Below are 72,089 nucleotides of genomic sequence, written 5' to 3' on the forward strand. Positions count from 1 at the left end.
CCCGAATCCATGACCCTAAACCCTGACCCTAACCCTAAACATAACCCTAACCATAACCCATAACACTAAACCATAACCCTAATGCTAACACTAACACCCAATGTTAAACCTAACCACTGACCCTAACCCTAACCCAAACCCTAAACCCTAACCCTCACCCTAACCCTACCCCTAACCCTAACCTTAAATCTATATCTAATTCTCACGCTTCTTCCATTCACGGAGTTAGACAAGCCTGCAATCCAGCCATTCCATGCATGAGATGAGGATCTGCCTGAGGACTACATGACAGTCAGGGCCTTAGGCCCAGTGTACAATGGCGTGGTGTCGCAGTGACCCTGCCCGCCCCCCTCTCACCATAGATAGACAGGTCCTGTCCCCTTAAACTAACCGCTAAATCTAAGCCCTAACATTAACTGTAACACCTAACCCTTAAACTAACCCTGACCTTAGCCCCCAACAGTAACTCTAAACCTTAACCTTAACACTAACCCTTAACCCTAACTCTAACCCCTAAACCTACTCCTAATCCCTAACCCTAACCATATTCTTAATTCCATACCCTTATCCTAAATGTAATTCTCACACTTCTTCCATTAGCAGAGATAAGCAAACCTATAACCAACCCAACCCATGCGTGAGATGAGCTCCAACACCAGTATCCCAAGTTAGTCAGGGTGCCATGCCCTGGGTAAAATGGAGTGGGGTCCCAGTGATGCTCCCTGTTCCTGACCCAGCATAGAGCAGATAGGGCACATGTGTAAACCCTAATCCCTAAGCCTAACCGCTACCCCTAGCCCTAACCATAACACCTAAGCCTAACCCTATTGCTAACACTAACCCTAACCTAACACTAAACCAAACCTCTAACCTCTAACTCTAACCCTAACCCATAACCATAACTGTAATACCTAACTGTAAAACACTTACCCTAACACTAACCCTAATGACAACCCTAAGCCTAACCCTACCACTTAGAACATCTCTAGCCTTAACCCTAACCAAACAACCACCCTAACCCTAACACTAACCCCTAACACTAAGCCCTCACCCTAACACTAATGTTAATCCCTAACCCTAACCATAATCCTAACCCTAAATGTAATTCTCAGACTTCTTCCATTCTCAGAGTTAGGCAAGCCTACAATCCTCCCATGTCATGCGTGAACGGACGCTCTGCCACTATGTCTTGCATGAAACCCACAGTCCTGCACCCATCATACAATAAAGGCAGTTCTTAGCGACAATCCCAGCCCCCCAACTCACCACCGTAGTGCAGCCAGGGCCCATTTTCTAACCATAAACACTATCCGTAACCCATAACCCTACCCCTAAATATACCACCTAACCCTAAAGCTATTGCTCACCGTAACACATAACTGTAACCCTAACCCTAACATTAATCCCATAAACTAAACTTAATGCATAAAACTTACCTTGAAATCAACCCCAATCCCATAATTCTAAGCATAACTCCTACCCATAAACATAACAGCTAAACCCTAAACCTTACCCTAAAGACTAGACCTAAACTTAAACCTAACCCTAACCCCTAACCCTAAACCTAACCTCTTACACTAACCCTGAACCCTGATCCTAACCCTAACCGCTAAGCCTAACCATAACACTTAACTCTAACACTAACCCTAACCTGAACCCTTAAACCTAACCCTAAAACAAAACCACAAATCCTAACCCTAACCCTTAACCCTAAACCTAACCCTAAGCATTAACCCTAAACATAACCCTTAAATCTAACCCTAACACAAACACTTAACACTAATACTAACCCTTAAACCTAACCCTAACCTTAAAACTTAATCCTAATCCTAACCCTTAACCTTAACTCTTAACCCTGATGCTTACCCCAGCCCTAACCATTAACACTGACCCTAACCGTCAACCCTAACCCTAACCCTAAACCTTAATCCTAACCCTAACACTTAACCGTGACCCAAACACTAACTCTTAACCCTAATCCTAACCCTGACACCTAACGGTATTGCTAAACCCTAGTCCTAACCCTAACACTAACCACTAACCCTAAACCTAACCCAAACCCTAACACCGAACCCCTAACCCGCACACTAACCTTAACTCCTAACTCCTAACCCCGAACCCTAACCCCAACCTAGTTTCTCACACTTCTTCCATTCTCAGAGTTAAGCAAGCCTACAATCCAGCCATGTCATGTGTGAGCTGAGGCTCTGCCTGAGTGATGCATGACAGTCAGGGCCATAGGCCCAGGGAATGATGGAGTGGTGCTGCAGCGACCGTGCCCCCCCAATAGATAGACAGGTCTTGTGCCCTTAAACTAACCGCTAAATCTATGCCCTAACACTAACCCTAACACCTAACCCAAGACCCTAAACACCAACCCTAATCCTAAACCCTAACCTTAACCCTAACCCCTAACCCTAACCTTAACCCCTAAACCTACTCCTAATCCCTAACCCTAACCATAATTCTAACCACTTATCATTATCCTAAATGTAATTCTCACACTTCTTCCATTTGCAGAGATAAGGAAGCCTACAACCAACCCACCCATGTGTGAGATGAGGCTCCATCCCAGTATCCCAGGTGAGAGGCAGGGTCCCATGCCCTGGGTACAGTGGAGTGGGGTCCCGGTGATGGTCCTTGTTCCTGACCAGGCATAGAGCAGATAGGGCCTATGCATTAACCCTAATCCCTAATCTTAACCACTACCCCTAACCCTAACCATAAAATCTAACCCTAACCATAACATCTAACCCTAACCCTATTGCTAACCCTAACCCTAACGCTAAACACAACCTCTAACCCCCTAAATCTAACCCTAACCCATAACGATAACAGTAGTACCTAAACCATATCACTAACTGTAAAACACTAACCCTAATCCTAACCCTAATGACAGCCCTAAGCCTAACACTACCACTTACAATATCTCTAGCCCCAACCCTAACCAAACAACCACCCTAAACCTCACTGTAACCACTAACCCTAAGCCCTGACCCTAACACTAACCTTAATCCCTAACCCTAACCATAATCCTAACCCTAAATCTAATTCTCAGACTTCTTGCTTTCTCAGAGTTAAGAAAGCCTACAATCCTCCCATGCCATGAGTGAAAGGAAGCTCTGCCACTGTGTCCTGCATGAAACCCAGGGACTCATACCCAGAATATGATAGAGTGGGTTCCCGGTGACAATCTCAGCACCCTAACCACCCCCAGTGCAGACAGAGCCCATGCCCTAAGCATAATCACTACCCCTAACCCACAAACCTAACCCTAAATATAACACCTAATCTAACCCTATTGCTCACCTTAACACATAAACCTAACAGCAAACCTAACTTTAACCCCTTAACCTGAACGGAATGCATAACACTTACACTGACAACAACCCCTATCCCATAATTCTAACCCTAACTCCTAATTATAACCATAACAACTAAACCCTAAACCTTACCCTAAAACCTAGACCTAACCCTAACTCTAACCCTAAACCCTAACCCTAACCCTAACCTCTTACCCTAACACTAACCCTGTACCCTGATCCTAACCCTAACAGCTAAGCCTAACCATAACAATTAAGTCTAACACTAAGCCTAACCTGAAACCTTAAAGCTAATCCTAAAATGTAACCATAAACCCTAACCCTTAACCGTAAAGCTAACCATAGCCCTTAACTCTAACCCTAATCCTTAACCTTAACCTTAACACAAACCCTTAACTCTAATACTAAACCTTAACCCTAAAACTAACCTTAACCCTTAACCCTAATCCTAACCCTTAACCCTAACCATTAATCCTAAAACTAACACTTACCCCTAAACCTAACCATTAACACTCACCCTAAACCTTAACCCTGACCCTAACCCTAAATCTTAATTCTAACCCTAACACTTAACCATAACCCTAACACTAACTCTTAACCCTAATCCTAACTCTAACACCTAAAACTAACATTATCCCCTAGTCCTAACCCTAACACTAACCGCGAATCCTAAATCTAACCCTAAGCCATAATCGTAACCCAAATCCTAACCTCTAACCCTCAGACTAACCCTAACTGCTAACAACAAACCCCTAAACCTAACCCTAACACTTAACCCTAAGGCTAACCATTAAACCTCACACTAACCCTTAAGGCTAACCCTAACCCAAAGCATTATACCTAACCTTGACCCTTAACCCTAACCCTAACCCTAAGCCCTAACTCTAACCGTTACCCCTAACCCTAACCCTAATACCTAACCCTAATACCATGAACCCTAAACCTAACCCTAATATCTAACCCTAAAAATAACCTTTAACACCAAACCTAATGCTAGACCAAAACCTTAACTCTAACCCTAAACCTAACCCTTAACCCTAACTCTAACCATTAACCCTCACCCTAAGCCTTAAGCCTAACCTTAATCCTAACAATTAACACTAAACCTAACCCTAACCTCTAACCTTAACCCTAAAACTCACCGTTAACCCTAAACCTAACCGTAAACTTTAACCCTAACAATAAACTTTAAACCTAACCCCAACCCTAACCCTTAAGCATAATATTAACCCTTAACCCTAACCTTAATACCTAACCCTATCCCTAACCCCTAAACCTAAACCTAACCCCAACCCTAACTCGTAAACCTAACACATAACCCCTAAACCTAACACAAACCACAAAGCCTAACCTCAAACTCCTAACCCTAACAATAACCCTAACCCTTAACCCCAAATCCCTACACCTAAAATTAAACCCTAACACTAACTGTTAATCCCTACCCTAACCCTAACACTTGACCCTAAACTTTACCCTAACCATTAACCCTAACCCTAACCCTAACCCAAAACCTTAACCCTAAACCTAACCCAAACATTTAACCCTAACCCTTAACCCTAACCCTAACCCTAAGCCTTAACCCTAATACTAACCTTTAACCCTAACACTACCCCTAACCCTAATTCTAACACTTAACCCTAAAAACTAACCCTAACCCTAACACTTAACCTGAACTCTAACTGTTAACACGCACCCTAATTCTTAACCCTAACCTTATCCATGACACTTAACCCTAAAACTAACCGTATCCATTAACCCTAACCCTAACCTTTAAACCTAACCTTAAACCTAACCATCACCCCTAAACCTAACCCTTAACCCTAACCCCAGCCCTAACTCTAACACTAACCCCCTGACCCTAAACCTAATGCTAGCGCTATCCCCTAAACCTAACATCTAACCCCTAACCCTAACACTAACTTCAACCCCAAGCCCCTATTACCTAACCCTAACACTAACCCTAAACCCTAACTCCAAGCCCTAACCATAACCCTAACTCTAATTTTCACACTCCTTCCATTCTCAGAGTTAAGCAAGCCTACGACCCAGCCATGCCATGCATGAGATTAGATTCTGCCTGAGTCATGCATGAGGGTCAGGGTCAAAGGCTGAGTGTACGATAATGTAATGTTGCAGTGATCCTGTCCGCATCACTGTCAACATAGATATGACAGGTCCTCTGCCCTTAAACTAACCACTATAGCTAAGCCCTAACACTTACCCTAAACCCTAATCTTAAACTTAACCCCTGACCCTAACCCCAATACTAACTCTAAACCCTAACCTTAACCGTAACCACAGAACCTATCCCTAACCATAATTTTAACCCATTACCCTAACCCTAAATGTAATTCTCACACTTCTTCCATTCACAGAAATAAGCAAGCCTACAACCAACACATGCCATGCGTGCGATGACGCTCCACTCCTGTGTCCCACATGAGAGCCAGGGTCCCATGACCTGGGTACAATGGAGTGGGTTACCAGCCATGCTCTCAGTCCCGACCCTGCATAGAGCACATAGGACCCATGCCTTAACCACAATCCCTAACTCCAACCCCGAACTCTAACCCTAAGGCTAAACCTAACCCCTAAACCTAACGTAAGCTTAACCCTAACCTCTCAAACTAACCCTCATCCCTAATCCTAGCCCTAATCCCAACCCCGAAGCCCCAACTCTAAAACGAACCCATAACCAAAAGCGTAATACCTAACCACTAACACTAACCCTAAAACGCTAACCCTCACCCTAACCCTAACTACAACCCTAACCCTAACTCTACCTCTTACAATGAACCTAGCCCTAACCCTAACCAAACAACGACCCTAAACCTAACCCCTAACCTTAAACCCTAGCCCTAACACTAACGTTAGCCCGAAACTCTAACCATGTTCCTAACCCTAACCCTTTACCCTCAAACTAAACCTAATCCTAAACCCTAACCCTAAAACTAATGCTCACACTTCTTCCATTCTAGAAGTTAAGCAAACCTACAATCTAGCCATGACATGCATGAGATGAGGCTCTGCCTGAGTCCTGCATGACAGTCAGAGCCTAAAGCCCAGGGTACAATGGAGTGGGAATGCAGCCATGCTCCACAACACCAGTGCCCCATAGATTAGACAGGGCCCTTGTCCTAACACTAATCAGTAAACCTAAGCCCTAACCCTAACACTAACCCAAATCCCTAGCCCTAACCGTAACCCATGAGTCTAACTGCTAACATTAACCCTAATCCCTAACCCTAACCATAACCCCTCACCTTAAACCTAAACCTAACCACGAAACATAGTCCTAATCCCGAACTGTAGCAGTAACCCTAACAGTAATTCCCACCACTAACTGTAAGCCCTCAACCTAATCCTAGTTCCTAACACCTAACCCTAACCTTAATCGTAACCCCTTACCCCAACCCCAAATCTAATTCGCAGACTTCTTCAATTTGAAAAGTTAAAGAAGCTTACAATCCACCCATGCCATGCATGAGATGAGGCTATGCCCCTGTGTCCTACACGAAAGGCTGGGGCCCATGCCCAGGTGATCTTCCCAGTTCCCCACCCCTGATAGATCATACACGGCCCATGTCTTAACCTGAATCTGAAACCCTAATCCCTCACTCTAATCCTAAAATTAACACCTAACAATAACCCTAATGCTAACCATAAAACCTAATGCTAACCCTAACACCTTATCCTAACCCTAACCCAAATCCTAAACCCTAACTCTAACCCTCCCCCTAAACCTAACCCTAACCCTAAACGCTAACCCTAATGCTAAATGTAGACCCTAACCCCTAACCCTAAAACTAACCCTACCCTGTAACCCCTAAACCTATTTCTTACACTTATTCCATTCTTAGAGTTAAGCATGCCTACAATCCAGCCATGCCATGTGTGAGATGAGACTCCGTTTGAGTGCTGTATGACAGTCAGGCCCCAAGGCCCAGTGTATGATGGTGTGGTGTCATGGCTACCCAGTCTGGACCGCTCTCATCATATATTTTACAGGTCCTGTGCCCTTAAACTAACTGCTGAAACTAAGCCCTAACAATTACCCTAACCCCGAACCCTAAGCCTAACCCCTGACACTAATCCCCAAAACTAACTCTAAACACTAAACTTAACCATAAAAGCTAATGCTAACCATAACACCTAAACCTAACCTTAACTCTTAACCCTTAACCCTAACACTGAAACTTAACCCTAACGAAAACACTTAACACTAATCCTAACCTGAACAATTAAACCTAACCCTAACACTTAACACTAACCCTGACCCTTACCTAATGCCTACTCCTAAATCTAACCCTAAACATAACCCCTAACACTAACACTAAGTCCTAACCATAACGCTAACACTTAACCGAAACCCTAACTTTAACCGCTAACCCTAACACTACCCTGAACCCTAAACCTAACCGTAACCCCCTAACCAGAACCATAACACTTAACTCTAAACCTAACCCTAACCACCAAACTTAACCGTAAACATAATCCCTATCCCTAATACTTAACTCTAAAAACTGATAAACCTCACCATAACCATTCATTCTAATCCCAATCCTAACCTTTAATCCTAACCCAAACAACTAACCCTAAACTTAACACTAACCACAAACACTAACGCTAACACTAGCCTCTAAATCTAACCCTAATCCTAAACCCTAACCCTAATCCTATCCCTAACCATAACTGCAACTAGAATTCCTAACCCATAACCCTAACCCTAACCCTAACACTTAATCCTAACTCTAACTACAAAACCTAACCCTAACTCTAAACCGAAACCCTAACCTTAACCCTAACCCTAAGCCCTAAAACTAACCCTAAGCCTAACACTCAAGCCTAAACCTAACACTAACCCTAACTCGTAACGCCAAACCCTAACCCCTAACACCAAACACTAACCCTAACACTCAACCTAACCCTAATTCTAAACCGTAACCCTAAGTTGTAACCCTAACTCCTAACACTAACCCTAAACATACCCTAAATATAACCCTAACCCTAACCCCAAACCCTAACCCCAACACTAATCCTAACATTTAACCCTAACCCTAACACCTAACACTAACCCTAAATCTAAACTCAAACACTAACCCTAACCCTAACACCTAAACCTAACCCTAATCCTAACCCATATCCCTAAACCTAACCCTAACATTACACATAACGCTAACCCTAACCAGAACCTCTAACCCCAAAACCTACTCCTTAAACCTAACTCTAACCCTAACCCTTAACACTAACCCCAATCCCCAACCCTAACCTCTAACCCTAACCCTAACCCTAACCCCTAACCCTAATCTTAGCCCCTAAACCTAACCCTAACCTAACCGTAACACCTAACCCTAATCCTAATGATAACCCGAACCCCTAACTACTAACCCTAACCCTAATCCTAACCCAAACACCTAACACTAACCCTAACCCTAACTCTAAACCCTAACCCTAAGTTCTAACCCTAATGCCTAACCCTAACCCTAACCATACCCTAAAACTAACCCTAACCATAACCCCAAACCCTAATCCCAACCCTAATCCTAACCCCTAACCCTAACCTTAAAGCCAACCCTAACCCCAACACCATCCCTAACCCTGAACCTTAACCGTAATCCTAACCATAACCTCAACCAGAACCCCAAACCCAAACCCAACCAAAACATCAAAACCAACACCAAACCCTAACCCTAATCCTTAACCTGACACCTAGACCTAAACGTAACCCTAACCCAAATCCCTAACCCTAATGGTAACCATGAACCCTAACATAACCCTAACACCTAACCCTAAAAATAACCCTTAACTGTAAACCTAACACTAACATGAAACCTTAACCCTAACCCTAAACCCTAAACCTAACCCTTAACCCTAACCGAACTGATAACGCTAACCCTAAAACTTAACCCTAACTCTAATCCTGACCCTAACAATTAATCCTAACCCTAACCCGTAACCTTAACCCTAAACCTCAACTTTAACTCTAAACCTAACACTGAAAGTTAACCCTAGCACTAACATTGAAATCTAATGCTAACACTAAGCCTTAACTCTAATCATAACACTTAACCCTAACCTTCACCCGTAACGCTAACGCTAACCCCTAACTTTAAACCTAATCCTAAACCTAACCCATAAACCTAACAATTAACATCTAACCCTAACACAAACCCCAAACCTTAAACCATAACACCTAACCCTTACAATAATCCTAACCCCTAACAACAAACCTTTCACCCTAACACTAAAAATTAACCCCAAGACTAATTCTTAAATCTCACCCTAATCCTAACCCTAACTCTAACACTAACCCTAACACAAAACTCTAACCCTAAAACTAACCCAAAACCCTACTCCTAACCCTAACCCTAACCCTTACCCTAACCGATAAACCTAAGCCTATCCCTAACCATAACCTTAAACCTAAACCTAGCGCTAGACCTAGACCTAGCCCTAGCCCTAACCCTATCCCTAACACTAATCCTAAAATTATCCCTAACGCTAATCCTAACACTATCCCTAACCATAACCATAACGCTAACCATCCTAAACCCTAACACTGCTAACTTTAACCCTAACCATAACACTAACCCTAACCCTAATCGTACCATAACCCTAACAGCCCTAACATTAACCCTAACACTAACGCTAATGCCTAACCCTAACCCTAGCCCAAGCCCTATTCCTAACCCTAGCTCTAAACATAGCCATACCCTAGCCCTAGCCCAAGACCTAACCCTAGTCTTAGGCCTAGCCCTAGCCCTAACCATAGCCATATGCCTAGCCTTAACCCTACCCCTACATCTAACCCTAACACTAGACCTACACCTAGCCCTAGCCCTAGCCCTAACCCTCACCTAACCCTAATCCTAATACTATCCCTAACCATAACCATAACCCTAACAACCCTGACCACTAACACTAAACCTAATGCTAAGCCTAACAATAACCCTAACCCTGACAGCACTAACCACTAACCCTAACCCTAACCGTAATGCTAACCCTTTCCTCTATCCCTAACACCTAACCCTCATTCTAACCACAAACCCTAAATGTTACCCTACCACTAACACCTAAACCTAAATCTAACCATAGCCCCTAATCTTAACCAAACCATAGCCCTAACTGTAACCCTAGCTCTTACCCTAGCCCTAGACCTAGACCTAACAATAGCCCTAGACCTAGCCCTAGACCTAACCATAGCCCTTGCCCTGGATCTAGCCCTAGCCCTAACCCTAGCCCTAGCCCTAACACTAACATTAATAAACCTAACCCCAACCCTAACAACTCTAATCCCTAATAGTAACCCTAACATTAACCCTAACCATTACCCTAACCCTAAAAGCCGTAACACCTAACCATAACCCTAATGCTAACACTAACCCTAACCCTAATCCCTAACCCCAACCCTAACCTAACACCTAACCTTAATCCTAATAATAACCCTAACCCTATACATAAAACTAGCCCTAACCCATAACCATAACCCTAATCCCTAATTCTAACCTTAACAGTAACCCTAGCCCTTACCCAAACCATAAAACTAACACTAACCAATAGCCCTAACCCAAAACCCTAACATTAACACTAACCCTAATCATAACCACTAACCCTAACCATTACCCTAACCCTAACCCCTAAACCTAACCCTAACCCTAACCTCTATCCCTAACCCTAACACTAATGCCTAACCCTAAACCTAACCGTAGCCCTAACACTAACCCTAGCTTGAACCCTAATGTCTAACCCTAAACCAAACCGTAAACATAGCCTAATGCTAACCCAAAACCCTACCCATAACCCTAAGCAAAACCCTAACAACTCTAACCACTAAACCTTATCCCTAACCCTAACACTATCCCCTCACCCTAACCCTAAGCCTAACAACTATCCCTATCCCTATTTCTAATCTTAACCCTAAACTTAAACCTAACCCTTACCCTTAACGTTAAGCCTAACCCATAAATCTAATCCTAACCCTAACACTAACCCCTAACCCTTAAACTAACCCTATCCCTTACCCCTAAACCTAAAACTAAACCCCTAACCCGAATACTAATCCCAAAGCCTAACCCGTAACCTTAACACTATCCCTAACCCTAAATCCCAAACTGCTAATCCTAACCCTAACAGTTAACCCTAAGACTAATCATTAAACCTTACCCTAAACCTTAACCCTAAATGCTACCCTAATCATTAACCCTAAACCTAACACTTGACACTAACACTAACCCTATCGATAACCGTAAACTTAACAGTAACACCTAACCCTAACCCTAAACCTAACCCTATCCCTAACCATAAACCTTGCCAGAACATTAACACAAACCTAACTCCTAACCCTAACACTAACCTTAACCCCCTAACACTAACTCTAACCCTAATTCCTAACACTAAACTTAGCCTTAAAACTAACACAACCCTAACATTAATCATAACGCTAACCTTAAACTAACCCTATCATAACTCTAAACCCTAACCCTAACTCTAACCATAACCCTAAGCCTAAGCCTAAACAAACCCTAACACTAACCGTAACCGTAACCCTAAACCTAAACCCTAACACTAACCCTAACCCTTACATTAAACCCTAACCCTTAACTGTAACCTTAACCCTAAAAGTAACCCTTAACTCTTAACCTAACCATCTTACACTAACCCTAACTCTAACCCCTAATCATAAACCTAACACTAACCCTAACCCTAACCTTAACCCTAACCCTAACACTAGGGTCTAACACTAACCGGAACCCTAAACCGAACCCTTAAACATAATCTTAACCATAAACCTAGCCCTAACCCCTAACCATAACAATAAACCCTAAGCCTAAACGTTACACTAAACCTAACCCTAAAACCTAACCGTACCCTAACCCTAAAAGTAACCCTTAACTCTTAACCTAACCATCTTACACTAACCTTAACTCTAACCCCTAAACATAAACCTAACACTAACCTTAACCCTAACCTTAACCCTAACCACTAGTGTCTAACACTAACCAGAACCCGAAACCTAACCCCTAAACATCTTAACCATAAACCTAACCCTAACCCCTAACCCTAACACTAACCCCTAACCCGAAACCTAACCCTAACCCTTACCCCTAAACCTAACACTAACCGCTAACCCTAACCCTAAACCTAACACCCATCCCTAACTCTACTTCTAGCCCTAACCATAAACCTAAACCTAACCCTTACTCTTAAATTTAACCCTAACCCATAACCCTAACCCTAACACTAACCCCTAACCCTAAACCTAATCCAATCCCTTACCACTAAACCTAAAACTAAACCCCTAACCTTAACAGTAACCCCAAACCGTAACCCCTCACCTCTAACCTTAAGACTATCCCTAACCCAGACCCCAAACAGCTAACCCTAACTATAACAGTTACCCTAAGACTAACCATTAAACATTACCCTAATGCTAAACCCTAAATGCTACCATGAACATTACACCTAAACCTAGCACTTAACACTAACCCTAACCCTAACACTAAACAGAACCATAACACCTAACACTAACCCTAAACCTAACCATAACCCTAACAGGAACACTAATCCTAACCCTAACCCCAAACCTAACCTTAAGCTTAACCCACTAACACTAACCCTAACCATAATCCCTACCCCTAATCCTAAACCTAACACAACACTAACACTAACCCAGACCCTAATATCATAACCCTATCATAGCTCTAAACACTAACCCTAACAATAACCGTAACCCTAAACACTAACACCAACCATAATCCTAACCCTAAACCTAAGCGTCAGCCTAAGCCTAAACCTAACACTAACCCTAACTGTAACACTAATCCTAAGCCCTAACACTAACCCTAACCATAATGCTAACTCTAACACTAAACCCTAAACATAAACCTATTCTAACTCTAACCCGAAACACTAACCGTAAGCCTAACTTTAAAAGTAACCCTTAACTCGAAACCTAGCCCCTAACGCTAACCCTAACCCACACCCCTAACCCTAACCGTAACACAACCCTAACTCTAACCATAAACTGAACCCTAACCACTAACGCTAACCCTAATCCTAAATCCTAACCCTAACCCTAAACCCTAACCATAACCCTAATCCATAACCCTAACCCTAAACCTAAACCCTAACCCTCACCCTAACCATAACACTAAACCCAAACCCTAACCCTAAACCTAACCATAACACTAACCGTAAACCCTAAGCCTAACACTAACCTTAACCCTAACCCTTACCCTAATGCCTAACGGCTAACCCTAACACTAGCCCTAACACTAACCCCTAAACCCTAACCCTAAATCTAACACTAACCCCAGCACTACCACTACCACTAACTCCTAACCTTAACCCTAACGCTAACCCTAACCCCTAACACTAACCCTAACCCTAACACCTATCCCTAATCATTACTGTAACCCTAACCAATAACCCTAACTTTAATGCCTAACTCTAACCCTAGCCCTAACCCCTAACCCTAACTCTAACCCTAGACCTAAACCTAGCCCTAGCCCTAACTCTGACATTATCCCTAAACCTAACCCTAACCCTAACAACCCTAACCCCTAAAACTAACAATGACACTAACCCTAAACATTACCCTAACCCTAAAAGCCCTAACCGCTAAACATAACTGTAACCCTAACCCTAACGTTAACCCTAACCCTAACCCCTAACCCTAATCTTAATTCTAACCTTAATCCTAAACATAAACCTAGCCTTAACCCCTAACCATAACATTATCCCTAACTCTAACCATAACCCCTAACCCTAACCCTTACCCTAACCCTTACCCCTAACCCTAACACTACCTCTAACACTAACTCTAAACCTAACCCTAACCATAACACTAAACCTAACCTCAAACACTAGCGCTAACCCTAACCCAAACCCTAACAACCATAACCCCTAACCCATACCCCTAAACCTAACTCTTACATTAACGACTCAGCCTAACCCTCACCCTAGCCCCTAACACTAACCCTAACCCCAAACCCTAACTCTAATCCTAACTGTAAGCCTAAACCTAACCCCAAACACTAACGCTAACACTACCATAACCTCAAACCCTTACTGGAAGCCTAAACTTAACCCTTAACCCTAATCTTAACCATAACGCTAAAACTAACCCATTACGCTAACACTACCCCTAACCCTAAAACTAACCCTATCCCTTACCCATAAACATAACACTAAACCCTTAACCCGGACACTAACCCAAACACTAAACCCAAATCCTTAACCTTAACACAAATCCTATCCACTAACCCAAAAGCTATAACCCTATCCATAACAGTTAACCCTAAGACTAAACGTTAAACCTTACCCTAACCCTAACTCTAAACCTAACCACTAACCCTAACCCTAATTCTAACTCTCACCTTAAACCTAAAACTAACCCTAATCCGTAACCCTACCTCTAAACCCTAATCCTAACCCTAACCCTAATGATAACCCTAACAATAAACCCTAACCCTAACCCTGTTAACCCTAACCAAAACCTTAACCCCTAACACTAACCCTCACCCTAACCCCAAAACCTAACTCTTACGCTAACCGTGTCCCCTAACGCTAACCCTACCACTATCCCCTAACTGTAATCCTAACCCTAACCTGTAACCTTAAACTTAAACCAAGTCCTAACTCTAACACTATTTCTAACCCAGGCCCTAGCCCTAGCCTTAGCCCAAGATGTCACCCTAGCCCTAGCCCTAGCCCTAGCCTTAACACTAACCCTAAACCTAAACCTAACCCTAGCCCTAGCTCTAGCCCTAAACCTAGCCCTAGCCCAAACCCTAGCACTATACATAACCCTAAACCTAACCCTAACAACCCAAACTCTTCAGCTAACTCTAACCACAACCCTAACCAAAACCCTAACCCTAACAGCCCTATCCACTAACTCTAACGCTAAACCCTAATCCTCAACATAACCCTAACCACAAACCTTAAAACTAACCCTAAACCTAACCGCTAACACTAACCCGAAAACTTACACCAACGGTAACCCTAATCCTAAGCCCTAACACTCACCCTAATTCTAACCCTAAAACTAAACCTTAACCTAATTCTAATCCCTAAGCCTAATCGTAATTCCTAATCCTAACCCTAAACCTAACGCTAACCCTAATTGTAACGCTAACTCAAACCCTAACCCAAATCCCTAACCCTAACCCTAAACCAAAGCCTAAACCACAGCCCTAAACCTAACCCTAACTCTAACCCCTAACCCTAACACTAAACCTAAACGTAACGCTAACCCTAACCCCTAAGCCTAACCCTAACCCTAACCTAACTCTAAGCCCTAACCGCTAACCGTTAACCCTAACCCTAACTCTAACTCCTAACGTAACCCTAACTCTAAGCCTAACCCCTAACCCTAACCCTAACCGCTAACTTTAACCCTAACACTAACACCTATTCCTAACACTTAACGTAACCCTAACCACTGACTATAACCCTAAGCCCTAACCCAAACCCTAGCCCTAACTCCTAACCGTAACCCTAGATCTACCCTAACCCTCACACTAACTCTAACCCTAGCCCAAACCCTAACCCTAACCCTAGCCCTAACACTAGCCCTAGCCCTAAACCTAACCCTAGCCCTTGCCTTAGCCATAGACCTAGGCTAAACCCTAGCCCTAGCCCTAACCCTAAAATTATGCCTAAACCTAACCTTAACCCTAACAACCTTAACCACGAATACTAACCCTAACACTAACCTTAACCATTACCCTAACCATAAATGCCCTAACCCGTAACTCTAACCCTGACTCTACCATAATCATAACCCCCAACCCTAAACATAAACCTAACCGATAACCCTAATCCTAATTCCTACCCTAACCCTAAACATAATCCTAGCCCTAATCCCTAACCCAAAACCTAACCCTAACATTAACCCTAGCCCTAACGCTAATCCTAACACTAACCTCTAACCCTAACCCTAACCCCCAACACTAACCCTAACCCTAACCATAACCCCTAACCCTAACGCTTACCCTAAACCTAACCCCTAATCATAACCCCAACACTAACCCCTAACCCTTACGTGAACCCTAACCGGCACCCTTAACCCTAATCTTAACAATAATCCTAACCCTAACCCCTAACCCTAAACATAACCCTATCCTTGACCCCTAAACCGAACACTAAACCCCTAACACTAACACTAACCGCAAACCCTTAACATTAACAAGAACCCTATTGCCTAACCCCGAACCTCTAACCCTAACAAAACAGTTAATCCTAAGACTAACGGCTAAACCTTACCCTAACCCTAACTCTAAACCTAACCACTAATCCTAACCCTAACCCTAACCCTAACACCTAACCCTAACCCTAATCTTTACCCTAACCCTAACCTTAACCCTTACCCCAAAACCTAACCCAGACCCTAACCGTGTCACCTAACACTAACCTTAACCCTACCCTCTAAACCTAACCCTAATGCTAACCCCTAATCTTAACCCTAACCCAAGTCCTAACTCAAAATCTAGCTCTAACGCTAGCCATAGCCCTAGACCAAGTCCTTGCCCTAGACCTCACCCTAGGCCTAGACCTAGCCCTATCCCTAACCATAGCCCTAGCCCTAGCCCTGACACTAACCCTAACCCTAAACTTAACCCTAGCCCTAGCCCTAACCCAAAACCTAACATTATCCCTAACCTTAACCCTAATCCGAAAATCCCTAACCTCTTATACTAACCCTAGCCCTAACCATAACCATAACGATAACGTTAACAGCCCTAACCACTAACCCTAACGCTAACCCCTAACCTTAACCTTAACCCTAACCCCAAACCCTAAAACTAACTCTAACCTTAACCGCTAACACTAACTCTAGCGCTAACACTAAACCTTACACCTAACCCTAACCCTAACCTTAACCCCTAACCCTAAGCCTAATTCTAAAACTAAACCTAAACTTAAACCTAACGCTAACCCCTAACCCCAAACTTCACCCCTAATCCTATCCCTAACCCTAACATTAACCCAAATGGTAACCCTAACCCTAAACCCTAACACTAAACCTAACCTTAACCCTAACCCTAACACTAAACCCTGAACCTGACCCTAACACTAATTCCAACACTAGCCCCTAACCCTAACCTGAACCCTAAACCTAACCCTTCACCATAATCTTAATCATAAACCTAACTCTAACCACTAACACTAACACTAACACCTAACCCTAAACCTAACATTATCCCTTACCCCTAAACCTAACCCTAAACCCCTAACCCTAACACTAACCCCAAAAACTAACCCCTAACCCATAACCTTAACAGTGACACTAACCCCTAACCCCAAACATCAAATCCTCACCCTAACAGTTAACCCTAAGTCTAACCGATAAACCTTACACTAACCCTAACCATAGGCCTAAACCCTAACCCTAACTTTAACTCTAAACCTAACCCAAAATCTAAACCTAACCCTATCCCCTAACCCTAAACCTAACCGCTATTCCTAACCCTATCCCTAATGCTCACCATACCCATAAACCCTAACCCTAACCCTAATCCTTAACCCTAACCCTAACCCTAAGCCCAAACCCTAACCCTAACCCTAACTTACCCTAATCCATACCCTTGCCCTAACTCTATCCTTAGCACTAAACTACACCTAGCCCTAACCCTAGCCCTAGACTTCACCCGAGCCCTAGCCCTAGGCCTAGCCCTAACCACAGTCCTAGCCCTAGCCCTGGCACTACCCCTAACCCTAGCCCTAGCCCTTGCCCTATCACTAACCCTAGCCCTACCTTACTGCTAACACTATCCCTAACCCTGACCCTAACACTAACAACACTAAGCCCTTACACTAACCCTAACACTACCCATAAATATAACCCTAACCCTAACAGCCCTAACCCCTAACCCTAACCAAAAACCTTAACACTAATGCTAAACCTATCCCTTACCGATAATCCTAACCCTAACGCTAACACAAAACCTAAACCTAATTCTTAACTCTAATCATAACCCTAACCCTAACCCCTATCCCTAACCATAATTCTAACACTAACCCAAAAGTTAAACCTTACCCTAAACCCAAACCCTAAACATAACCTCTAATCCTAACCCTAAACCTAACGCTAAGCCTAAACCTAAATCCTAACTGTATCGCTACCCTGAACCCTAACGTGTAACCCTAACCCTAACCCTAACTCTAACCCCTAACCCTAACCCTAACCCCCTAACCGTAACCCAAACGCCTAACCCTAACACTAACACTAATGCTAACACCTAACCCTAACCCTAACCGGAACCTCTAACCCTAAACCTAACACTAACTGTGACCCCAAACCTATTCCAAAACCCTACCCTATCCCTAACCCGAAACCTAACAAACCTAACCCCTAACCCTAACCCGAACCCGAACACTAACCCCTAACCCTAAACCTAAACCTAAACCTAACCCTTACCCTTAACCTTAATCCTAACCCATAGCCCTAACCATAACCCTAACCCTAACACCTAACCCTAAACCTAACCCTATCCCTTACCCCTAAACCTAAAAATAAATCCCTAACACTAATCCCAAACTCTAACACCTAACCCCTAACCTTAACACTATCCCTAACCCCGAACCCCAAACCGCTAACCCTAACCTTAACAGTAAACCCTAAGGCTAACCATTAAACATTACCGTAGCCCTAAACACTAAACGCTACCCTAACCATTAACCCTAAACCTAACACTTAACACCATCCTTAACCCTAACACTAAACCAAACCCTAACACCTAACACTAACCCTAAACCTAACCCTATCCCTAACCATAACCCTAACAAGAACACTAACGTTAACCATAACACTAACCCTAACCCTAACCCTAAGCTTAACCGACTAACACTAACCCTAACCATAATCCCTAACCCTAATCCCTAACCCTAAACCTAATACAATACTAACACAATCCCTAACCCTAACCCTAAATTCACCCTATCATAACCCTAAACCCTAACCCAACCCGAATCCAGACACTAACCCCAAACACTAACCCCAAGTCCCTAACCTTAACACAAACCCTATCACCTAACTCCAAACCTCTAACCCTAAACCTAACTATAACTGTAACCCTAGCCCTAATCCCTAACCCTATCCCTAACCCTAAGTGTAAACCCTAGCCCTAAACCTAATGCTAACTCTAAAACCTAACCCTAACACTAAACCTAATCGTAATGCTAAAACTAACTCTTAAGCCTAAATCTAACCCTAACCCTAACCCTAACCCGTTACCCTCTAACCATAACCCTAACCCTAACACCTAACCCTAAACCTAACCCTATCCCTTACCCCTAAACCTAAAAATAAATCCCTAACACTAATCCCAAACTCTAACACCTAACCCCTAACCTTAACACTATCCCTAACCCCGAACCCCAAACCGCTAACCCTAACCTTAACAGTAAACCCTAAGGCTAACCATTAAACATTACCGTAGCCCTAAACACTAAACGCTACCCTAACCATTAACCCTAAACCTAACACTTAACACCATCCTTAACCCTAACACTAAACCAAACCCTAACACCTAACACTAACCCTAAACCTAACCCTATCCCTAACCATAACCCTAACAAGAACACTAACGTTAACCATAACACTAACCCTAACCCTAACCCTAAGCTTAACCGACTAACACTAACCCTAACCATAATCCCTAACCCTAATCCCTAACCCTAAACCTAATACAATACTAACACAATCCCTAACCCTAACCCTAAATTCACCCTATCATAACCCTAAACCCTAACCCAACCCGAATCCAGACACTAACCCCAAACACTAACCCCAAGTCCCTAACCTTAACACAAACCCTATCACCTAACTCCAAACCTCTAACCCTAAACCTAACTATAACTGTAACCCTAGCCCTAATCCCTAACCCTATCCCTAACCCTAAGTGTAAACCCTAGCCCTAAACCTAATGCTAACTCTAAAACCTAACCCTAACACTAAACCTAATCGTAATGCTAAAACTAACTCTTAAGCCTAAATCTAACCCTAACCCTAACCCTAACCCGTTACCCTCTAACCATAACCCTAACACTAACCCCTAACCCTAACCCTAACTCTAATGCTAACCCCTAGCCCAAACCCTAACCACCGACCCTAATCCCAACACCTAGCCCTAACACTAGCCCTAAACCCTAACCCTAACCCTAGACCTAACTCTAACCCTCACACTAACTCTAGCCCTAGCCCAAACCCTAAACATAACCCTAGCCCTAACCCGAACACCAGCCCTAACACTAATGCTAGCCCTTGACCTATCAATAGCCTTAGACCTAACCCTAGCCCTAGCCCTAACCCTAACATTATCCCTAAATCTAACCTTAACCCTAACAACCCTAACCCCTAATACTAAACCTAACACTAACCGTAACCATTACGCTAACCATAAAAGCCCTCACCCGTAACCCTAACCCTAATCATAACCCCTAACACTGAATCTAAACCTAACTGCTAACCCTAATCCTAATTCTAACCCTAACCTAAATGTACACCTAGCCCTTACCCCTAACCCTAAACCTAACCCTAACACTAACCCTAGCCCTAACCCTAAGCCTAACCCTAACCTCTAACCCTAAACCTTACCCCCAACACTAACCCTAACCCTAACCATCACCCCTAACTCTATCCCTTATTCTAACCCCCACCCCTAACCATAACCGTAACACCAGCCCCTAACCCTTATGCCAACCCTAACCCTAACCCTTAACCCTAATCTTAACCATAACACTAACCCTAACCTCTAACCTTAACAGTAACCCCTAAACGTAAAACTAACCCTATGCCTTACCTCTAAACCTAACACTAAACCCCTAATTGTTACACTAACCCCTAACCATTACACTAACCCCAAACACGAACCCCAAACCCTTAACCTTAACACAAACACTATGCCCTAGCCCGAAAGCTCTAACCCTAACACAACAGTGAACCCTAAGACTAACCATTAAACCTTACCCTAACCCTAACTCAAAACCTAACCGCTAAACATTAACCCTAATTCTAACCCTAACCCTAAATCTAAACCTAACCCTAAACCCTACCCTTAACACTAACCCCTAATCCTAACCCTAACCCTAATGCTAACCCTAACCATAAACCGTAACCCTAACTGTAACTGTTAACCCTAACTCTATCACCTAACCCTAACCCTAATCCTAACAGCTAACCCTAACCCTAACCCTTACCCCATAAACTAAATCTTACCCTAATCTTGTGCCCTAACACTAACATGAACACTATCCCCTAACCCTAACTGTAATGCACACCCCTAGTCCTAACCCTAAGCCAAGCCCTAACTCTAACTCTAGCTCTAAGCCTAGCCCTAGCCCTAGCCCTAGACTCAGACCTCACTCTAGGCCTGAACTTAGCCCTAGCCTTAATCATAGCCCTAGCCCTAGCGCTGACACTAACCATAAGCCTAAACGTAACCCTACTTCTAGCCCTTATCCTAGTCCTAACCCAAACCCTAACACTATCCCAAACCCTAACCCTAACCCTAAAAACCCTAACCTCTTACACTAACACTAACCCTAACCATAACCATAGCCCTAACCTTAACAGACCTAACCGCTAACCCTAACGCTAACCCTTAACCCTAACCCACACCCTAATCTTAAACCCTAAAACTAATGCTAACCTTAACCGCTAAACCTAACCCTAACGCTAACCCTAAACCTTACTTCTAACCCTAACCGTAACCAAAACCCTAACCCCTAACCTAACCCTAATTTTTACACTAACGTTAAACCTAAACCTAATGCTAACCCCTAACCATAACACTAACCCCTAATCCTAACCATAACCCTAACGTTAAATCTACCCATAACCCTAATCCTAAACCCTTACACTAACCCCAACCTTAAACCTAACCCTAACACTAAACCATAAACCTAAGCCTAATCCTAACCCTAATCCTAACACTAGTCTCTAACCCTAACCCGACACTAAACCTAATGCTTAACCATAATCTTAACCATAAACCTAACTGGAAACCCTAACCCTAACACTAATACCTAACCCTAATCATAACACTATCCCTTACCCCTAAACCTAACACTAAACGCCTAACCCTAACACTGACCCCAAATTCGAACCCCTAACCCCTAACCTTAACACTAACATTAACACCTAACCTCAAACTTCAAATCATAACCCTAACAGTTAACGCTAAGATGCACCAATAAACCTTGCCTTAACTCTAACACTAGGCCTAACCCCTAACCCTAACCTTAATTCTAACGCTAACCCAAAACCTAAACGTAACACTATTCCCTAACCCAAACCCTAACCCTAACCTCTAAACGTAACTATAAACCTAATCCGGGCCCTTGCCCTACACTTAACAATAATCCTAGCCCTAACCTTCACCCTAAACCTAGCCTTAGCTGTAGCCCTAGCCCGACCCCTAACCTGAAACTTAAACCTAAACCTAGCCCTAACCCTAACCCTAGACCTGGCCCTAGCAATAATCCTAGCCCTTGCGCTAGCCTTAAACCTAAACCCAACCCAAACACTAACCCTAGCCCTAACCCTAGCCCTAGCCCTAGCCCTAACCCTACCCTAGCTATAACCCTAACACTATCCATAACCCTAACCCTAACCCTAACCCTAACTCTAATGACCCTAACCACTAACATTAAACCTAACCCTAATCCTAACCATAACCCTAACACTAACAGCCATAACCCCTAACCCTAACCTTAACCCCTAACCCTAACCCTAACCCTAACCTCAAACCCTAACACTAATGCTAACCCTAACCCTAACACTGACCCTAACCCTAACACTAACCCTTAGCCTTAACACTAATCCTAAACCTAACCACCAAATCAAGCTCTAATTCTAACCCTAACCTTAAACCTAACCCTAACCCTATCCTCTAACCATAACCCTAACCCCTAATCCTAACCTTAACCATAATGCTAACCTTAACCCTAAAACTTAACCCTAAACGTAAACCTAACCTCTAACCTTACCTAACCCTAACCTGTAAACCCTAACCCTAACCCTAACCCTTACCCCGTAACACTAACCATAACCCTAATGATAACCCTAACCCCTAACCCTAACCCTAACACTATCCTTTACCCCTAATCCGTAACCCTAAACCTAAACCTAACCCAGATCTAAACCTAACTCGAACCCGAAAAATAACGCCAACACCTGACCCTAGCCCTAATCCTAACCCTTACCCTAGCTCTAACCCTCACCCCAACCTTAGCCATGGCCCTAGCACTAGTTCTAGTCCTAACGTTAACCCTAAACCTAACCCTAGCTCTAACCCTAACCCTAACCCTAGACCTAGCCCTAGTCCCAACCCAAACCCTAGCCCTAGCTCGAGCCCTAGACCTAACCCTAACTCTAATTCTAGCCATAGCCCTAGACCTAACCATAACCCTAGCCCTAACACTAGCCCTAGCCCTAGCCCTAACCCTAACTCTAGCCCTACCTCTAACCCTAACCCTAACATTTAAACATAACCCTAACCCTAACCATTAACCTTAACCTTAACCCTTTACCCTAACCCTAACTTCTAACCCTAACACTAACCTCTAACCATAAACCTAACACTAACTCTAACCCTAACTGCTAAATCTAACACTTAACCCCTAACCCTAAAAATATCCCGAAACTCTAACCTCTAACCCCTACCCTTAACACTAACACTGTCCCCTATCACCAAACCCCTAAACCTAACCCTAACAATTAACCCTAAACCTAACCGTTGAAGCTCACCTTAACCCTTAAACTTAACACTTAACCCTAAACTTAACCCTAACCTTTAACCCTAAAAGTAACCTTAACCCTAATCCTTAACGTTATACCATACCCTAACCGTTAAACCTAACCCTAACCTTTAACCCTAACCCTAACTCTAAACCTTAACCTTAATAACAATCCTTTACCCTAACCCTAAATCTAACCTTTAATCCTAACCCTAACCCTTAACCCTAATCCTCACCCTTAACCCTAACCACAAACCTTAACCCTAACACTTAACCATAAACCTATCCTTAACCATTAAGCCTAACCCTAACAAAAATACTTAAACGTAATACTAACCCTCAACCCTAACCCTAACCTTACTGTTAACCCTAATCCTAAACCTTAACTTAACACCTAACCCTAACCATAAATCTTACCCCTACTCTAACCATCAACACTCACCCTAACCCTAACACATAAACCTAACCTTAACACTTAAGCGTAACCGTAACTCTAACCCTTAACCCTAATCCTAACCCTTACACCTAACCCTAACCTAACCCCTAGCCCTAAACATAACCACAAACCCCTAACTCTAACCCGAACACTTAACCCTGACTAACCGTTAAACCTCATCCTAACACTTAACCCTAATCCTAACCCTAACCCTAACCATTAAAGCTAACCTTGCCCCTTAACCATAACCCTAACCGAAACTCGTAACCCTAACCTTAACCCCTAACCCTAATCAGAACCATGAAACCTAAACCTACCACTAACACCTAACCCTACAAATAGCCCTTAACCGTAACACTAAGACTAACCCGAAAAATTATCCCTTACCCTAAACACTAACCCTAACCCTTAACAATAACCCTAACCCTTAACCCTAACCCTAGTCCTAACGCTAACACTTTACCCTACTCCTAAACCAAACTCCTAACCTTAACCATAAACTTCACCCTTAACCCTAAACTTAACTGTAAACTTTAACCCTAACATTAACCTTTAAACCTAACGTTAACCCTAACCCTTAAACCTAATCTTAACCCTTAACCCTAATCCTAAACCCTAGCACTAACACTAAACCTAATCCTAACCCTAACCGTATGCCCTAAACTTAACACTTAAACCCTGACCCTGAAACTAACCCCAAACCTTAACCACTAACACCTAACCCTAACAATAACCCTAACCCTTAATCCCAAACCCTTAACACTAATCCTAGATGTTAACACTCACCCTTACCCTTAATGCTAACTCTAACCCTAACACTTAAACCTAAGACTAACCGTTAACCCTAACCCTAACCCTTATCCCTAACCCTAGCCTATCCCTTAATGCTAAACTTTAACCCTAACCCTAACCCTTAACCCTAACCCTAACCGTTAACCCTCACCCTAACACTTAACCTTGACCCTAACCCTAATACTTACCCCTAATCCTAACCCTTACCCCTAACCCAAACCCTAACTTTTAACCCTAATCCTAACACTTAACCCTAACCCTAACACTAGGCCCTAGTCCTAACCCTAACACTACCACTAACGCTAAACCCAACCCTAACACTAACCCCTAACCCTCACACTAACCCCATGCCCATGGTAAGATGGAGTGGAGTTTGTAGGCTTGCTAAACACCAGTTTGGAAGAATTGCGATAGTCATATATAGGGTTGCTTACATTTACTTATACAAGGCAACTATTGGGGTGTGCTTTGTAGGCTTGCCTTACTCTAGTTTGGGTGAAGCATGTAAGTCCTATACATAGGAACGTTAGCATTGAGTTAGAGGGAGCATCTATGGGCTGGTGCTTTTTAGGCTTCCTAAACTCTAGTTTGGAAGAAGTTCAAGAGTCATATATAGGAACGATTTCATTAATTCTGAGAAAGCAATTATAAGGAGTTTATTTGTAGGCTTGCTAAGCTCTACTTTGGAGGAAGTCGAGAGTCATATATAGGAATGCTTACATTCACAGAAAGCATCTATGGGGGGTGGTTTCTAGGTTTCCTAAACTCTAGTTTGGAAAAAGGGGAAAGTCATGTATAGGAACGCTTACATTCTCTTAGAGGAAGGAATTATCTGCGGGGATTTGCAGTATTGCTAAAATCTTAGATTGGAAAAATCGCGGGAGTCATATATAGGAATGTTTACATTCACTTAATGAAAGCAACTGTCAGGGGGTGGTTTCCAGGTTTACTATACTCTAGTTTGGAAGAAGTGCGACAGTCATATATAGGAAGGCATACATTCACTCAGAGAAAGCAGTTATGGGTGGGTACATTGTAGGCATGCGAAACGCTAGTTTGGAAAAATTTCGAGAGACATGTATAGGAAAGCTTACAGTCACGTAGAGAAAGGAACTACCGGGGGTGTGTGTAGGTTTGATAAACTCTAGTTTGGAAGAAGGGCCGTAGTCATATATAGAAACGCTTAAATTCATTCAGAGAAAGCAGTTGTCAGGGACTGGATTGTAGGCTTACTCAACTCTAGTGTGGAAGAAGTGCGAGAGTCATACATAGGAAGGTTTACATTCACTCAGAGAAAGCAAATATGGTGGTGTTTGGAAGCATGCGAAACTCTAGGTGGTAATGCATGCGTCAGTCATACAGAGGAATGATTAAATTCACTCAGAAAAAGCAACTGTGAAAGGGATGTTTGTAGGCATGCTAATGTCTACTTTGGAAGAAATTCGAGTCACATATAGGAAGGCTTATATTCATACAGAGAAAGTAACTATGGGGGGTGTAATTTTGCCATACTAAAGTCTAGTTTGGAAGGAGTAGGAGAGTCATATAAAGGAACGCTTACATTCACGCAGAGAAGGCAACTGTGGGCGGTGTTTTCTAGATATTCTAAACTCTGGTTTGAATGAAGGGTGAGAGTCATATATAGGAAAGCTTACAGTCATTTAGACAAAGCAAGTCTTGGGGGTTGATTTGTAGGCCTGCTAAACTCTACTTTGGAGGAAGTGCGACAGTCATAAATGGAACGCTTATATTCTCTCAGAGAAACAAACGTTGGGGTGGTGGTTTGAAGGCATACTGAACTGTTTGGAAGTACGAGAGTCATATATAGGAATCCTTACATTCACTCAGAGAAAGCAATTATGTGGTGGTGTATTGTAGGCATGCTAATCCCTGGTTTGGAAGAATTTCAAGAGTAATATCAGGAAAGATTACAGTCACTTAGAGAAAGCAACTCCCGGGCAGTGGTTTGTAGGCCCGCTAAACTCTATATTCAATGAAGTGTCGGAGTCATATATGACAGCGCTTATACTCACTCACAGAAAGTTGCTTTTTCTGCATGAATGTAAGTGTTCCTTTATACGCCTCGTACGTCTTCCAAACTACAGTTTAGGATGCCTACAAACCACCACCCCATCGTTGCTTTTTCTGAGTGAATGTAAGCGTTTCCATATATGACTCTCACACTTCTTTCAAGGTAGAGTTTAACAGGCCTGAAAACCACTCCCGAAAAGTTGCTTTCTCTAAGTGACTGTAAGCTTTCCTATATATGACTCTTGAACTTCTTCCAAACTAGAGATTAGAACGCTTACAAAACACCACCGCATAGTTGCTTTCTCTGCATGAATGTAAGAGTTCCCATATAACACTCTCACACTTCTTCCAAAATAGAATTGAGAAGACCTGCCAAGCACCCCCTGTGAGTTCCTTAATCTAAGTGACTGAAGCTTTCCTATAGCGATTTGCCTGCCTACCGAACACCACCCAATAGTTGCTTTTTCAGAGTGAATGTAAATGTTCCCACGTATGACTCTCACACTTCATCCAAACTAGATTTTAGTATGGCCACAATTCACCACCACGACCTTCCTTTCTCTGAGTGAATATAAGCGTTCCCATGTATGACACTCACACTTCATCCAAATTAGAGTTTGGCAGGCCTAAAAACCACCTCCAGAGAGTTGCTTTTTCTAGGTGACTGTCATTTTTCCTATATAAGACTCTCGAACTTATTGCAAACTACACTTTAGCATGCCTACAAAATACCACCCCATAGATGAATTCTCTGCATGAATGTAAGCGTTCCTGCATATGATTCTCCTACATTTTCCAAACTACAGTTCATTATGCCTAAAAACCACCACACCAACGTTGCTTTATCTGAGTGAATGTAAGCGTTCCCATATATGACTCTTACATTTCATTGACAATAGAGTCTAGCAGGCCTAGAAACCACTCCCGAGAGTTTCTTTCTCTAAGTCACTGTAAGCATCCCTCGATATGACTGTCTAAATTTCTCCAAACTATAGTTTAGCATGCGTACATATACTACCACATAGTTGCTTTCTCTGCATGAATGTAAACATTCCTACATAGGACTGTCGTTCTTCTTCCAAACTACAGTTAAGTATGCCTACAAACCACCACCACAACATTGCTTTCTCTAAGTGAATGTAAGCGTTCCCATATATGACTCCCACTTCAACCAAAATAGGGTTTGCAGGCATACGAACCATCGGTGGACACTTCCTTTTTCAAAGTGGCTATCTTTCCTAAATATCACCAAGCCATCATTGCTTTCTCTGAGTGAATTTAAGCGTTCCCATATATGAGTCTCACACTTAAACGAAAACAGAGATTAGCAGGCCTGGTTTCCACACCCCGAGATTTGGTTTCTCCACTTAACTCTATGCTTTCTTATATATGACTCTCACATTTCAAACTGGAGTTTAGAATGCCTAGAAAACACCACCCCACAGTTGCTTTCTCTGCGTGAATGTAAGCCTTCTCATGTATGATTCTCGCACATTTGGCAAAGTAGAGTTTAGCAGGCTTACACACAACAGCCCGAGAGTTGCTTTCCCTGAGTGTAATCATTCCTATATAAGACTCTCGAACTTCTTCCACCCTACACTTTAGCATACCTAGAAAACACCACCCCATAGTTGAATTATCTGCCTGAATGCGTGTTGCTATTTATGACTCGGACGTCATCCAAACTACAGTTGGAATATCGAGAGTAATATACACGAAGGCTTATGTGCACTGAGAGACTGTAACTATGGATGGGGGTTTTATCTTGTCAGGCTAAAGTCTAGTTTGGAAGGAAAATGAGAGTCATGTATAGGAAGGCTTACATTTTCACAGAGAAAGCTACTACAGGGTGGTGTTAGGTAGGCATGCTAAACTGTAGTTTAGGAGAGGTTCCAGAGTCCTATGTAGGAAAGGTAACAGCCACTTAGAAAAAGCAAGTGTTGCCCGGTGGTTTGTAGGCCTGCTAAACTCTATTTTCAATGAAGTGTATGTGTCACATATGGGAACGCTGACATTCAGTCAGAGAAAGCAACGTTGGGGTCGTGGTTTGTAGGCATACTAAATTGTAGTTGTTAAGAAGTAGGAGAGTGAAACATAGAAACGCTTACATTCACGCAGATAAAGCATCTATGGGGTGGTTTTTTTCTTTTGTAAGAATGCTTATCCCTAGTTTGGAAGAATTCAAGAGTATTATATAAGAAAGCTTACTGTCTCTTAGAGAAAGCAACTCTCTTGGGGTGGTGTGTAGGCCTGCTAAACTCTACTTTGGAAGAAGTACCAGAGTCATGTATGGGAGCGCTAACATATACTCAGAGAAAGCAACGATAGGGTGGTTGTTTGTAGACATACTAAACACTAGTTTGGAAGACGTACGTGTTATATATATAGGAACGCTTACATTCACGCAGAGAAAGCAACTGTGGGGGAGTGTTTTCTAGGCATTCTAAACTGTAGTTTTGATGAAGTGTGAGAGTTAGAGAAAGCAACTCTCGGTGTGTGGAATGCAAGCATGCTATTTTGGTTTAAGTGCGAGAATCCTATATGGGAACGCTTACATTCACTTTGAGAAAGCTATGATGGGGTGGCGGTATTTAGGAAACGTAACAGCCACTTAAAGAAAAAAAGTGTCGGCGGGTGGTTTGTAGGCCTGTAAAACTCTATTTCGGTTGAAGTGGGAGACAAATATGGGAAAGCTTACATTCACTCAGAGAAAGGAACAATGGGGTGTTGGTATATAGGCATATTAAATTCTAGTTTGGAACACGTACGAGTCATATATAGGAACATTTACATTCACGCAGAGAAAGCAACTGTAGGGTGCTGTTTTCTAAGCATGCTAATCTCTAGTTTGGAAGACGTTCAAGAGTAATATATAGGAAACCTTACTGTCACTTAGAGAAAGCAATCTCGGGGTGGTGGTGTGTATGCCAGCTAAACTCTACTATGGAAGAAGTGCAAGAGTCATATATGGGAACACCTTGATTCACTCAGAGAAAGCAACGACGGGGTGGTGGTTTTTAGACATACTAAAATCTCTTTTCGAGGACATATAAATCATATATAGGAACTCATACATTCACGCAGAGAAAGCAAGTATGGGGTGGTGTCCTGTAAGCATGTTATTCTCTAGTTTGGAAGAAGTTCAAGAGTAATATATAGGAAAGCTTACAATCACTTAGAGAATGCAACTCTCGGCGGGTGGTTTGTAGTCCTACTACAGTCTGCTTTGGAAGAAGTGCGAGAGTCATATGTGGGAACGTTTATATTCACTCAGAGAAAGCATTAGGGGGTGGTGGTTTGTATCCACACTAAACTGTAGTTCAGAAGCAGTAGGAGAGTTATATATAAGAACGTTTACTTTCACGCAGAGATAGCAACTTTGGGGTGGTGTTTTCTAACATTCTGAGCTCTAGTTTGGATGAAGTGTGAGAATCATATATCAGAAAGTTTAGAGGTACTTAGAGAAAACAACTCTCGGGGTGTGGAATGCAGACCTGCTAAACTCTACTTTGGTTTAAGTGTGAGAATATATAAGTATGGGAAGCCTTACATTCACTTAGAGAAAGCAATGATGGGGTGGTGGTATGTAGGAAAGGTAACAGCGACTTAGAGATACGTGTCGGCGGGTGGTTTGTAGGCCTGCAAAACTCTATTTTTTTGAAGTGGGGGTCATATATGGGAACGCTTAAATTCACTCAGAGGAAGAAACGTTGGACTGGTAGTGTTTAAGTCTACTAAACTCTTTTGGAAGACGTACGAGTCATATATAGTAACGCTTACATTCACGCAGAGAATTCAAATATGGGATGATGTTTTCTAGGCATGTTAAACTGTAGTTTGGTTTAAGTTAGAGGGTTTCATATAGGAAAGATTAGAGTAACTTAGGGTAAGCAGCCCTCGGGTGTGGTTTCTAGGCCTGCTAAACTCTACTTTGCAAGAAGTGCGAGCCTCTTCGAGGGAACGCTTACATTCACTCAGAGAAAGCAACGACAGTCTGGCGTTTTATAGGCATATTAACCTTTCATTCACGCAGAGAAAGCAACTGTCGGGGAGTGTTTTCTAGGCATTCTAAACTCTAGTTTGGATGAAGTGTGAGAGTCATATATAAGAAATCTTAGAGTTACTTAGAGAAAGCAACCCCTGGGGTGTGGAATGCAGGCCAGCTAAGCTCTATTTTGGTTTAAGTGTGAGACTCATATATGGGAACGCTTACATTCACTTAGAGAAAGCAATGATAGGGTGGTGGTGTGTACGGCATACTCAACTATGGTTTGGAAGAAGTTCGAGAGTCAGATATAGGAACGCTTACATTCACTCAGAGAAAGGAACTATGTGGTAGTGTTTGTACGCATGCTAAACTATTCCTTTGAGAAATTTAGGAAGTCATATCTAGGGAGGCTTACAGTGACTCAGAGAAAGAAACTCTCGTAGAGAGTTCTTTAGGCCTGCTAAACTCTATTTTCAATTAAATATGAGTCATATATGGGAATGCTTACATTCACTGAGATAAAGCAATGTTGGAGTGGTAGTCTTTAGGCACACTGACCTGTAGTTTGGAAAAAGTAGGAGAATCATACATAGGAAGGCTTACATTCACCCAGAGAATTCAAATATGGGGTGGTGTTTTGCAAGCATTCTAATGTCTAGTTGGATTAAGTTCAAGAGTAATACATAGGAAAGCTTACAGTCACTTAGAGAAAGCAACTCTCGGGGGGTGGATTGTAGGCCCGCTAAACTCTACTTTGCAGGAATTGCGAGAGTCCTATATGGGAACGCTTATATTCAGTCAGAGAAAGCAATGATGGGGTGGTGGTTTTTCGTCACACTAAACTGTAATTTAGAAGAACTAGTAGTCATATATAGGAACTCTTACATTCACACAAAGGAACTATGGGGTAAAGTTCATACGCATGCTAAACTACAGTTTGGAGAATTTTGAGATTCATATATAGGGAAGCCTAGAGTGACAGAGAAAGCAAACCTCTGGGGTTGGTTTGTATGCCCACGACACTCTTATTTTCAATGAAGTCTAAGAGTCATATATAAGAACGTTTATATTCACTCAGAGAAAGCAACCTCAGAGTGGTGGTTTGTAGGCATAACGAACTGTAGTTTGGAAGTACGAGAGTCCTATATAGGAACGCTTACATTCCCAGAGAGAAAGAACCTGCGGGGTGATGTTAGGTAGGCGTGCTAAACTCTAGTTTTGGAGAAGTTCCAGAGTCCTATGTAGGAAACGTAACAGAAAAACCAAGTGTTGGCGGGTGTTTTGTAGGCCTGCTAAACTCTATTTTCAATGAAGTGTATGTGTCATATTAAGGGAACGCTTATATTCACTCAGAGAAAGCAATGTTGGGGTCGTGGTTTGTAAGCATAGTAAATTTTAGTTGGGAAGAAGTATGAGAGTGATACATAGAAACGCTTACATTCACACAGAGAAAGCATCTATAGGGTGTTTTTATTTAAGAATGATAATCTCTAGTTTGGAAGAAGTTCAAGAATAATATATAGGAAAGCTTACAGTCACTTAGAGAAAGCAACTCTGGGTGTGGTTTCTAGGCCTACCAAACTCTACTTTGGAAGAAGTGCGAGAGTCATATATGGGAACAGTCATATATAGTTCGGAAACAGTACGAGAGTCATATAGGATACTTACATTCACGCAGAGAAAGCAACTGTGTGTTGGTGTTTCCTAGGTATTCTAAACTCTAGTTTTGATGAAGTGTGGGAGTCCTTTATAGGAAAGCTTAGAGTTACTTAGAGAAAGCAACTTTCGGGGTGTGGAATTTAGGCCTGCTAAACTCTCTTTTGGTTTAAGTGTGAGACTCATATATGGGAACGTTTACATTCACTTAGAGAAAGCAATGATGGGGTGGTGGTATTTAGGAAAGGTAACAGCCACTTAGAAAGAAGAAGTGTCGACGGGTGGTTTGTAGGCCTGCAAAATTCTATTTTGGTTGAAGTGGGAGTCATATATGGGAAGGTTTACATTTACTCAAATAAAGCAAGAATAGAGCGGTGGTGTGTAAGCATACTAAACTGTAGTTTGGAAAACGTATGAGTCATATATAGGAACGCCTCCATTCACGCAGAGAATTCAACTATGGGGTGCTCCTTTTAGTCATTCTAAAGTGTAGTTTGGAAGAAGTTCGAGAGTCTTATATAGGAAAGGTTACACTCTCTTAGAGAAAGCAACTCTCGCTGTGTGCTTTGCAGGCTTGCTAAACTATACTTTGCAAGAAGAGCGAGAGTCATATATGGGAACGTTAACATTCACTCAGAACAAGCAATGATGGGGTGGTGGTTTGTAGGCACACTAAACTATAGTTCAAAAGAAGTACGAGAGTCATATAGAGGAACGCTTACATTCATGCAGAGAAAGCAAATGCAGGATGGTGTTTACTAGACATTCTAAACTGCAGTTTGGATGAAGTGTGAGAGTCATATCAAAGAAAGCTTGAAGTTACTTAGAGAAAGCAACTCTAGGGGTGTGGACTGCAGGCCTGTTAAACTATTTGGTTTAAGTGTGAGACTCACATATGGGAAAGCTTACATTCACTTAGAGAAAGCAATGATGGGGTGGTGGTATGTAGGACAGTAACAGCCTCTTAGAAAAAGAAGTGTCGGCGGGTGGTTTATAGGCCAGCTAAACTCTTTTGGTTCTAGTGGGAGTCATATATGGGAACGCTTACATTCACTCAGAGAAAGGTACGATGGAGTGGGGTTCCGTAGGCATGCTAAAGTGTAGTTTAGAAGAGGTTCAAGATGAAAGATTAGAGTAACTCAGAGAAAGGAACCCTTGGGATGTGGTTTGTAGGCCTGCTAAACTCTACTTTGAAAGAAGTGCGAGAGTCATATACGGGAACGCTTACATTCACTCAGAGAAAGCAATGATGTGGTGGTTTTTGTAGGCACACTAAACTGTAGTTCGGAAGAAGTGCAAGAGTCATACATAAGAACGGTTACATTCACGCAGAGAAAGCAATTGTGGGACGGTGTTTTCTATGCATTCTAAACTAGTTTGGATGAAGTGTGAGTCATATATAACAAAGCTTAGAGTTAAATAGAGAATGCAACTCTCGGCGTGTGGAACGCAGGCCTGCTAAACTCCAATTTGGTTTAAGTGTGAGACTCATATATGGGAATGCTAACATTCACTTAGAGAATGCAATGAGGGGTGGTGGTTTGTAGGCATACTGAACTGTAATTTCAAAGAAGTACAACAGTCATATGTAGGAACGCGTTCATTCACGCAGAGAAAGCAACTATGTGGTAGTGTTTGTACGCATGCTAAACTATAATTTGGAGAAATTCCGAGGGTCATATCTAGGGAAACTTACAGTAACTTAGAGGAAGGAACTCTCGGAGAGAGGTTTCTAGGCCTGCCGAACCCTATTCTCCATGAAATGTAACAGTCATATACGGGAACACTTACATATACCCAGATAATACAAAGTTGCAGTGCCATTTTTTAGGCGTACTGAACTGTAGTTTGGAAAAAGTAGGAGATCATATGTAGGAACGCTTACCTTCACTCAGAGAATTCAACTAAGGGGCGGTGTTTTGTAGGCATGCTAAAGTGTAGTTTGGAAGAAGTTCGAGAGTCTTATATGGGAAAGATGACTGTCACCTAAAGAAAGCAACTCTCTGGAGGTGGTTTGTAGGCCTGGTAACCTCTAATTTGGATGAAGTGTGAGAGTCATACAAGGGAATGCTTATAGTCACTCAGAGAAAGGAACGTTGGGGTCGTGGTTTGTGGCCATACTAAAGTCTAGTTTGGATGAAGTGTGAGAGTCATGCATGGGAACGCTTCCATTCACTCTGAGTAAGCAACTATGGGGTGGTGTTCTGTAGGCAGGCAAATCGCTAGTTTGGAAGAAGTTCAAAAGTAACATATGGGAAAGCTTGAGTCACTTAGATGAAGGAACTCAGGGGGTGCTTTGTAGGTCTTCTGAATTCTATTTTGGAAGAAGTGTGGGACACTTATATGGGAAAATCTTAAAGGAACTATGCGGAGGTGTTTTTTAAGCGTGATAATCTCTAGTTTGGAAGAAGTTCAAGAGTAATATATAGGAAAATCTTACAGTCACTTAGAGAAAGCAACTCTCGGGTGGTGGTTTGTAGGCCTGCTAACTGTACTTTGGAAGAAGTGCGAGAGTCATATATGGAAACACATTTACTCAGAAAAAACTATGGGGAGGTGGTTTGTAGGCATCCTAAACTATAGTTTGGAAGAAGTACGAGTCGTATATAGGAACGCTTACATTCCTGCAGTAAAAGCAACTTTCTCGAGTGACTATAAACGTTGTCATATATGACTCCTACACTTCATTGAATATAGAGTTTAGCGGTCCTACAAACCACCGCCCGAGGGTTGCTTTCTCCAAGTGACTGTAATCTTTCCTATATATTACTCTTGAAATTCTTCCAAACTAGAGATTAGCATGCCTGCATTATACCACCCCATAATTGCTTTCTCTGCGTCAATGCAAGGGTTCCTCTATATGACTCTCGTACTTCTTCCAAACAACAGTTCAGTATGTCTTCAAACCACTACCCCAACGTTGCTTTCTCTGAGTGAATGTAAGCATTCCCATATATGACACTAGCACTTCCTCCAAAGTAGAGATTAGCAGGCCTACCAACCACCCCCCAAGAGTTGCTTTTTCTAAGTGACTGTAAGCTTTCCTATATATGACTCTCAGACTTCATCCAAACTAGACTTTAGAATACCTAGAAAACAATACTCCACAGTGGCTTTCTCTGCGTGAATGACTCTCACACTTCTTCCAAAGATAGAATTGAGAAGACCTACAAAGCACCCCCTGAGACTTGCTTTCTCTAAGTGACTCAAGCTTTCCTATATATTACTCTTGAATTTCTTCCAAACTAGAGATTAGCATGCTTACAAACACCATCCCATAGTTGTTTCTCTGCGTGAATCTCAGCGTTTCTATGTATAACTCTCGTACTTCTTCCCAACTACAATTTAGTGTGCCTACAAACCGCCACCCCAAAGTTGCTTTCTCTGAGTGAATATACAATCCCGTATATGACACTTACACTTCATTGAAAATAGACTTTCGCAGGCCTACAAACCACCCGCTGACAGTTGCTTTTTCTAAGTGGCTGTTACCTTTCCCAAATAGGATTCAAACTCTTCCCAAAGTAGAGTTTAGCATGCCTATCTAACAGCACCCCGTATTTTTTGTTTCTCAGCGTGAATGTTAGCGTTCCTATATATGACTCTCCTACTTCTTCCAAACTAGCATGCCAAAAATAGCACTTAGTTACTTTCTCTGAGTGAATATAAGCCTTCCTATCTGTGACTCGATTTTCTTCCAAAGTAGAGATTAGCATGCCTACAAACATCCCTCCCAAAGTTGCTTTTTCTGAGTGAATTTAAGCATTCCTATGTATGACTGACACACGTATTAGAAGCTAGAGTTTTGCATGCTTACAAAGCACGCCCATAGTTGTTTTCTCTGAGTGAATGTAAACCTTCCTATGTGTGACTCTCGCACTGCTTCCAAACTAGAGTTGAGTAAGCCTACAAACGAATCCCCGACAGCTGCTTTCTCTGAATGAATTTAAGCGTTTCTACATATGACTATGGCCCTTCTTCCAGACTTTAGTTTAGCAAGCCTACACACCACCCCCGGTAGTTGCTTTCTCTACGTGACTGTAACCTTTCCTATACATGACTCTCAAAATTTTTCCAAACTAAAGTTTCGCCTGCCTACAATTGCTTTCTCTGAGTGAATGTAAGCCTTCTTATAGAGGTCTGTAGCAATTCTTCCAACCTAGGGTACATCAAACCTGGAAACCACCCCATGATAGTTGCTTTCGTTAAGTGAATATTTACTTTCCTATATATGACTCCCGCGATTTTTCCAATCTAAGATTTTAACAATACTGCAAATCCCCGCAGATAGTTCCTTCCTCTAAGTGAATGTAAGCGTTCCTGTTTCCCTTTTCCCTTTTCCAAACTAGAGTTTAGGAAGCCTAGAAACCACTCCCCCATAGATGCTTTCTGTGAATGTAAGCATTCCTGTATATGACTCTCGACTTCCTCCAAAGTAGAGCTTAGCAAGCCTACAAATAAACTCCCTATAACTGCTTTCTCTGAATGAATGATATCGTTCCTATATATGACTCTCGAACTTCTTCCAAACTAGAGTTTAGCAAGCCTAAAAAGCGCCCCCATAGATGCTCCCTCTAACTCAATGCTAACATTCCTATATAGGACTCACCCACTTCATCCAAACTAGAGTAAAGCAAGCCTACAAAGCACACCCCAATAGTTGCTTCCTATAAGTAAATGTAAGCAACCCTATATATGACTATGGCAATTCTGCAAAACTGGAGTTTAGCAAGCCTACAAACGCACGGACCCCACTCCATCGTACCATGGGCATGGGCCCCTGCCTGTCACACAGGACTCAGGCGGACCCTCATCTCACAAATGGCATGGCTGCAGTATAGGCTTGCTTAACTCTGAGAATGGAAGAAGAGCGAGAATTAGGGTTAGGGTTAGGGGTCGGGGTTTTGTGTTAGGGGTTAGGTTTAGTGTGAGGGTTAAGGGGTTAGGTGTTAGGGTTGGGTTAGTGTTAGGGGTTAGAGTTAGGGTTAGGGTTAAGGGTTAGGATTAGGGTTAAAAGTTAGGGTTAGGGTTACGGGTAAGGGTTAGGTTTACGGTTAGGGTCAGGGTTAAGGGTTAAGGTGAGAGTTAACGGTTACGGTTAGGATTAGGTTTAAGGGTTAGGTTTAGGTTTAAGGGATACGGTTAGGGTTTGTGGTTTAATTTTAGGGTTAGAGCTGAGTTCAGGTTAGGGTTAGTGTTAGAGCTAAGGGTTATGGTTAGGGTGAGGGGTTAGGGTTAGGATGAGGGTTCCAGGTTAGTGTTAGGGTAAGGGGTTAGGGTTAGGCTTATGGGTTAGGTTTAGGGTTAGGGTTAGGTCTAGGCTTTCGGGTAAGGATTAGGGTTTAGTTGTTATGTTTATGGGTAAGAATTAGGGTTACAATTATGGGATAGGTGCTGTTGTCAGGGGAAGACATGCATTATGATAAGTTTACGGGATTAATGTTAGGGGTAAGTTCATGTGTACCGGTGAGCAATAGATTTAGGGTTAGTTGTTATGTTTCTGGGTAGGGTTATGGGTTATGCTTAGGACACGGATACTGCCTGCACTAGGGTGATGGGTTACGTGGCTAGGATTGTCTCTGGAAAACCCCTCTATTGTACACTGGGTATGGTCCCGTGGGTTTCATGCAAGAACAGTGGTAGAGCCTCCCTTCACGCATGGCATAGGATGATTGCAGGTTTGCTTAACTCTGAGAATGGAAGAAGTGTGATAATTATGGTTAGGGTTAGGAGTTTGCGGTTAGGGGTTAGTGTCAGTGTTAGGGTTAGGGGTAAGAGGTTAAGGGTTAAGGGTTAGTGTTAGGTTTAGGTGGTAGGTGTTAGGGTTAGGGTTAAGGATTAGGGTTAAGTGATAGGTTTAGTACTAGGGTTAAGGTTTAGGGTGAGTGTTAACGTTTAGGGTTAAGGGTTGGGATTAGAGTTAGTTGTTAGTGTTAAGGGTTATGATTAGGGTGAAAGAGTAGGCTTAGAGTTAAGGGATATTATTAGGGTTAAGTGTTAGGGTTAGTGTTAGGGTTAAGGTTTAGGGTTAGGGTTAATGGTTAGGGTTAGGTTTAGTGTTAAGTGTTAGGGTTAGGCTTACGGTTAAAGGATAGACTTAGGCTTAATTGTTAGGGTTAGGGTTAGGCTTAAGTGTAAGGGTGAGTGTTAACAGTTAGGGTTAGCATTAGGGGTTGGGGAAGAGGGTTTTGGTTATTGTTCGGGTTAGGGGTTAGGGGTTAAGGGTTAGTGTTTGGGGTTAGTGTGAGGGTTAGGGGTTTAAGTGTTAGGTTTAGGACATAGGGTTAGGGTTATGATAAGGTTTAGGGTTTAGTGTTAGTGTTAGTGGTTAGGGTTAGGGTTAAGGGTTAAGATTAGATTTAAGGGTTAGAGTTAACGCTAGGTTTAATGGTTAGTGTTAGGGTTACCATTTACAGTTAGGTTTCGGATTAAGGGTGATGTTTACGATTAATGTTAGGGGTTTGGTTTAGGGGTAGGGTAAAGTGTTAGGGTTAGGACTAGGTTTAGGGTTAAGGGTTAGTGTGAAGGTTAATGGTTAATCTTAGTGTTAAGTGTTAGGTTTAGGCTTAGGGGTTTGCGGTTAGAGGTTAAAGTTAGTGTGAGGGTTAGGGGTTAGGTGTTAGGGTTAGCATTTAGGGTTAGGTTTAGGGCTAGGGGTTAGTGCTAGGGATAGGACTAGGGGTTAATGTTAGGGTTAGGGGTAAGGGTTAGGATTAGGGTTAAGGGTTAGTGTTATAGTTACAGTTAAGTGTTAGGGGTAGGGTTAAGTGTTAGGGTTAGGGTGAGTGTTAATGGCTAGGGTGCATGTTGATGGTTAAGTTTAGGGGTAAGGTTTACAGTTAAGGTTACGGGTTAAGTTAAGGTTTAGGATTAGGGTTAAGGGTAAGATTAGGGTTAGGGTTAAGTGTTTGTATTACCGTTAAGTGTTTGTGTTAGGGGTAGGCTTCACGATTAGGGATAGGTTTATGGTTAAGTGTTAGGGTTAGGTTTTGTGGTTAGGGTTAAGGGTGAGGATTAGGGTTAAGGTTAAGGGTTAGGTTTAGTGTTACGGTTAAGGGTTAGTATTAGGGTTAAGGCTTAGGGTTACATTTAGGCTTAAGGCTTAGGGTTAGGTTTAACGGTTAGGGTAGGGTTTAGGCTTAAGGGTTAGGGTTTAGTTTACAGTTAGGGTTAATGGTTAGGGTTAAGTTCAGGGTTAAGTGCTAAGTTTAAGGGTTAGGGTGAGGTTTAACAGTTAGTGTTAATTTTTAGTGTTAGGGTTAGGGTTAGGGGTTTTGTGAAGGGGATAGGGTTAGTGTTAAGGGTAGGGAATAGGGGTTAGAGTTTTGGGTTAGTTTGAGGGTTAGGGGTTAAGTGTTATGTTTAGGGATTAGAGTTAGGGTTAGGTTTAGGGTTAGGAGTTAGTGTTAGGGTTAGGGGTTAGGGTTAGGGTAAAGGGTTTAGATTAGGCTTAAGGATTAGGGATAACCCTAACCCTACTGTTAGGGTTAGTGTTAGGGTTAGCGTTAGGGTTAGGGTCAGAGGTAGGGTTAGAGTTAGGGTTAGGGCTAGGACTAGGGCTAAGGTTAGGACTAAGGTTATTGTCGAACTAGGACTAGGGCTAGGGCTATGGTTAGGGTAAGGTCTAGGTCTAGGGCTAGGGCTAGGGTTTGGGCTAGGGCTAGGGTTAGGGCTAAGTTTAGGGTTAGGGTTACGTTTAGGGTTAGTGTTCAGGCTAGGACTAGTGCTAGGGTTAGGGTGAGGGTTAAGGCTAGGGCCAGGCGTAGGGTTAGGTTTAGGGTTAGTGTTAAGTTTATGGTTTAGGGTTGGGGTTAGGGTTAGGGTTAGTGTTACGAGTTAGGATTAGTGTTAGGAGTTGGGGTAGGTTTGGTGTTAGGGTTATTTCTAGGGCAAGCAATAGGGCCAGAGCTAGGGTTAGGTTTAGAGTTAGGGTTAGAGTTTATGGTTAGGGTAAGTGTTACAGTTTGGGGTTAGATTTAGGGTTAGGGTTATTGGTTAGGTTTAGGGTTGGCGTTAGGTTAAGGGTTTAGGGTTAAGGTGAGCGTTAGGGTAAGGGTTAGGATTAGGGCTTAGGCTTAGGTTTAGGGGATAGGGTGGGGTTTAGGTTTAGCCTTAGGGTTAAAATTAAGGTTGGGGTAAGGAGCTATCGCTAAGGTTAGTGTTAGGGTAAGGCTTAACGGTTAGTCTTAGGGTTAACTGTTAGGGTTAGTATGTGAGGTTTGGGGTTAGGGGTTAGGGTTAGTGTTAAGGTTAGGTGTTAGGATTTGGTGTTACTGTTAGGGTTAGAGGTTTAGTGTTATTTTCAAGGGTATGGTATAGGGTTCAGTGTAGGGTTAGGGGTTATTGTTAGGTTTAAGGGTTAGGGTTAGGTTTTTGACTAAGATTAGGTTAAGGGCTAGGGTAGGGTTCGGGATAGGGTTAGGGGCTTAGTGTTAGGGTGAGGGTTAAGTGTTAGAGTTAGGGTTAGGGTAGGAATAGGGGTTAGAGTTAGGGTTAATGGTTATGGTTTTGTTTATGTTTAGGATTAGGATTAGAATTAGTGTTAAGGATAGTGGTTTGGGTTAGGGTTATAGTTAGGGGTTACGGTTAAGCTTAGAGTTAGCCTTATGGTTATGGTTAGGGGTTAGGAGTTAGAGGTAGTGTTAGGGCTAGTCTTAGCATTAGGGTTAGGGTTAGGTTTAGGGGGTTGCTTTAGTGTTAGAGTTAGGTTTAGGATTAGGAGTTAGGTGTTAGGGTTAGGGTTAAGGTTAGCGGATAGGGTTAGGGTTAACGTTAGGGATTTGGGTTAGGTTTAGCATTAGGGTTAGGATTTTGGGTTTGGATTAGGGGTTAGGGTTAGCTTTACATTTAAGGTTAGAGTTAGAATTAGGGTTAGGGTTGGTGGTTAGTGTTAAGGTTAGGGTTAGAAGTTAGGGTTAGGGTTAGCAGTTAGAGTTAGGGTTAGTGTTAGGGTTTGGGGTTAGGTTTATTTTTAGGGTTAGGGGTTATGGCTGTTAGGGTTAGGGTTATGGATAGTGTTAGGGTTAGTTTTAGGGCTAGGGTTAGGGCTAGGGCTAGGGCTAGGGTGAGGTTTAGGGTTAGGGTTAGGGTTAGAGTTAGGGCTAGGTCTAGAGCTATGATTAGGGGTAGGGCTAGGGCTATAGCTAGGGAAAGGCTTAGGTATAGGTCTAGGGTTAGTGCTAGGGTTAGGGTTAGGGTTGGGATTAGGGTTAGGTTTAGGGTTAGTGTTAGGGTTAGGGTTAGAGGTTAGGGTTAGTGTTAGTGTTAGGAGTTAGTGATAGTTTTAGAGTTAGCGTTTACCGTTAAGGCTAGGGATAGTGTTAGGGTTAGGAATAGTGGTTAGAGTTAGGGTTTAGTGTTAGGTTTATATTTACGGTTATGGTTAGAATTATTGTTAGCTTTAGGGGTTGGGTTTAGGATTTGGGTTAGGATTAGGGTTTGGAGTTATGGTAAATTTAGTTTAGGGTTAGGGTTAGTGTTACGGTTGTTTTAAGTTTAGTGTTAGGTTTAGGGTTAGGGATTAGGTGTAGGTTTAGATTTAGGGGGCTAGGATTATATTAGGGTTAGGGGTTATGGTTAAGGTTAGTGTTCTGGTTAGTGTTCTGGTTAGTGTTATAGTGAGGTATTGGCTTAGGTTTAGGGTTACGGTTAGGTGTTAGGGTTACGTTTAGGGTTAGTGTTAGGCTATGATAAGGGCTAGGGCTAGGGCTATGGCTAGGGCAAGGGTTAGGTTGAGTTCTAGGTTTAGATCTAGGGTTAGGTTTAGGCCTGCGTTTAGGGCTAGGGTTAGGGGTTAGGGTTATTGTTAGGGTTGGGGTTAGTGTTATGTTTAGGGTTAGGGGTTAGGGTTAGGTTAAGGGTTAGTATTAGGGCTTATGGATAGGGTTATGTTAGTGTTAGTGATTAGGGTTAGGGTTAGAGGTTATGGTTAGGTTTAGGGTTAGGGTTAGGGGTTAGTGTTAGGGTTAGGGGTTAGTGTTAGGGTTATAGTTAGAGTTTAAGGTTAGGGCTAGTGTTCTGGTTAGTGTTATGGTTAAGGTTAGGGTTAAGTTTAGGAAGAAGGTTAGCTGTTAGGGTTAGTTTTAGCGTTAGGGTTAGTGTTAGGGTTAGTGTTAAGTGTTAGGTTTAGGGTTATATGTTAGGGTAGCGTTTAGGGTTAAGGGTTTCATAAGGTTTAATGTTTAGTCTTAGGGTTTTAGGGTTAGTGTTAATGGTTTGGGGTTCAGGTGTAGGGATAGTGCAAAGTTAGGCGTTAGGCGGTAAGTTTTGAGGTTAGTGTTAGGGTTAGCAGTTTAGATTTAGGTTTAGGTGTAAGGGATAGGGTTAGGTTTAGTGTTAGGGGTAAATGTTAGTGTTCCGATTTGGGTTAGGGTTATGGATTAGTGTTAAGTTTACGGGCAAGTGTTAGGTTTATGTTTAGGGTTAGGGTTAGAAGTAGGATTAGGAATAGGTGTTAGGTTTAGGGTTATGGTTAGGGTTTGGGGTTAGGTTTAAGGTTAGGGTTAGTTTTAGGGGTTAGGTTTAGGGTAAGGGTTTGGGATAGGCATTATGGTTATGGTTAGGGGTTAGGATTAGGATTAGGGGTCATGGTTCGGGTTAGGCTTACGATTCGGGTTAGGGTTAGCCGTTAGGGTTAGGGTTAGCGATACGGTTAGGTTTTAGGTTTAGGCTTAGTGTTAGGGTGAGGATTAGGAGTTAGGGTTAGTGGTTAGGGTTCGGTTTAGGTTTAGGGTTAGTGTTAGAATTAGGGTTAGGGTTAGTGGTTAGAGTTAGGATTATGGTTAGGGTTAGGGGTTAGGGTTAGGGTTAGCTTTAGTGTTAGGGTTAGTGGTTAGGGTGAGGTTTAGCGGTAGTGTTAAGGTTGTGTTCTGGTTAGGGGTTAGGGCTGTTAGGGTTAGTGTTATGGTTAGCGTTAGGTTTAGGGTTAGTGTAAGGGCTTAGGGTTGTTAGGGATAGGGTCAAGGTTAGGGATAGTGATAGAGTTTGGGCTAGGGCTAGGGTTATGTATAGGGCTAGGGCTAGGGCTAGGGCTAGGGTTAGATTTAGGTTTACAGTTATTGTCAGTGCTACGGCTAAAGCTAGGGCTAGGGTTAGGTCTAGGTCTAGGGATAGGGCTAGGGCTACTGTTAGAGCTAGCGTTAGACTTAGGGCTAGGTTTAGGATTAGGGTTAGGAGTTAGGGTTAGGGTTAGGGTTAGGCGTTAGGGTTAGGGTAAGGGATAGGGTTTGGGGTGAGGCTTAGGGTTAGGGGTTAGATTTAGGGTTAGGGGTTAGGGTTAGGGTTTATTGTTCGTGTGAGCGTTATGGTTAGGATTCGGGGTTAGGGTTAGGTTTAGGGAATATGATTAGGTTTAAGTTTAGGCAGAAGGTTACAATTAAGGTTAGGGTTAGGTGTTAGGGCTAGGGTTATGGGTTAGAGTAAGGTTAAAGGTTAGTCAGGGTTAACTGTTAGGGTTAGGATGTGAGGTTTGGGTTTAGGGGTTAGGGTTAGTCTCAAGGTTAGGGGTTAGGGTTTGGTGTTACTGTTAGGGTTAGGGGTTTAGTTTTAGTTTTAGGAGTAAGGGTTAGGGCTAGGTTAGGGTTAGGGTTTAGTGCTAGGTTTATGGGTTATGGTTAGGTTTATGGTCAAGATTAAATTTAAGGGCTAGGGTTAGGTTTCTGGTTAGGGTTAGGGGCTAGAGTTAGTTTTCGGGTTAGGAATAGTGGTTAGGGTTAGGGTTAAGGGTTAGCGTTTTTTTTGTAGGTTTAGGCTTAGGGTTAGAATTAGAGTTAGGAATAGGGGTTAGCGTTAGGGTTATGGTTAGGGGTTAGGGGTTAGAGTTAGTGTTACGGTTATTGTTAGCTTGAGGGTGAGAGTTAGCTTTACCGTTTAGTGTTAGTGCTAGGGTTAGGGGTTAGAGCTTAGGGTTAGGGTTAGGTTTATGGTTAGGGTTAGGGTTAAGATTGGGTATTAGGATTAGGGTTAGGGTTAGGAGCTAAATTTAGTGTTAGGGTTAGGGTTTATGGTTAGGGTTAGGGTTATGGTTAGGAATAGGTTTTAGGGTTAGCGTTAAAGTTTAGGGTTTGGTTTAGGTTTAGGCTTAGGGTTAGAATTAGGGTTATGGATAAGGTTTCTAGTTAAGGTTTTGGTTATGGGTTGGGGTTAGAGTTAGAGTTAGGGTTATTCTTAGCGTTAGGGTTAGGGGAGGTTTAGGGTTTAGTGTTAGTGTTAGGGTTAAGGTTAGCGGCTCGGAGTTAGTTTTGGATTAGGTTTAGGGGTTAGTGTTAAGGTTAGTGATTACGGGTAGGGGTAGGGTTAGGGTTTAGGATTATATTTAGCGTTAGGGTTAGGATTAGGATTAGGGTTTAGAGTTTCATTTAGGGGTTAAGGTTAGCTTTCATTTAGGGTTAGGGTTAGAATTAGGGTTAGGATTAGGGGTTAGTGTTAGGGTTAGGGTTAGAAGGTAGAGTTAGAGTTAGTGTTAGGGTTAACGTTAGGCTTAGGGTTAGCAGTTGGGGTTAGGGTTAGGGTTTGTGGTTAGGTGTATTGTTAGGGTTATGGGTAGGGCTGTTAGGGTTAGGGTTAGGTTTAGGTTTATAGTTAGGGGTTAGGGTTTTTAGGATTATGGTTAGGTTTAGGGATAGTGTTAGATTTAGTGTTAGGGCTAGGGTTATAGCTAGAGCTAGGGCTAGTGCCAGGGCTAGGGCTAGGGTTAGGTTTAGCATTATGGTTAGGTTTAGGGCTAGGGCTATGATTAAGGCTAGGGCCAGGGCTATGGCTAGGGATAGGTTTAGGTCTAGGTCTAGGGTTAGAGCTATAGTTAGGGTTAGGGCTGGGGTTAGGTTTTGGGTTAGAGGTTAGGGTTGGTGTTCGGGTTAGGGGTTAGTGTTAGGGTTAGGGCTAGGCTTAGTGTTAGGTTTAGGATTAGGTTTTAGGGTTAGGTTAGGGTTAGGATTATAGTTAAACATTACGGTTAGGGTTTAGGGTTTTGGTAGTGTTAGGTTAGGGTTAGGTTTAGGGTTAGTTTAAGGTTTGTGTTAGGTTTAAGGTTAGGGTTAAGTTAAGGGATTAGGGGTAGGGTTATTTTTAGGGAGTTAGGGTTAGGGTTCGGGGTTAGGGTTAGGGTTTGTGTTCTGGTTAGTGTTATGGTTAAGGTTAGGGTCAAGTTTAGGAAGAAGGTTAGGTGCTAGGTTTAGTTTTAGGGTTAGCATTAGGGTTAGTGTTAAGTGTTAGGTTTGGGGTTAATGATTAGGGTAGCTTTTAGGGTTAACGGTTAGGGTATGATTTAACGGTTAGTCTATGGTTAACTGTTAGGTTTATGGTTAGCGATTTCGGGTTGGGGGTTGGTGATAGTGTTAAGGTTAGGGGTTAGGGGTTAGGGATTGGAATTAGTGTTAGGGTTAGGGGTTTAGTTTTAGGTTTAAGTGTAGAGAATAGGGTTAGATTTTGGTTAGGGGTTAATTATAGGGTTAGGTTTTGGGTTAGGATTATTGGTTAGGGTTAAGGTTAAGGGTAAGGTTTAGGTTTATGTTTAGGGTTAGGGTTAGAAGTAGGGTTAGGGATAGGTGTTAGGTTTAGGTTTAGGGTTAGGGGTAGTGTTCAGGTTAGGGTTAGGATTAGGGGTTAGGGGTTCGGGTTCTTAGTGTTTGGGTTATGTTTAGGGTTAAGGTTTCGGGTTAGTTTCAGTATTAGGATTAGGGTTAGGAGTTAGGTTTAGGGTTAGGGTTTGGGTTAGGAATTAGATTTACTGTTAGGGGTTACGATTATGGTTAGGGTTTAGGGTTATGATGAGGTTTAGGGTAAGGCATTAGGGTTAGGTTTAGCCATAGGGTTAGGTTTAGGGTTAGCGTTAGTGTTAGGGTTAGGATTAAATGGTAGGGTTAGGGGATATGTTTAGGTTTAGATTTAGGGTTAGTGTTAGAATTAGGGTTAGGGTTAGTGGTTAGACTTAGGGTTATGGCTAGGGTTAGGGTTAGGTTTAGCGTTAGGGTTAGGGCTATTGGTTAGGGATAAGTTTAGTGATAGAGTTAGGGTTTGGGGTTATGGTTAGGGGTTACAGCTGTTAGCCTTAGGGTCAGGGTTAGGGATAGTGTTAGGGTTAGGGCTAGGTTAGGGTTAGGGTTAGGGATTAGGGTTCGGGGTTAGGGTTAGGGTTCAGGTTAGGGGTAGGGTTACGGTTAGGGGTTAGGGTTGTGATTAGGGTTAGGGGTTAGGTTTAGTGGTTTGGGTTAGGGTTAGGGGTTAGGTTTAGTGTTAGGTTTAGGGGTTAGGGTTAGGGTTAGGGAAGGGTCAGGGTTATGGTTACGTTAGGATTAGTGTTAAGTGTTAGGTTTAAGATTAATTGTTAGGGTAGTGTTTAGGGTTAAGTGTTAGGGTCAGGTTTAATGGTTAGTCTTAGGGTTAACTGTTTGGTTTATGGTTAGTGGTTTGGGATCGTGGTTGGGGATAGTGTTAAGGTTTGATATTATGGGTTAGGGTTGGGGTTAGAGATGATTTTTAGGTTTAGTGGTAAGGGATAGGGTTCGATTTAGGGTTAGGGTTTAATGCTAGGGTTGGAGTTTGGGTTAGGGTTATGGGTTAGGGTTAAGTTTAAGGGGAAGGGTTAGGTTTACGTTTAGGGTTAGGGTTAGAAGTAGGGTTAGGGATATGTGTTAGGTTTAGGGTTAGGGTTAGGGGTTACTGTTCGGGTTAGGGTTAGTATTACAAGTTAGGGGTAGGGTCGTTAGGGTTTGTGTTAGGTTTAGGGTTAGGGTTTGGGGTTAAGTTTAGTGTTAGGGTTTGGGTTAGGCATTAGGGTTATGGTTAGGGATTAGGGTTAGGGTTTGGTTTTAGGGTTATGGTTAGGTTTAGGGTTAGACATTAGGGTTAGGGTTAGCGATAAGGTTAGGTTTTTGGTTTAGGGTTAGCGTTAGGATTAGGTTTAGGATTAGGTGTTAAGGTTACGGGTTAGGGGTTAGGGTTAGGTTTAGGTTTAGCATTAGTGTTAAAATTAGAGTTAGGGTTAGCAGTTAGAGTTAGTGTTATGGTTAGGGTTAGGAGTTAGGCTTAGGGTTAGGGTTAGCGTTAGGGTTAGGTTTAGTGATAGAGTTAGGGTTTGGGGTTATGGTTAAGGGTTACGGCTGTTAGGCTTAGGGTCAGGTTTAGGGATAATGTTAGGGTTAGGGCTAGGGCTAGGGTTAGGTCTAGGGCTAGGGCTAGGGCTAGGGTTAGAGCTAGGGTTGAACTTCGCGCTACGTTTAGGGTTAGGTTTAGGAGTTAGAGTTAGTTTTCAGTTTAAGTACTAGGGTTAGGTTAAGGGTTAGGTTTGGGGTTAGGGTTAAGGTTAGGGATAGGCTTTAGGTTTAGGGTTAGGTCTTAGGGTTAGGGGTTAGGGTTAGAGTTTATGGTTTGGGCCAGCATTAGAGTTAGGGTTATTATTAGGGGTTAGGTTTAGGGTTAGGGGATTGTGTTAGGTGTAGATTTAGGCTGAAGTTTTGAATTAAGGTTAGGGTTAGGTGTTAGGGGTAGGATTACAGTTAGGGTAAGGTTTAATGGTTAGTCTTAGGGTTAACTGTTAGGGTTAGAATGTTAGGTTTGGGTTTAGGGGGTAGGGTTATTGTTAAGGTTAGGAGATATGGTTTGGTGTTAATGTTAGGGTTAGGGGTTTAGTGTTAGTTTTAGGGTAAGGTATATGATTACGTTTAGGTGTAGGTGTTAGTGGTAGTGTTTGGGCTTAGGGTTAGGTTTATGTTTAAGATTAGAGTTAAGGGTTAGGGTTAGGGTTCACATTGGGTTAGGGGCTAAACTAAGGGTTAGGGTTAGGGTTAATGGTTAGGCTTAGGGTTAGGGTTAGCAATAGGTTTTACGGTTAGGGTTAAGGGTTAGGGTTTGGTTTAGGTTTAGGCTTAGGCTTAGAATTAGGGTTATGGATAGGGTTTATGGTTAGGGTTAGGGTTAGGAGTTAGGGTTACTGTTAGGGGTTAGGTGTTAGAGTTAGGGTTATTCTTAGCATTCGGGTTAGGGTTAGGTTTAGGGGTTAGTGTTAGTGTTAGGGTTAGGGTTAGGGGTTAGGGGTTTAGATTTGGGTTAGGAGTTAGGGTTAGGGTTAAGGTTAGGGATTAGGGTTAGGGTTAGGGAGAGGGTTAAGGGTTAGGTTTAGTGCTAAGGTTAGGAGTAGGTTTAGGGTTTAGGGTTTGTTTTAGAGGTTCAGGTTAGCTTTAGATTTAGGGTTAGGGTTAGAATTAGGGTTAGGTTTAGGGGTCAGTGTTAGGGTTATGGTTAGAAGTTAGGGTTAGGGTTAGCATTAGGGTTAGGTTTAGCAGTAAGGTTAGTGATAGGGTTTTTGGTTAGGTTCATTGTGACGGTTAGTGGTTAGAGCTTTTAGGGTTAGGGTTATGGTTAGGGTTAGGGTTAGGTTTAGTGTTAGAGGTTAGGGTTGTTAGTGTTATGTTCATGTTTAGGGATAGTGTTAGGGCTAGGATTATGGCTAGGGCTATGGCTAAGGCTAGGGCTATGGCTAGGGTTAGTATTTTGGTTAAGGTTAGGGTTAGGGTTAGAGTTAGGGTTAGGGCTATTGCTAGTGCTATGATTAGGGCTAAGGCTAGAGCTATGGCTTGGGCTAGGGTTAGGTCTAGGTCTAGTGTTAGAGCTAGGGTTAGGGTTAGGGCTGGTGTTAGGTTTAAGGTTAAGCGTTAGGGTTAGGAATAAGGTTAGTGTTCTGAGTTAGTTAAGGGCTAGAGTTAGGGGTTATGGTCAGGGGTTATGGATAGGGTTATTTTAGTGTTGGGGATTAGGGTTAGGGACAGAGGTTATGGTTAGAGTTAGGGTTAGGGTTAGGGGTTAGTGTTGGGGTTAGTGTTAGGGTTAGGTTTAGGGTTTAGCTCTAGGGCTAGGGTTAGTTTTGAGTTAGGATTAGGGTTTAGGGTTTGGGTTTATGGTTAGGTTTATGTTTAGGTTTAGGGTTAGAATTAGGATTAGGGTTAGGGGTTAGTGTTGGGGTAAGGGTTAGCGTTAAGATTTAGGGTTATGGAAGGTTTAGGTTAGGGTTAGGGTTAGTGTTAATGTAAGGGTTGTGTTAGCTTTAGGGTTAGGGTTAGGCTTAGGGATTAGGGTTAGGGTTACCTTTAGGGTTTAGGCTTAGGGTTAGGGTTTGGAGTTAGCGTTAATGTTAGTGTTATGGTTAGTTATAGGATTAAGTTTAGGATTAAGGTTAAGTGTTAGTGTTAGTTTTAGGGTTACCGTTAGCGTCAGGGTTAGTGTTAAGTGTTAAGTTTAGGGTTAATGATTAGGGTAGCATTTAGGGTTAAGGTTTAGGGTAAGGTTTAATGGTTAGCACTAGGGTTAACTGTTAGGTTTAGGATTAGCAGATTGGGGTTCATGGTGGGGGATAGTGTTAAGGTTAGGAATTCAGGGTTAGGATTTGTGGTTACTGTTAGGGTTGGGGGGTTACTTTTCGGTTTAGGGGTATGGGATAGGGTTAAATTTAGGGTTAGGGGTTAATGTTAGGGTTAGTGTTTGGGTTAGGGTTATGGGTTAGGGTTAAGTTTAAGGGTAAGGGTTAGGTTTATGTTTAGGGTTAGGGTTAGAAGTAGGCTTAGGGATCAGTGTTAGGTTTAGTGTTAGGGTTAATGGTTAGTGTTCAGGTTACGGTTAGGATTAGGGGTTAGGGATTAGAGTTGTTAGGGTTCGTGTTAGGTTTAGGGTTAGGTTATGGGGTTAGATTTAGGGTTAGGGTTCAGTTTATGGTTACTGTTTTGGCTAGGTGTTAGGGTTACGGTTAGGGGTTAGGGTTACTGTTAGGGTTTAGGGTTATGGTTAGGATTAGGTTTAGGCGTTAGGGTTAGGGTTAGCCATAGGGTTAGGTTTACGGTTAGCGCTAGGGTTAGGGTTAGGATTAGGTGGTACAGTTAGGGGTTAGGGTTAGGTTTAGGTTTTTAGTTAGTGTTAGAGTTAGGGTTAGCGGTTAGAGTTAGGGTTATGGTTAGGATTAGGGTTAGGGTTATTGGTTTTGGTTAGGTTTAGTGATAGATTTAGGGTTTTGGGTTATGGTTAGGGGTTAAGGCTGTTAGGCTTACGGTCAGGGTTAAGGATAGTGTTAGGGTTAGGTCTAGGGCTAGGATTAAGGAAAGGGCTAGGGCCAGGGCTAGGGCTAGAGCTATGGTTAGATTTAGGGTTAGTGTTAGTTTCCGGCCTAGGGCTAGGACTAGCGTTAGAGCTAGGGTTGAACTTAGGGCTAGGTTTAGGGTTAGGGTTCGGAGTTAGGGTTAGTTTTAGGGTCAGGGATTAGGGTTAGGTTAAGAGTTAAGGTTTGGGTTTAGGGTTAGGGTTAGGTTTAGGGGTTAGGGTTAGGGTTTACGGTTAGGGTTAGCATTAGGGTTCAGGGTTAGGGTTAGGGGATAGTGTTAGTTTTAGGTTTAGGCTGAAGTTAGAATTAAGGTTAAGGTTAGGTGTTAGCGGTAGGGTTATGGTTAGGGTAAGTTTTAATGGTTAATCTTAGGGTTAACTGTTAGGGTTAGGATGAGGTTTGGGTTTAGGCAGTATTGTTAGTGTTAAGGTTAGGGGTTAGGGTTTGGTGTTACTGTTAGAATTAGGGGTTTAATGTTAGGTTTAGGGTAAGGGATGGGTTAGGTTTAAGTTTAGGGGTTAGTGTTAGGGTTAGGGTTTAGGGTTAGGATTACGGGGAAGATTATGGCTAAGAGTTAGGCTTAGAGTTCAGGTTAAGGTTAGGGGCTAAAGCTAGTGTTAGGGTTAGGGTTAGTGGTTACGGTTAGGGTTAGGGTTAGGAATAGGTTTTATGGTTAGGGTTAAGGTTTAGGGTTTGGTTTAGGTTTAGGCTTAGCGTTAGAATTTGGGTTATGGATAGGGGCTAGGGTTAGGGTTATGGTTAGGGGTTAGGGTTAGAGTTAGCATTAGGGTTACCAATTGGGCTTAGGGGTTAGAGTTAGTGTTAAGGTTATTCTTAGCATTAGGGTTAGGGTTATGGTTAGGATTAGGTTAGGGTTAGGGTTAGGGTTAGGATTGGGTTTAGGGTTGGGGATGGGGTTAGGGTTAGGATTAAGGGTTAGGGTTATGGCTAGGGTTATGGTTCTGGTTAGGGGTTAGGGTTAGGATTAGGTGTTAGGGTTAGGGTTATCGCTAGGGGTTAGGGTTAGGTTTGGGGTTAGGTGTTAGGTTTAGGGTAAGGGTTAGGCGTTCGAGTTAGGGGTTAGTGTTAGGGTTAGGATTTGGGGTATGGCTAGGGTTAGAGTTAGGGTTACGAGTTAGGGTTAGGGTTAGTGTTAGGGGTTAGGGTTAGGTTTAGGGTTAGTGTTAGGGCTTAGGGTTAGGGTTAGGGCTAGGGTTAGGGTCAGGTTTAGGGTTAGGGTTAGGGGTGAGGGGTTAGTGATATGGTTAGGGTTCCGGTTACGGTTAGGTTTAGGGTTAGTGTAGGGTTAGGGTTAGGGTTAGTGTTAGGGTAGGGTTAAGGTTAGGGTTAGGGTTTTGGGTTATGGTTAGGATTAGGGTTAGGGATATGGTTAGGATTAGGGTTAGGGGTTAGTTTTAGGGTTATGGTTAGTGGTTACGGTTAGGGTTAGGGTTAGGTTTAGGTTTGGGTAGGGATAGGGTTAGGGTTAGGGTTAGCATTAGGGGTTAGGGTTAAGTTTAGTGTTATTGTTAGGGGTTAAAGTTAGGGTTAGGTTTAGGTTTAGGGATTAGGGTTAGGGTTAGGGGTTACGGGTTAGAGTTAGAGTTAGGGTTAGGTTTAGAGTTAGGAGTTAATGTTAGAGTTATTGTTAGGGTGAAGGTTAGGGTCAGGGTCAGGGTTAGGGTGATGATCAGGGTTAAGGTTTGTGTTAGGGTTAAGGTTAGGTTTACGGTTTTTCTTAGTGTTATGGTTATGGTTGTCATTATGGTTAGGGTTAGGTTTAGGGTTATGGTTAGGTTTATGGTTATGGTTAGATTTAGTGTTAGGTTTAGGGATTAGGTTTAGGGTTAGAGTTAGGGGTTAGGGATAGGGTTAGTGTTATTGTTAGGTTTAGGGGTTAGGGTTAGTGTTAAGGTTAGGGGTTAGGGTTAAGATTAGCCTTAGGGGTTCGGGTTAGGTTTAGGATTATGCGTTAGAGTTAGGGTTAGCGTAAGCGTTAAGGGTTAGGCTTAGGGTTACATCTAGGGCTATGTGTAGGGCTAGGGCTAGGACTAGGGCTAGACTTAGGGCTCCTGCGAGGCTTAGGGTTAGAGCTAGATCTATGGCTAGGACTAGGGCTAGAGTTAGGGTTAGGTTTAGGGCTAGGTTTAGGGCTAGGGTTAGCGTTAGGATTAGGGTTAAGGTTAGGGTTAAGCATTAAGGTTAGCATTAGGGTTAGTTTTGTTAGGATTAGGGTTTGGGGTTGGGGTTAGGGTTAGTGATTAGGCGTTAGGGGTAATGGTTTGGGTTAGGGTTTGGTGTTAGGGTTAGTGTTAGGGTTAGGGTTAGGTGTTAATGTTAGTGTTTCAGTTATGTTTATGGGTTAACATTACGTTTAGGGTTTGGGTTAGGTGTTAAGTTTAGGGGTAGGGTTAGGGGTTAGGGTTATGGTTTGGGGTTAAGGTTAGTGTTAGTGTTAGTTTTTAGCGGTAGACTTCGGGTTAGTTGTTAGTGTTAGGCTTAGAGGTTAGTGGTTCTGTTTAGGGTTAGGGTTAACGGTATGTTTATGGTTAGTTTTAAGGTTAGGAGTTTGGATTAGGGTTAGGTTTAAGTGTTAGGGTTAGAGTTAGTGTTTGGGAATAGGTTTAGGGTTAGGGTTTGGGGCTATCTTTAAGGCTAAAGTTTAGGATTTGGGTTTGGGTTTGACTTCGGGGTTACAGTTAGGGTTAGGGTATGGTTAGGGTTAGGGTTAATGGTTAGGGTTAAGTTTAGGGTTAAGTGTTATGGTTAGCGTTAGGGTTAAGTGTTAGGTTGAGGTTTAAGGGTTAGTTTTAGAGTTAGGGTGAGGGTTTTTGGGTTAGGGGTTAGAGTTATTGTTAGGGTTAGGTGTTAGGGGTTAGGGTTTGGTGTTAGTGTTAGAGTTACGTGTTTAGGGTTAGGTTTAGGGGTTATGGTTAGGGTTATGTTTAGGGTTAGAGGTTAGTGTTAGCATTAAGCATTAGGGTTAGTGTTAAGGTTTAAGATGAGGATTAAGGGTTAGTCTTAGTGTTAGGTTTAAAGATTAGTGTTATGGTTTACGTTTACAGTTAGGTTTAGGGTTAAGGGTGAGGTTTAGGTTTAAGGTTAGGGGTTAGTGTTATGGTTAGGGTTAAGTGTTAGGGTTAGGATTAGGGTTTAGTTTTAGGGTGAGGGATAATGGTTAGGGTTAGGGTTAAGGCTTAGGTTTAGGGTTTAGGTTTAGTGTTAAGGTTTCGTGTTAGCGTTAAGTTTAGAGTTAAGGGTTTTGTTTATGGTTAGGGGTTAGGCTTAGATTTAGGGTTCATGGTTAGTGTTAGGGTTAGGGTTTAGGGTTAGGGTTACGGGTTAGGGTTAGGATTAGGTTTAGGTCTACGCATTAAGGAAAGGGTTAGGATTCAGCTTAGGTGTTGGGGTTGTGGTTGGGTTTGGGCTTAGGGTTGGGGTTGAGGTTACGGTTAGGTTTAGGGTTGGGGTTGGGGTTGTAGATGAGGTTGTGGTTAGAGTTGGGGTTAACGTTAGGATTAGGGTTGGTTTTCGGGTTTTGTCGTTAAGGTTAGGGTTAGTGTTAGGGTATGGTTAGGGTTAGGGTTAGGTTTAGAGTTAGAGTTAGGATTAGTGTTAGGGTTAGGTTTAGGTGTTAGGGGTTACGGTTAGGGTTAGGGTTAAGGGATTTGGGTTAGGTATAGTGTTAGGATTAGCGTTAGGTGTTAAGGTTAGGGTTAGGGTTAGGATTAGGTTTTAGGGTTAGGGTTAGGTTTAGGGTTACTTTTAGGAGTTAGAGTTATGGTTAGGGTTACTGGTTAGGGGTTGGGTTTAGGTTTAGTGGTAGGGTTAGTTCTTAGTGTTAGAGTTAGCGTTAGGTGTTAGAGTTAGGGTTTGGGGTTAGGGGTTCTGGTTAGGGTTAGCGTTAGAGGTCAGATTAAGGTTAGGTTTAGGGTTAGGGTTTAGGATTAGTGTTAGGTTTAGGGTTAGGGTTTGGGGTTACTGTTAGAGTTAAGGTTTAGGACTCGGGTTTGGATTAGGGTTCGGGGTTAGTGTTGGGGTTAGGGTTAGGGTATGGTTAGGGTTAGGGTTAGCGTTACCCAGTAGTGATAGAACTTTTCATTAGGATTTAGAGTTAGGGTTAGGCTTAGTGATAGGGTTAGGGTTAAGTGTTAAAGGTTAGGGTTAGGGTTAGGGTTAGGGTTAAGGTTAGGTGTTACATATAGGGTTATGGTTATGGTTATGTGTTAGTGATAGTTTCAGGGTTAGGGTTAGGTGTTAGGGTTAGGTTAAAGTTAGGGGTAATGTATATGCTTTGGGGTTAGCGTTAGGGTTAGGGTTAGGGTTTAGACTTAGAGTTAGGGTTAGGTGTTAGCCTTAGGGTTAGGGTTAGGGGTTATGGATTCTGGTTAGGGTTAGGTTTAGGGTAAGGTTAGGGTTAGGATTAGGGTTAAGGGTTAGTATTATAGTTAGGTTTAAGGGTTAGAGTTACGGTTAGTGTTTGGGTTAGGGTTAGAGTTAGGGTTAGGGGTTAGTGTTAGGGTTCAAGGTGAAGATATGGATTAGGATTAAGGGTTAGGGTGAGGTTTAACGGTTAATGTTAGGGTTAAGTTTTAGGGTTAGGGTTTATGGTTAGGGTTATGTTTTCAGGTTAGGGTTAGATTTAGAGTTAAGTGTTATGGTTCTGGTTAGGGGTTTAGGGTTAGGTTTAGGTTTCAGGGATAGTGTTAAGCTTAGGGGTTAAGGTTAGGGATAGGGTTAGTGTTAGGGGTTACGTTTAGGCTTAGGTTTAGGGCTAGGTATTAAGGTAAGGGTTATGGTTACGGTTAAGTGTTAGGGTTAGGATTAGGGTTTAAGGTTTATGTTAGGGTAGGGTGTAGTGTTAGGGTTAATGTTTAAGGGTTAGTGTTAGGTCTAGGCATCAGGGTTAGCGTTAGCTTTTAGGGTTAATTTTAGTGTTTAGAGTTTGTGTTGGGGGTTAGCTTCAGGAGTTAGGTTTAGGATTTGGGTTTTCGGTTAGTGTTAGGGCTTAGATTTAGCAGTAAGTTTGAGGGTCCAGGACCAGTATAATCCATGGTGAGAGGGGTCCAGACAGGGTCACTGCGACACCACACCATCGTACACTGGACCTTGGACACTGACTCTCATGTAGCACTCAGGTGGAGCCTGATATCACGCATGACATGGATGGATTCTAGGCATGCTTAACTCTGAGAATGCAATAAATGTGAGAAATAGGGTTAGGGTTAGGGTTAGGGGTTATGGGTTAGGCTTAGGGTTAGGGTTAGGGTTTAGGGTTTATGTTTAGCGTTAGGGTTAGAGTTGAGGGTTAGGGTTAGGTTTAGGGATAGGGTTAGGGTTAAGGTTTAGGGTTTGGGTTAGGGTTAGGGTTAGGTGTTAGGGTTAGCATTAGGGTTAGGCTTAGGTGTTATTTTTAGGGTTAGGGTGAGGGATTAGGGTTTCAGATTCAGGGTAAGACATGGGCCCTATATGATCTATCAGGGTTGGGGAAATGGGAAGATCGCCTGGGCCCCACTCCATTGTACACAGGGCCTGGGCCCCAGCATTTCATGTAGGACACATAGACAGAGCCTCATCTCATGCATGGCATGCGTGGATTGTAGGCTTCCTTAACTTTTGAAAATCAAGAAGTCTGAGAATTATATTTGGGGTTAGGGTAAGGGCTTAGGATTAAGGTTTGGGTTAGGTGTCAGGGACTAGGATTAGTTTTAGGGGTTATGGTTAGAGGTTACAATTAGGGTTAGGATTACTGTTAAGGTTAGGGATTAGGACTATGTTTAGCGGTTAGGTTTATGTTTAGGGTGAGGGGTTATGGTTAGGGTTAGGGATTAGGGTTTATGTTAGCAGTTAGACTCATCGGTTACAGTTAGGTCTAGAGATTTGATTTAGTGTTAGGGCTTATGTTTACTGATTTTTGTTAGGGCAAGGGAGCTGTCTAATCTATGGGGCACTGGCGGTGTGGAGCCTGGCTGCGTCCCCACTGCATTGTACCTTGGGCCTTAGACTCTGACTGTCACGCAGGACTCAAGCAGAGCCTCATCTCACGCATGGCATGGCTAGATTGTAGGTTTGCTAAACTCCTAGAATGGAAGAAGTGTGAGCAATAGATTTAGGGTTAGGATTAGGGTTAGAGATTTGGATTAGGTTTAGTGTTAGGGTAAAGGGATAAGGTTAGGAATATGGTTAGGGTTTGGGGCTAACGTTATTTTTAGGGCTAGGGGTTAGGGTTAGGGTTAGGGTCATTGTTTGGTTAGGGTTAGGGCTAGGTTCATTGTAAGGGGTAGGGCTTGGGTTAGGGTTTTAGTTAGGGTTAGGTTGAGCGTTAGCATTTGAGGGTTAGTGTTAGTGGTTAGGTATTACACTTTTGGTTACGATTCATGTTAGCGTTAGGGGTTTGGGGTTGGGATTAGTGTTAGGGTTAGGGATCAGGGTTAGTTTGAGAGGTTAGTGTTCATCTTAGGGTTACGTTTAGGGGTTAGTTTTAGCCTTAGGGTTAGAGTTAGTGGTTAGAGTTAGGGATTAGGGTTAAGGCATGGGACCTATATGCTCTATGCAGAGTCGGGACAGGGAGCATGGCCTGTATCCCACTCCTTTGAACCCAGGTCATGGGACCCTGGCTCTCATGTGGGATACAGGGGCGGAGCATCATCTCATGCATGACATGTGTTGATTGTATTCTTGTTTATTTTTGCGAATGAAAGAAGTGTGAGAATTACATTTAGGGTTAGGGTAACAGGTTAAAATTATGGTTAGGGATAGGTTCTGTGGTTAGGGTTAAGTTTAGGGTATAGAGTTAGTGTTAGGGATTAGGGTCAGGGGTTAAGTTTAGGGTTAGTGTTTAGAGTCAGTGTTAGGGCTTAGATATGGCTGTTAGTTAAGAGCAGAGGACCTGTCTAATCTATGGTGACAGGGATGCGGACAGGGTCACCGAGACACCACACCAACGTATACTGAGCCTTTGGCCCTGACCATCATGCATGACCCAGGCAGAATCTAATCTCAAGCATGGCATGGCTGGGTTGTAGGCTTGCTTAATTCTGAGAGTGGAAGAAGTGTGAGAATTAGGGTTAGGGTTAGGGTTTTGTGGTTAGGGGTTAGGGTTAGTGTTAGGGTTAGGGGATAGGGGTTAGAGGTTGGGGTTAGTGTTAGGGGTAGGGGTTAGGTGTTAGGTTCGTGGGTTATGGTTAGGGTTAGGTTTAGGGTCAGGGGGTTAGTGTTAAGGGTTAGGATTAGGGGTAAGGGTTAGGGTTAAGGTTAGTTTTAAAAGTTAGGGTTAGGGTTAACAGTTATGGTTAGTTTTAGGGTTAAGTGTTAGGGATAGGGTTAGGGTTAATGGTTAGGGTGAGTGTTAGCGGTTAGGGTTAGCTTTAAGGGTTAAGGTTAGGGTTAGTTTTTAGGGTGAAAGATTAGGGTTAGGTGTAAGGGTTAGGGTTAGTGTTAGAGTTAAGCGTTAGTATTAGGGTTAAGGCTTAGGGTTAGGGTTATGATTAAGGGTTAGTGGTTAACGGTTAGGGTTCGGTTTAGGGAAAAGGTTTTGGGTTAGGAATAGGGATACGGTTAACAGTTAATGGTTAGGGTTAGTTTACAATCAAGTTTTTGGTTTAGGGTTAGGTTTAACAGTTAGTCTTAGGGTTAAGTGTTAGGTTTATGTTTAGGGCGTTGGGGTTAGGGGTTAGCGTTATTGTTAGGGTTAGGGGTTTGAGGTTAGGGTTTGGGGTTAGTGTTAGTTTTAGGAGTTAAGTGTTAGGTTTACGGGATAGGGTTAAGGTTAGGTTTAGGTTTAGTGGTTAGTCTTAGGGTTAAGTGTTAGGGTTAGGGGTAAGGGTTAATATTCTGCTTAAAGGTTAGGGTTGGGGTTAGGTTTAAAATTTAGTGTTAGGGTTAAAGTTTACGGTTAGGTTTTGGGTTAAGGGTGAGATTTAGGGTTACGGTTAGAGGTTAGGGTTAGGTTTGGGGTTAATTGTTAGGGTTAGGCTTAAGACTTAGGGTGAAGGTTAAGGTTTAGGGTTAGGGTTAAGGTTTTGGTTTAGCGTTACGGTTGGCATTAAGTGTTATTTTTAGGGTTAGATATTAGGATTAGGTTTAGGGTTCATGGTTAGGGTTAGGCTTAGGGGTTAGGGTTAAGGGCCAGGGTTAGATATAATTGTTTGGGTTAGGGTTAGGATTAAGGGTCAGGGTGAGATTAAATGGTTAGTCTTAGTGTTAAGTGTTAGGGTTAGGGTTAGCGGTTTGAGGTTAGGTTTAGTGTCAGGGTTAGGTGTTACGTGTTAGGGTTAGGGTTATTGGTTAGGGTTAGGTTTAGGGTTACTGGATAGTGTTAGGGTTAGGACTAAAGGGTAATATTAGGGTTAAGTGTAAGAGTTGGTATTAGGGTTAAGAGTTAGTATTAGGGTTGCGGTTTAGTGTCAGGGATAGGGTTAATGTTTAGGGATAGGGTCAGGGTTATGGCTTAGGGTGAGTGTTAACCGTTAGGATTAGGGGTAAGCTTTAGGGTTAGGGTTAAGGGTTAGGATTAGGGTTAAGGGTTAAGGTTAGGTTTAGGGTTAAGGGTTAGTAGTAGGGTTAAGGGTTTGTGTTAGGGTTAGGGTTAAGGGTTAGTGTTAAGGTTAATGGTTATGGTTAGCTATAGGGTTAAGGGTTAGGGTTAGGATTTGTGGTTTAGTTTTAGGGTTAGGTTTAAGCGTTCAGTTTAGGCTTAGTGTTAGAGTTAAGGGTGATTGTTAGGCTTAGCGATTAGGGTTAGTATCAGGGTTCAGAGTTAGTGTTAGGGTAAGAGGTTAGCGTTAGGGGTGGGGTTTCTGGTTAAGGTTAGGGTTAGGTCTAGGCTTTAGGGTAAGGTTTAGGGTTTGGTTGTTACGGTTATAATTAGGAGTTAGGGTTTAGGATTATGGGCTACGGGTTGTTTTCAGTGTCAGTGTTATGCATTACGGTTAGGTCAAGGGTCTAATATTAGGGTTACTGTTAGGTTTAATTGTTAAGGTGAGCAATAGGGTTAGGGCAAGGTGTTATGTTTAGGGTTAGGGTTATGGATTAGGGGTAGTGATTTTGCTTAGGCCATGGGCTCTGTCTGCACTAGGGGTGGTTAGGGTGCTGGGATTGCCACCGGGAACCCACTCTATCATACTCTAGGTATCAGCCCTTGGGTTTCATGCAGGACACAGTAGCAGAGCCTCGTTTCACGCATGGCATGGGAAAAGTGTAGGCTTTCTTAACTCCGAGAAAGCAAGAAGTCTGAGAATTAGATTTAGGGTTAGGATTATGGTTAGGGTTAGGGATTAAGGTTAGTGTTAGTGTGAGGGCTTAGAGTTAGTGGTTAAGTTTAGGGTTATGGTTAGGGTGGTTGTTTGGTTAGGGTTAGGGCTAGAGACGTTGTAAGTGGTAGAGTTAGTGTTAGGGTTATCAGTAGGGTTAGGGTTAGTATTTTACAGTTAGTGCTATGGTTTAGGTACTGTTATGGTTATGGGTTAGGGTTAGATTTAGTGGTTAGAGGTTGGGTTTAGCGTTAGGGTTAGGGTTAGGGTTAGGGTTAGCAATAGGGTTAGGGTTAGGTGTTATGGTTAGGCTTAGGAGTAGCAGTTAAGTTTAGGGATTAGTGTTAATGCATGGGCCCTATCTGCTCTATGCAGGGTCAGGAACAGGAGTCTTCACCGGGACCCCACTCCATTGCTCCCAGGGCATGGGACTCTGCCTCTGACTTGGGATACTGGGACAGAACCTCATTTGACACATGGCTTGGGTTGGTTGTAGGCTTGCTTATCTCTGCGAATGTAAGAAGTGTGAGAATTACATTCAGGATAAGGATAAGGGGTTAGGATTATGGTTAGGGTTAGGGATTCGGAGTAAGTTTAGGGGTTAAGGTTAGGGTTAGGGGTTAGGGTTAAGGTTAGGGATTAGAGTTAGGGTTGGGGGTTAGAGTCAGGGGTTAGGTTTAGGGTTAGGTGTTAGGGTTAGTGTTAGCACTTAGATTTAGCGGTTAGTTTAAGGGTATCAGACCTGTCTATCTATGGCGAGAGGGGTGCGGGCAGGTTTGCTGCAACACCACTCCATCGTACCCTGGGCCTAGGGCCCTGACTGTCATGCAGCACTCAGGTGGAGCCCCAACTCACGCATAGCATGGCTGGATTGTAGGCTTGCTTAGCTCTGAGAATGGAAGAAGTGTGAGAAACAGGGTTTGGGTTAGAGTTAGGGGTTAGGGTTAGTGTGAGGGTTAGGGGTTAGGTGTTAGGGTTAGTTTTAGGGTTAGGACTAGGGGGTAGCATTAGGGTTATATGTAAGGGTTAGGATTAGGGTTAAGAGTTAGAGTTAGGGTTACAGTTAAGGGTTAGTGTTTGGATTAAATTTTAGGGTTAGAGTCAGGATTAACGGTTAGGGTGATTGTTACCGGTTACGGTTAGGAGTAAGCATTAGGGATAAAGGTTTGGTTTAAGGGTTAGGATTAGGGTTAAGGTTTAATGTTAGGGTTAAGGGTTAATATTAGTGTTAAGGGTTTGTGTTATGGTTAGTGTTAAGTGTTAGGGTTAGGGTTAACGGTTAGGATTTGGTTTAGGGTTAAGGGTTAAGGTTAGGGTTCCTGGTTTAGCTTTAGGGTTAGGTTTAAGGGTTTAGGTTAGGGTTAGTGAGAGAGTTAAGGGTTATGGTTAGGCTTAGCAGCTAGGGTTAGGATCAGGGTTCAGGGTTAGTGTTCTGGTAAGAGTTTAGGGTTAGGTTTAGGGGTTAGGGTTAGATTTACGTTTAGGTCTAGGCTTTAGGGTCATGTTTAGGGTTTAGGTGTTACGGTTATGGGTAGGAGTTAGGGATAGAATTATGGGATAAGGTTTGATTTCAGGGTAAGTCTTATGCATTAAGTTTAGTTTACGGGATTAATGTTAGGGTTAGGTTTACGTTTACGTTTTATGGTGAGCAATAGCTTTAGGGTTAGGTATTATGTTTCGGGGTATGGTTATGGATTAGGGGTGGTGTTTATGCTTAGGGCCTGGGCCCTGGCTGCACTAGGGTGGTGGGTTAGGGGGCTGCGATGTGTCACCCGGAACCCACTCTATTGTACGCTGGGTAGGGGCTCATGGGTTTCATGCAGGACACAGTGGCAGAGCCTGCTTTCACGCATGGCATGGGACCAGTGTTGCCTTGCTTAACTCTGAGAATGGAAGAAATGTGAGAATTATGGTGATGGTTAGGTTTAGGGGTTTGCGGTTAGGGGTTGGGTTAGTGTTAGGGTTAGGGGTTAAGGGTTAGGGTTAGTGTTAGGGTTAGGCGTTAGAAGTTAGGATTAGAATTTAGGGTTAGGGTTAAGTGTAAGGGTTTGTGTTAGACTTAGGGTTAAGGGTTAGGATGAGTGTTAACGGTTAGGGTTAGGGTTAAGGGATAGGGTTAGGGTTAGTGGATAGGGTTAAGGGTTAGGACTAGGGTTAAGGGTTAGGGTTAGTTTTACGGTTAAGGGTTAGTACTATTGTTCAGGGTTAGGGTTAGCATTAGGGTTAAGTGTTAGGGTTCAGGTTAACAAGTAGGTTAGGGTTTTAGGCTTAAGGATTAGGGCTAGGGTTATGGTTAATGGTTAGGGTTAAGTTTAGAGTTAAGGGTTAGGGTTAAAGTCTAGGGTGAGGTTCAATGGTTAGTCCTATGGTTAATTGTTAGGGTTAAGCTTAGTGTTTGGGGTTAGTGTTAGGGTTAGGGGTTAAGTGTTATGTTTAGAGGTTAGGGCTAGGGTTAGTTTTGAGGTTAGGGGTTAGTGTTAGGGTTACGGGTTAGGGTTAGGTTTAAGGTTTAAGATTAGGGTTAAGGGATAGGGTTAATGTTAAGTTTAAAATTTAGTGCTAGGGTTAACGTTTATTGTTAGGTTTAGGGTTAAGGGTGAGGTTTAGTGTTAAGGTTAGGGGTTAGGATTAGGGTTAGCGTTAAGTGTTAGGGTTAGGATTAGGGTTACGGTTAAGGGTTAGGTTGAGGGTTAACGGTTAGGGTTAGGATTAAGTGTTAGTTTTAGGGTTCAAGGTTAGGGTTAAGGTTTTGAGTTAGCGTTAGGGTTAGAGTTAAGGGTTATATTTAGAGTTATGGGTTAGGGTTAGGTTTAGGTTTCATGGTTAGGGTTAGGGTTAGGGTTTAGGTTTAGGATTAGAGGTTAGGGTTAGGTTTAGTTTTAGGTCTAGGCATTAGGGTAAGGATTAGGTTTAGGGTTAGTGTTTGGGGTTGCTGTTGGGTTTTGGTTTGGGGTTAGAGTTGAGGTTAGGGTTAGAGTCACAGTTAGGGGTTGTGGTTTCGTTTGGGTTTCCTGTTGGGGTTAGTGTTAGGGTTAGTTTTAGGGCTGAGGTTACGCTTAGGGATAATGTTACGGGTTAGGGTTAGGGTTAGTGTTAGGTGTTAGTTTTAGAGTTAAGTTTAGGGTTCAGGTTAGGGTTAGGGTTCTGATTATGGTTCGGGTTTAGGGTTAGGGTTAGGGTATGGTTAGGGTTAGGGTTAGGGTTGGGGTTAGGGTTAGGGTTAGACATTAGGTTTAGAACTTATGGTTAGGGTTTAGAGTTAGGTTTATGATTAGGGTTAGTGTTAGGGGTTAGGGTTAGGGTTAGGTTTAGGGTTAGGTTAGGGTTAGGGTTTTGGTTAGGGTTAGGGTTAGTGTTAACCATTTGGAGTAGTGTTAAGGGTTATGGTGAGGGTTAATGGCAAGGGTTAGATTTACGGTTAAGTGTTAGGGTTAGGGTTAGAGTTAGGGTTAAGTGTTAGGGTTAGGTTAGAGGTTAGGGTTAAGGGTTAAGATTGGGTTTAAGTGTTAGGGTCAGGGTTTCCTGTTCATATTAGGGTTAAGGGTTAGTGTTAATGGTTATGGTTATGGTTAACAGTTAGTGTTAGGTTTAAGGTTAAGGGTTAGGTTTAGGGGTTAGTGTTAGGTTTGTGGTTCAGTGTTAGTGTTAGGGTTAGGGGTTAGGTTTAGGGTTAGAGGTTAGAGGTTAGTGTTTGATTTAGGAGGTTAGTGTTAGGGTTAGGGTTTAAGGTTAGGGTTAAGATTTAGGGTTAAGGTTAAGGTTAGACCTAGGCTTTCAGGTAAGATTTAGGGTTTAGTTTTTATGGTTATGCTTAAGAGTTATGGTTAGAATTATGGGATACGGGTTGTTGTCAGTGTAAATGTTATGCATTACGGTTAAGTTAGGGAGTTAAAGTTTGGGTTATGGTTAGGTTTACGTGTTAAGGTGAGCAATAGGGTTAGGGTTAGGTGTGATGTTTAGGATTAGTTTTATGGGTTAGCAGTAGTGTTTATGCTTAGGGCATGTGCGCTGTCGCCACTAGAGGTGGTTAGGGTGCTGGGATTGTTGCCGTGAACCCACTCTATCATACTCTGGGTATGGGCCTCTGGGTTTCATGCAGAACACAGTAGCAGAGCCTCGTTTCACGCATGGCATGGGAGGATTGTAGGCTTTCTTAACTCTGAGAAAGCAAGAAGTCTGAGAATTAGATTTAGGGTTAGGATTATCGTTAGGGTTAGGGATTAAGGTTAGTGTTGGGGTGAGGGCTTAGCGTTAGTGTTTAGGTTTAGGGTTAGGGTGTTTGTTTGGTTAGGGTTAGGGCTAGAGATGTTGTAAGTGGTAGGGTTAGGCTTAGGGCTGTCATTAGGGTTAGGGTTAGTGTTTTATTGTTAGTGTTATGGTTTAGGTACTGTTATGGCTATGGGTTAGGGTTAGATTTAGGGGTTAGAGGTTGGGTTTAGGGTTAGGGTTAGGGCTAGGGTTAGGGTTAGGTGTTACAGTTATGGTTAGGGGTAGCGGTTAAGTTTAGGGATTAGGGTTAACGTATGGGCCCTATCTGCTCTATGCAGGAGTGGGAGCATAACCGGGACCCCACTCCATTGTACCCAGGGCATGGGACACTGCCTCTGACTTGGGATACTGGGACGGAGCCTCATTTCATGCATGGCTTGGGTTGGTTGTAGGTTTGCTTATCTCTGCAAAAGTTAGAAGTGTGAGAATTACATTTAGGATAAGGGTAAGGGGTTAGGATTATGGTTAAGGTTAGGGATTCAGAGTAGGTTTAGGGGTTAAGGTTAGGGTTAGGGGTTAGGGTTAAGGTTAGGGATTAGAGTTAGGGTTGGGAGTTAGAGTCAGGGGTTAGATTCGGGTTAGGTGTTAGGGTTAGTGTTAGCGCTTAGATTTAGCGGTCACTTTAAGGGCACAGGACCTATCTATGGTGAGAGGGGAGCGGGTCGGGTCGTTGCGACACTACTCCATTGTACCCTGGGCCTAGGGCCTTGACTGTCATGCAGCACTCAGGCGGAGCCTCATCTCATGCATGACATGGCTGGATTGTAGGCTTGCTTAACTCTGAGAATGGGAGAAGTGTGAGAAACAGGGTTACGGTTACGTTTATGGGTTAGGAGTTAGGGGTTAAGGTTAGCGTTAGGGGTTGTAGTTAGCATTAGGGTTAAGGTTTGGGAGTAGGGTTAGTTTTAGGGGTAGGGTTGGGATTAGGGTCATGGGTTAGGGTTAGCATTAGGTGTTATGTTTAGCATTATGGTTTGTGTTGGGTGTTATGTTTAGGGTTAGGGTCAGGGATTAGGTTTATGGATTCGGGTTAGGACATGGGCCCTATATGATCTATCAGGGGTTTGGAAATGGGAAGATTGCTGGGGCCCCACTGCATCATACCCTGGGCCTTTGGCCCAGACCTACATGCAAGAGTATGTGGAGCCTCTTCTCACGCATGGTATGGCTGGAATGTAGGCTTCCTTAACTCTGAGAAGGGAAGAAGTGAGAGAATTAGGGTTAGGTTTATGATTAGAGGTTTGAGTTTAGGGGTCAGGGTTGCTGTTAGGGTTAGTGGTTAGGCATTAGGGGTTGGGGTTAGTGTTTGAGTTAGGGGTTAGGTTTTAGGTTTAGGGGTATGGTTAGGGTCAGGTTTAGGGGTTATTGTTAGGGTTAGGTTTAGGGCTTAATGTTAGGGTTAGGGTTTAGAGTTAGGATTAGGGTTAAGGGTTAGGGTTAGCATTAAATTTAAAAGTTAGTGTTAGGGTTACTGGTTACTGTTACATTTCGGTTTAGCTTTAGGTGTTAGGGGTAGGGTTAGGTTAATTGTTAGGGTTAGGGTTAAAGGTTAGGATTAGGGTTATGTTTAGAGTTAAGTGTTATGGTTATGGTTAGGGGGTTAGGGTTAGGTTTAGGGTTCAGAGTTAGGGTTAGGGTTAGGTCTAGTCATTAGGGTAAGGGTTAGGGTTAGGGTTAGAGTTAAGGGTTAGGGTTAGGTTTAGGGGTTAGGGCTCACATTAGGGATCAGGGTTAAGGTTAATGTTTAGAGTTAGTGTTGGGGGTTAGGGTCAGGGGTTAGGTTTAGGGTTTGGGTTTAGGGTTAGTGTTAGGGCTTAGATTTACCAGTTAGTTTAAGGGCACAGAACCTGTATAATCTATGGTGAGAGGGATGTGGACAGGGTCACCGAGACACCACACCATCATACACTGGGCCTTCGGCCCTGACTGTCATGCAACACTCAGTCAGAGCATCATCTCACACATGGCATGGCTGGAGTCTAGGCATGGTTATCTCTGAGAACAGAATAAGTGTGTGAAATAGGGTTAGGGTTAGGGGTTAAGGCTTAGGGGTTAGGGTTAGTGTTAAGGTTAGGGGTTAGGGCTTATGTTTTCCATTAGGACTACGGTTTAGGTTTAGGGTCAGGTTTAGGGGTAGTGTTAGGTTTAAGGTTTAGGGTTTGGGTTAGGGTTAGGATAAGGTGTTAGGGTTAGCATTAAGTTTTACACTTAGCATTAGGGTTAGGGTTAAGTGTTATTTTTAAGGTTACGGTGAAGGATTAGGGTTTCAGATTAAGGTTAAGACATGGGCCCTATATGATCTATCTGGGCTGGGGAACTGGGAAGATCGCCTGGGCCCCACTCCATTGTACACAGGGCATGGGCCCCAGCCTTTCATGTAGGACACATGTCCACAGCCTCATCTAATGCATGGCATGGGTGGATTGTAGGCTTCCTTAACTTTTCGAATTGAAGAAGTCTAAGAATTAGATTTGGCGTTAGGGTAAGGGGTTAGGATTAAGGTCAGGGTTAGGTGTTAGGGACTAGGATTAGTTTTAGAGGTTACGGTTAGAGGTTAGAATTAGGGTTAGGGTTACTGTTAGGGTTAGGGATTAAGACTAGGTTTAGTGGTTAGGTTTAGGTTTAGGATGAGGGATTATAGTGAGGGTTAGGTCTCAGGGTTAGTGTTAGGACTTAGGATCATGGGTTATGGTTGGGGCCAGGGGTTCAGGTTAGTTTTAGGGTTAGGGCTCAAGTTTACTGATTAGTGTTAGGAAAAGCGCCCTGTCTAATCTATAAGGCATTGCCCGTGTGGCTGCGTCCCCACTCCATTGTACCCTGGGCTTTAGGCTCTGACACGCAGGACTCAGGCAGAGCCTCATCTCGCGCATGGCATGGCTAGATTGTGGGCTTGCTTAACTCCTGGAATGGAAGAATTGTGAGCATTAGGTTTATGGTTAGGATTAGGTTTAGGGCTCAGGATTAGGTTTAGTGTTAGTGTAAAGGTTTAGGGCTAGGAATATGGTTAGAGTTTGGGGCTAATGTTAGTGTTAGGGCTAGGGTTTTGGGTTAGGTGTTAGGGTTAGGGTCGTTGTTTCATTAGGGTTAGGGCTAGCTTCATTGTAAGGGGTAGGATTCAGGTTAGGGTTGTAGTTAGGGTTAGGGTGAGGGTGAGCGTTTTAGTGTTAGTGTTAGTGGTTATGCTTTTGGTAAAGGGTTCGTGTTAGAGTTAGGGGTTTGCAGTTGGGCTTAGTGTTAGGGATAGGGATAAGTGTTAGTTTGAGAGGTTAGGGTTCAGCTTAGGGTTAGGTTTAGGGGTTAGATTTAGCCTTAGGGTTAGAGTTCGGGGTTAGAGTTAAGGATTAGGGTTAAGGCATGGGCTCTATCTGCTCTATGTGGGGTCGGGACATGGAGCATGGCTGGGAACACACTGCTTTGTACCCAGGTCAAGGGACTCTGGCTCTCATGGGGGATACAGGGGCGGAGCGTCATCTCACGCATGTGATGTGTTGGATGCAAGCTTGCTTATTTCTGCGAATGGAAGAAGTGTGAGAATTACGTTTAGGGTTAGGGTAACTGGTTAGGATTATGGTTAGGGATAGGGTCTGTGGTTAGGGTTAAGGTTAGGGTTTAGGGTTAGTGTTGGGTGTTAGGGTCAGGGGTTAAGTTTAGGGTTAGTGTTAGGGCTTAGATTAGTGTTAGTTTAAGGGTACAGGACCTGTCTAGTCTATGGTGAGAGGGACGCGGACAGGATCACCACGACACCACACCATAGTACCCTGAGCCTTTGGCCCTGACCCTCATGCACGACTCAGGTGGAATCTAATCTCATGCATAGCATTACTGGGCTGTAGGTTTGCTTAACTCTGAGAATGGAAGAAGTGTGAGAATTAGGGTTATGGTTAGGGTTAGGGGTTTGAGGTTAGGGGTTAGGGTCAGTGTTAGGGTTAGGGGTTAGGGGTTAGGGGTTGGGGTTAGTGTTAAGGTAAGGGTGGTTGTTTGGTTAGGGTTAGGGCTAGAGATGTTGTAAGTGGTGGGGTTAGGCTTAGTGTTGTCATTAGGATTAGGGTTAGGGTTAGTATTTTACGGTTAGTGTTATGGTTTAGGTACCACGGTTATGGTTACGGGTTAGGGTTAGAGTTAGGGATTAGAGGTTTGGTTTAGTGTCAGGGTTAGTGTTAGTGTTAGCAATAGGGTTAGGTTTAGTTGTTATGGTTAGGGTTAGGGGTAGCGGTTAGGGCTAGGGATTAGGGTTAACGCATGTGCCGTGTCTGCTCTATACTGGGTCAGGAACAGGGAGCATCACCAGGACCCCACTTCATTGTACCCAGGGCATAGGACCCTGACATGGGACACTGGGGCAGAGCCTCATCTCACACATGGCTTGGGTTGGTTGTAGGCTTGCTTATGTCTGCGAATGGAAGAAGTGTTAAAATTACATTTAGGATAAGGGTAAGGGGTTGGGATTATGGTTAGGATTAGGGATTAGGAGTAGGTTTAGGGGTTAGGATAAGGGTTAGGGGTTAGGGTTAATATTATTGTTCAGACTTAGGGTTGGGCGTTACCATCAGGGGTTAGGATTTGGGTTAGGTGTTAGTGTTAGTGTTAGGGCTTACATTTAGCGGTTAGTTTAAGGGCACAAGACCTGTTTATCTATGGTGACAGGGGGTTGGGCAGGGATGCTGCGACACCACTCCATCGTACACTGGGCCTAAGGCCCTGACTGTCATGCAGCACTCAGGTGGATCCTCATCTCGTGCATGGCATGGCTGGACTGCAGGCTTGTCTAACTCTGAGAATGGAAGAAATGTGAAAATTAGATTTAGGGTTATGGTTAGGGTTTGGGGTTGGATTAGGGTTAGGGTTTAGGGTTTGGATTAGGGATACGGTCGGGGGTTAAGGGTAGCGTTAGGTGTTAGTGTTAGCATTAGGGTTATGGTTAGGTGTATGTTTAGGGTCAGGGTCAGGGTTTAGGGTTACGAATTCCGGTTAGGACATGGGCCCTATCTGATCTATCAGTCGTGGGGAACTGGGAAGACCTCCAGGGCCCCACTCCATTGTAGCCAGGGCATGGGCCCCTGCCTTTCATGTAGGACACAGGGGCAGAGCCTCATCTCACGCATGGTATGGGTGGATTGTAGGCTTTCTCATCTTTTCAGACTGAAGAAGTCTGAGACATGGATTTGGGGTTAGAGTAAGGGATAAGGATTAATGTTAGAGTTAGGTGTTCAGGACTAGGATTAGGTTTAGGTGTTACGGTTAGAGGTTAGAATTAGTGTTAGCGTTACAGTTACGGTAAGGGATTAGGATTATATTTTGTAGTTAGGTTTACATTTAGAGTGAGGGGTTATGGTTAGATTTAGGGATTAGGGTTACTGTTTAGAATTAGGTTGATGGGTGTCGGTTAGGGTTTGGGGTTCGGGTTAGTGTTAGCTTAGATTCACTGATTAGTGTCAGGGCACCGGCCCTGTCTAATCTATATGGCACTGGGTGTGTGGAGCGTGATTTCATCCCCACTCCATCGTACCCTGCGCCTTGGGCTCTGACTGTCTCGCAGAACTCAGGGAGAGCCTCATCTTACGCATGGCATGGCTAGATTGTAGGCTTGCTTGACTACTAGTATGAAAGAAGTGTGATAATTCGATTTAGGGTTAAGATTAGGATTAGAGTTTAGGATTAGTTTTAGGGTTAGTGTAAAGGGTTAGGGTTAGGCATATGGTTAGTGTTTCGGGCTAAGGTTAGTGTTAGGGCTAGGGTTTAGGGTTAAGGGTTAGGGTTAGGGTTAGGTTTGGTGTTTGGTTAGGGTTAGGGCTAGGTTCATTGTCAGAGGTAGGGTTAGGGTTAGGGTTGTGGTTAGGGTTATGGTGAGGTTTAGCTTTTCAGGGTTAGTGTTAGTGGTTAGGTATTAAGGTTTTGGTCAGAGGCTTGTGTTAGGGTTATGGGTTAATGATTGGTGTTAGGGTTAATGTTAGGGATGAAGGTTAGTTTTAGAGGTTGATGTTAGGGTTAGTGTTAAGTGTTCAGGTTAGGGTTAGTGTTAGAGTTAAGGTTTATGGTTAGGGTTAGCGGATAGTGTTAGGTTTAGGGTTAGGTCTAGGCTTTAGGGTAAGGTTTAGGGTTTAGGTGTTATGGTTATGGCTAGGAGGTAGGGTTAGAATTATGGGATATGGGTTCTTGTCAGGGTAAGTGTTATTTATTAAGGTTAGTTTAAGGGGTTAAAGTTAGGGTTCCGGTTAGGTTTATATGTTACAGTGAGCAACAGATTTAGGGTTAGGTGTTATGTTTAGGGTTAGGGATTCAGGTTAGGGGTAGTGTTTATGTTTAGGACATGGGCTCTGTCTGCACTACGGGGGTGCGTTAGGAGGCTGGGATTGTTGCTGGAAACCCACTCTATCCTAAGCTGGGTATGGGCCCCGAGGTTTCATGCAGGACACAGTGGCAGAGCCTTCTTTCACGCATGGCATGGGAGGTTAAGGTTAGGCTTTCTTAATTCTGAGAAAGCAAAAAGTCTGAGAATTAGATATTGGGTTAGGATTATGGTTGGGGTTAGGGATTAAGGTTAGTGTTAGGGTGAATGCTCAGTGTTAGGGGTTACGGTTATGACTAGGTTTAAGTTTTGTGTCCATGGTTATGGTTAGGGATACAGGTTAGGGTTACAGTTAGTGGTTAGGGTTAGGGTCAGGGATAGGTCTAGGCATTACGGTAAGTGTTAGGGTTAGGGTTAGAGTTAAGGTTTACGGATAGGGTTAGGTATTAGGGTTATTGTTAAAGGTTAGTGTTAGTCTTAGGTTTTAGGGTTATGGTTTATGGTTAGGTTTAGAGTTGTTTGTAGGGTTAAGGTTAGGGTTAGTTGTTTAGGTTTAGGGTTAGGGTTTAGATGTTACAGTTATGGCTAGAAGGTAGGGTTAGAGTTATGGAATAGTGGTTGTTGCTAGGGTAAGTGTTATCCATTAAGGTTAAGTTAAGGGGTAGGGTTAGGGTTAGGGTTATGGTTGGGTTTGTGTGTTAAGGTTAGCAATAGGGTTAGGTTAGATGTTATGTTCTGGTTAGAGTTATGGGTTAAATGTAGTGTCTATGCTTAGGGCACGGGCCCTGTCTGCACTAGGGGCATGGGTTAGGGTGCCGGGATTGTCACCAGGAACCCACTCTATCGTACGCTGGATATGGGCCCTTGGGTTTCATGTAGGACACAGTGGCAGAGCATCCTTTCACGCCTCGCATGGGAGGATTGTAGGCTTTCTTAACTCTAAGAATGGAAAAGGTCTGAGAATTAGATTTAGGGTTAGGATTATGGATAGGGTTAGGGATTAACGTTAGTGTTAGCGTGAGGGTGTAGGTTTCGGGGTTAGAGTTAGGGTTAGGGTGGTTGTTTGGTTAGGGTTAGGGCTAGAGATGTTATAAGTGGTAGGGTTAGGGTTAGTGTGATCATTAGTGTTAGGGTTAGGGTTAGTGTTTTACAGTTAGTGTTATGGTTTAGGTACTACCTTTATGGTTATGGGTAAGGGTTAGAGTTAGGGTTTAGAGGTTAGGTTCAGTG

This window comes from Lemur catta, chromosome 27, assembly GCF_020740605.2.
Source record: "Lemur catta isolate mLemCat1 chromosome 27, mLemCat1.pri, whole genome shotgun sequence".
Taxonomy (NCBI): Eukaryota; Metazoa; Chordata; class Mammalia; order Primates; family Lemuridae; genus Lemur; species Lemur catta.